Raw genomic sequence first — 70,562 nt, 5'->3', positions numbered from 1 at the left:
AACATTTAGAAGCTGTTTTTTCTTTTTTTCAATGTGTTGCTTCTGAACTTTTTCCTCCTATGCGCCCCGGCCCTGTTTAGTTTGTTATTGCTGCTCTTCTTTTTTCTTTCTGTGTCTGTGCCTTTTTTCACAGTAGTCCTTGGCTCTGCACGGAATAAATGATACCCTCAAATCTAATTGGATGTGCTTTCGCCTTTGCATGTAAGTACAGTAGCAAGAAACCTTTGAGATCTTTCTGACTTTTTAAAGTTAGAGAAAACAAATGGGATGGATGGATTTTTTTTTTCTTACTTGTTTTTTTTTTAAAGGGGGGTAGGGAGATAATGGTTTGAGTAGCCTTTGGTTTTTTTTCTTTAAATGCCAAACAACTGGATACATTTTAAATGGCCACATTTCTATTTTTTTTTCCCCCACAAGAATCAGGTAAATTCAACTTCTTGATCTCAATGTGGAAGTCAAAAACTGCTAATCCCCACCTGTGCTCTATATAGTACCCATGGGCATCGTTGGATATTTCAGAGGGGCCTTGATTCTGGCACTATAGATCCAGCGAGAATGAGAAACTACTGCCTTCCACTGGAAAAATCTAGGAGGAAAAAAAGTTTTATGCCAGGCGGCCTTTATGACCACTTAATTTTTATCTTAGTTTAATGGTCTCTCCCTGGTGCTTCCCTGGTGCTAACTGCTGGCAGTGGTCACCTTTTTGTGGGGGCGGGCAGATAGCTCTAGCTGGCTTTCACCCACATCTTTTGTTCAAACATAATGACCATCTTTTTGCTTCTGGGCTTTAGATACCCATGACAGTTTTAAGTGCTGTAGGATGTGGTGAAAAGCATTTATGAGAATTTATTGGCAATTCAGAGACTGTTTTCCCAGCTTAGGCTCTTCATTAATTGGTGAAGGTTTTGTCCAAAAAGGGTATCTCAACCGGGGGGATTAACGTAATGCCGGACACAGGTGACTTATGATCTTCCCTCTCTGCTTTGTAACTCACCAGCTGTGACACTTGCGCTGCACATCTTGTGCACCTCAAATGAATAGACTCGGTTTCCTTGCTTTCTTCACACATCCATAAGTGTTTCCCATACAAACTGCTGAATCAGGGTTTTCAGCTATTACTGACCCACGTCATCCTGTCTCTGTGTGGTCCTGCCAAAACCGTCCGTTCAGACCCCTCTGCTTTGCCATTTGCAAGTGTCTGGAATTGTCAGGTCTCAGCTTCCACAAGTCCTGGTTCCACTGACAGGACACGTATGTGATGACTCTCTAGTGGGAATTATAACCTACCAAGTCTAGTTTGTGTGTAGGGATGAAGGGAATTTTTTAAATAAATTGAAAAAATAAGCTGTGAACAGCATTAGAACTTTGTCTATTTCTTGATTTTAAAATATGCTGATATGCCTTAAACCGTAGTCATAGATCCTTGTCATTTTTGCTGTTTGAAAAGAACTGATGTTTTCTAAAACTGTTGTGTAATCTACTTTCAATGTTAATGCAGAATTGTCATATGTAAGCGGCATGTTAGACATTTGTCTTTTTTAAAAAAACTAAATAATTGTATTGATGTGAAGTATACCATTTTTTCAAATATGAAAGTAATCACTTGGTAACATGCTCGGTCATTTGGTGTCTATTAAGGTAGGAGAGCGGTGGACAGGTAATCTATGCATATATCACTAGTGCCAAGACATAAAGCAGGGGAAAATATATTTTTACCCAAACATTGTTTTGTGTGCCCTTTTGTGAGTTCTTTTTAGTCGCTGCTTGACATGCGTATGTACACGTGCTTATTATTATACTGGATCAAAGAAATAGGGATGACACAGTCCTGTGCTTTCTTGCCTTGTGTGGCGGGCTTCAGACGCTGCCATTTGGGCAGCACCAACTCCAAGATAGTCGCCACGTGGTGTCGTGTACGTCACATCCCATCTCCTCCACCCTCTCTCGCCCATCTCTACCCGTCCGCCCGGCCGCTGGCAGCGACGCTACCGCTGCTGCTGACCCTGCAGCGCTGGGTGAAGTCATCCCTTTAACTGACACGCTGCTGTTCTTTCAGTTTGTTGTAGAGAAGCTTCTTGTTTTTCTTTTTGAAGACTTTAAGAATCAAATTTGAATCTGAACCTTTCTTTTTTCTCTTCTGTAGCTTCTTCTTTATGTAACCATCCTGTTGACAAGCCCTACTCTCTCCTAATGGACATAGAGCATTAGAAGAGCAGGAGCTGTCTGTTCACACGTGTTGGGGAAGAGTTACCTCATTTCCACCATCGCCTCCTATTCCTTTAAAGTCTGGGTCAAATATTGCACTGCTGTTTGTATTTGTCAACGTCTGTTTACAAACCACTGCCCACAGTGGATACTGAAGTGACTTACCACTACCAAAAAATAGTAGTATTTAATAATATTAATTAAAAGGAAAAAGGAAATTAATTGAAACAGAGAACTTGGTCCAAGACCCAGGGTCTTGTGCTGGGACCCTCTTGCTTAGCTGTCATGTTCTTGAAGCTGCTGATCCAAGATCTCATGGACTGAAGACAGCATGTACCCTAACCTGAGGTGGCCACCACCTCCAGGGCCCACAAACTTGATCTCATGGTAACTCTTGTCCTCTGTCCTATGAACAACATTTTGAACAGCCTGATCAGGATCCTCAACAATCATCAGGTCATAAGATCTGGGCAACATTTTCCCTCCTTTTGTTAGTTTTGTGGGTTGTTTTGGTGTTTGGGTTTTTTGGGGGTTTTTTTTTGTTTTGTTTTGTTTTTTTAACGTTTGATACTGCATGTACAGAGATGGCTGCAATTTTTTTCTTTGGAGTGTTCTATTGATACAATGTTTTTATTTTTCAGCTGACCATCTGCCTCTTGAGAGAGAGAAGTGGGCATCCTTCCTTTAAATTCAGGAACCACTGTTGTTTTATTTGACTCTTTTTCTGTTACCTGCATCCCTTATATAAGTTGTTTTGGATTTGGGATTCTGTTTTAGGAAAAAAAAATTCCAGTTCTGTTTTTTGTATTGGTTATTCAAACTTAATTTTGGTATCAAAATTATGCCAGTTTTAAGCTCACTTCAAGGGGAAATTTAAGTCATAAAATTCTGTTTAATATGCTTTTCTTATCTTGGATACAACCAAAAAAATCCCCATTTTTGTTACTGGGGTTTTGACTACAAGTCTTAATCATGTTTAAAATGTGCCAGTGTTGGGTAGATGACTTTTCTGCCTCTGGGGCTCGATTTATTTTTAAAGATACCTTAAAATAACTTACTGGCCCATCCCTGCCTTTTTATTTATTGTGAAGCACCTTACCTTGTGTCCACAGTTTTTTTACCAGGACCGTGGTGTGGTGTTGGACCATGAAAATGAACCCCAACAAGTTCATATCCTCTCCCAGATAACAGCACCATTAACAATGGTTCTGATTCACACTGTCTCCTCAGAGTCACCCGGGTGGCTTTCTCCACAGTATCTGCAAAAGACCTGCTGGGAGTCAAAGCACTCAGACCGGATCACTAAAAATACACCCACATCCAAACGCACACTTTTGCCAGTTGAGTGAGCCTGTGGTTTCTTAAAGCTGACCCTTTTGTGACAAGTCAGATTCAGGGCTAGATTAATTTATTAGCAGTCACCTCTTAGGGGCAGTTTTCAAATTCATATCTATTGTAGAGCATAGACATACCTCTTATTTTTTAATTTTATTACTTTTCTATAGATTTGCTTATTTCCATCTTCATTTTTCAGCCCCAAAGTAGGTAGATCATAAAAATACTGTTGGTGGCATGAGTTGCATTTGTTCGAAATCCTTAGCAGTGTTCCCTTCTGTATAAGAATGTAATATATGCTTCTGTTGGACGGTGAAATGAAGCAACAGTCCTTTCCTCTTGAACCATTTGATTCCTGGAAAGAAGTTACGTAGAGCAATGGATGAACAAGCTGGCAAGCAGCTTTCTTTACTTAGAAACTATTATTAAATGTAAGTAAAGTGTGATTCATTTGAGCCATTAAATGATCAAAACATAAGAGTCAAAAGCCATCCCCTTCATACTACACATTAATCTGTAAGGACAGAAATCTGCTAGTGATGTGACCAGTAGGAAAGGTGGGTGGAGGGAACCAACCCCTTAACTGATACCAGAGCATGACATTATCAGTTTTGCAAGTTAAACATGTAGATCCTATTAGGTGAGATCACTGTCATCACTAAGTCAATTGGCTTTACTCTTACACCTATTATCTTTAATATTTTATTATCAACTGTATCGTGTTGTTTTAAAAACAAAGTCTGCATCAGGTTGTAAAGATATTTTTTGAGCAATATTTAAAAATCAAATTGGGCAGTATTTTTTAAGAAATGCAGTCTGCTGTTAGTTGCTATTCTCTTTGTTTTAGCCTCTAATTTAGAGGAAGTAAATAGTAATCATCTTAACGGGAGGGGGCAGGCTATTAAAGTAGGTTAACCTTAGTTCAGTTACTTGGGAGAGCTGGTCATGGACGCCCCTGGCCAAGTGCTTTGCCATCTCTCCTAAGAGAGGCTGCCATTGATTCGGCATTTTACCTGAGGTGGTTCTTTTTCTCAAGTGTTGATAAAACTGGTAGATTCTCCCAGGTTCTCCTGGTTGACCAATTAAGGGATGTGAATCCATCCAGGGATGATTATTGGCAATAATAAAAAATTATTGGCCTATCTCAGTCTAGATTGTGGAAAAGCAAAGCAGGGTGAATTGAGCCATCTGGGCCTATTTCCTTAGTAACGGGCTTTTTATTCTTCATTCAATCTTTTAAAAAATTACTTGATTTCAGATACAGACTCTGCCTTCTTATACAAGTGTAGTGTAGACAGTCCACTTGAGGTTAGCACAGCACATGTATAAAGGAGAGATCCAGCTTTCTCATCATGTGCTGGCTGAGCTGGGACAGATAAAAACAAGTCCTCATCCCAGTGTGCTTGACTGAACTTTTCTTCCCCATCAACTGTACTTATCAAATGAAACTTTCTTCTTCTTTTATTTTTTGCCTATCATTGGCCCAGATTATGGGCAAACAGTTCCAAAGTTCTGAAAAACTACATAATTTTCACTGTATTTAGACGACCTTTCTACACAAAACCCCTTGCTTCGCAGATGACTTACCTTTCCACTTGGTGACAGTGATGACAGTGTGGCTCACCTTGAAGATCCTTGTACTTGCATTCTTAAGAACCATGGTATCTTGTCCCTGTGATGGATGCCATCTGGTTTTCAGATCAATTTCTAGCAAGCAACTCACATATCCAGGGCTGGTGGAGGGATGGCGTGTGTTAATTTGAGAAGCCGAACTGTGCCCCTAGGTGTCCACTCACCTCCCTTTCCAACCTTGCTATTCCTGACTAGCAGCTGCATACAAATGAGACCTTTTCACTGTCAGTGAAACATCATGTGAGATACAAAGGATTTCACAACTGCCCCAAGTAAGTTACTTGCAGGGCCATGAATTGAATGGCCTTTTAGTCCACTGTGGAAACTTTCAAAATTAGGGCACCTAGATCAGAGCAGAGGCTATTATAATGAGGTTGGTCCCTGCTCCATAAAAGAACAAATGAATGTGTGTATGTACTGGGGCGGGGAGAAGGCATAACAACATTCCATAATGTGGATAATCTGTGCATTCTCTGCACAATGCTTTTAGAACCCTGAAGAGTTGCAATTCTAGCTCTCCTTTTTTTCTGTTTTACACCCACCCATCCACTTTCCTCATCCCTCCTCTCTTTCCAAATACTCTATTCTCTATACAGCACCAGGCCTACATTAGGTGCTGGGGACATAGCCACGCACTATGAATTGGACTTGTCCCTCTGTATATCTCATAAACAAAGCAAATTTTTGGAGTAAAGAAAAAGATAAGCCCTTTCCATGCTATCTTGTCTGCTGGATAGATCATTTTCCGAAAAGCGCAAAGTCTATTATCCACCAATTGCTTTTCAGTGGATGCTTGCCTAAGGCTGCCCTTCATTCCAGATTGTCCTATTGCCTAATAAAATAAGCTGTTTCCAAGAAATGAGAAACCAGTTCACTAGGCCTAGGGCTATTCAAAATGCTCTTCTACTTCCTGTTTAACACAATAAGGTCAATATTTCTGGCATTGGATCTGCTATGAAGGTTATGCTTTAAAGAGTCCAGAGAAAGAGGTTTTCATTCCATCCTTAACTCAGAAGCTCCTGGGAACAAAAAACTAGAATTGTGAGCTCTTCTCAAGTCTCTATATCTGATGAGACATTCTTGGTTACCTCTTACTGTATCTTTTCAAGGAAAGAATAATCAAGAGGTGGCACAAGGGGGAGTTGTATCTCTGTCCTACATATTAGCACATCATAAAAGCCACTAATCTCATCAGTATGGTGAAGGAAAGCTTTCAAGTAAGTGTGCACTTCATTTTTTCTGTCCTAATAATTGGTCAAATCCAACTCAAACAAAGCAAGGTTTTGAGACTTGACTATTCTCAAGCCTTCTCAATTGCGTTTCTGGGCTACTTTGCAGGGCTGCACAACTCACTGACTGGAATTTTTAACTTGTAAAGCTGGTTGTTTTGGGGTTTGGTTTCAGAGAGTGTCTTGCTCTGTTACCCAGGCTGGAGTGCAGTGGCACGATCATAGCTCACTGCAACCTCAGACTTCTGGGCTCAAGCAATCCTCCCGCCTCAGCCTCCCAACATGCCAGGATTACAGGCATGAGCCACTGCACCAAGCCTGTTCTGGGGTTTGTTTGGTCTGAGACTTGCTATCAATTATCATGGCCGATTTTGCTGAAGTTCCCTCGGTATTGCATGCACAGGCCTCCTGTACCTTAAGTGATGTGAACTTGTAACTGCAAATGTTGATGTATTGGCTTAGCAACCAGAGAAGTATTGAACTGCTCATTACCGAACAGTATGCACAAACAACTCAATTTCTCCCAGAAATTTTAAAAGCTGCTGTATTCTTTTTCTAGAAGCGCCATCTAGTGGCCAAAGCTCAAAACATTATTTAATAACGAAGACATTGTTTTAACATAAAGGCTAATTTCAAGAATTTTGGAGGCTTTAGAAGTAACATTTAGACAAAACTTCACGATGTCATATAGAAAAGGTAAAGGTTTGAGATGAGTTAGAAGTTGAACCTTGTTAACAAAAATTCTTAGCTATGTGGCACTGGACAACTCTAATCCCATATTTGCTGATGTAAACTGGGGACACTAATCTCGTAGGGTGCTGTGAGAACATACGGCACAGCATCTTTCCTTTCCTGTTGAAGGTGCACAAACTACCTTAAAGATGGTAGTTTGGGACTATCTTTTTGGGGACAAGATAAGTTCCCCACCGTGCTGGCTGAGTATCAGTAGCTTAGCCACACTCAAGTAAAAGGCTGCTTCGGGCAGTAATGCTCAAGCACAACTTGCCTTCTTGCTTCAGGAAATCCAAAACGAGTAAATTAGAAAGGATGAAAATGCAGGTATGTAAAGAGTACAGAAGACACACAGAAGTGGTGGCTGTCACAGCACAGGAGAAAAGAAATAAGTACTTCTTGGGGGGACAGACACCAGTCTTATTTCTCTCACCAGTGGGAATGTAGGCTCCAATTCTCACCAGCTTGGCTGAGTGCCGAGCTAGCTACCGTCTAGTTTCCTTCAGAGCCAAAGGCAGTGTTAGGAACACTTCTGACAAATCAGTTATACCTGAACTTTTACTGGCATTTTACTCCTCATTCACAGCTCTTCCTCCCCCCTCCACAGTAACACATCATCTGTCTGCAGAGAAAATTCAGTTCTCCATGTAACCAACTTATCAATTTTGCAGAGAATGAAGTAAATATTTAGCTTCTCCTAGTCAAATCATCAATGACTACGTAGAGCATGGTCTTTTACTTTCTGTTGGAGGAATAGAGAATAACTATTAATACTATGTTCATCAAGTATATTCCCTTGCCTTTCCAGAGACTTCACGGAATGACAGGTATTTTGAGCCACCAGGAGGCACCAGGAAATTATGATATATAAAGTCATAAAGAATTTCCATATCTTGGGAGAGTTTGTGATGTGATGCCAAAATTTAACACAAGTAACTTGGGACAGGCTGAGAATAGTTCAGGTAAAACGGGAACTAACTTAACAGCAGGGATGTTCTTAATGTAAAGTTCCATGCTGTTCAAGAATATTGTGCTGTTTTTGTCTCACCCCAAAGTTCTCCAAGGTCATGAAGAAGGGAGCTCGGATCTCTGGAGCCATGGCAGGGAAGGTATAACTGAAAGGATGCTCAGGAGAGTCAGGTCTCCAAAGTACCATCAATGGATTGAACTATGGGTTAAATAAGCTTTGAGGCATGAGAGCTAGCAGCCCAACCATTTCGCTTGATTCAGTGTCCCATAAAAACATCATGTTCCGAAGCGATTTACCATCAATTCTTAATATTAGAAAACCTTAAGATCAAGCAATGAAAACCCTACTGTCCTCTAACTTTTGTTCAATTTGCAACTATTGGGCTACAAATGAAATATTTTGACCCTATATTCTATGTCCTCATCTGTTAAATGAGGGAAAGAAAGGGAACTAAGTGCCATCCATTTTACAGATACTATGAATATAGGTAGTTGTAAACTTCCTGGAGCTCCCACAATTCAGGAGAACTAAGAAAAGATCAAGATGAGTGAGATTTTATATGTATCTGTGAAGCCAATTCCTTGCTATCTTCCTATTTACTTGGATTGTAAGGTCATAAAATAAGTAGTCAACCCCACTACAAGAGTTTCAAGAAAGTAGGATGTTGACCTGAAAATACTCTTACTCTGCTAAACTTGAACAAAATCAGTGGGCTAGAAATGACATGTTATCTAGATATGGGTCTGAGCCTGCCCTAATGAACAGTCCAACTGAGATGAGAATTTCCTGTTTGGAAGATCCACAATCCACCAATGAGAAAATACCATAAAAGAAAAACTGTTCCTTTTGTCTAAAACCTACATCTCTCAATCGCATTCCAATCTCCTTTTCTTCATGTTTTATTTTTAGTAAGCATATTCTTATGATTTCTATTGTTTTCCTTAGTTGAAATGGCAGTGCTTAAGCAATCAGGAACCTGTACCTCTTCACAAGCAAACAAAAGTTACAGATACAAAGGTTAAGGACAACTTTTTATTGCTACCAGAGACTTTTATCATCAGTACATGGTGTGACTGCAATACCTTTTCCAGACTGTAAAAGGAGCTCAGGATCCAGAGGTCATTAAGAGAAATACAGGTGGGCTGAGGAGGCAGGCGGAATAACTTTTATCAAGGAAATCCTAACAGTTAAACATAAAACTAGGGTACTGAATTCAGTTATTACATGTATAGACTCAAATCATAGAGCTGCCCCAACACCTAGACAGTCTCTCCTACTATGATTATTGAGTGAAAATTGAGCAGTTACAAAAATCTTAATTTTAGTTATTACATATATGTTTCTTTGGTGAGCACCTGGATATATATTAACTTTATCACAAATTCTTTTATGCAAATTCAAAAATGCTTTCAACAAATCTAAGAGTATCCTAATTACATGCCACTGTTAAATTTCACTTTAAGATAAAAATGAAACAGTAATTGTTTTTAAACTGTAGAAACTGAAATGAGATAAACATAAAATCAACGTGGTAATATGAGACCTTTTTCTATTACCACTTCTGATTCATATTGGACAATTCCAGAGTACCCTTTTCAGATTAATTGGAATCTGAATCATAGATTAAACATGGCTGTCACACTGAAATAATCTGTTCATTAAATTACTAAAAAATAATTTTAGGGGTTTCCTATTCAGTGGAAGTCAGTATAGATAAACATGCATAAAATTCATTAAGTACTCAATGGAGAAGCAAGCAAAAGCAACAGGAAAAATAAATCAGGATACTGGGGACAGGTTTACTAGCTATGAATTTTGGAACTTTAAAAAAAAAACATTAAATGTGAATTTTTAACATGGGGCAAGCTACATTACATTCCAGCAAAAAAAGAGTGCAACTGATATACTAAAAAGAAATTTGCTTATTAAAGAATTTTTCATCTTTTGGATTTTTTATATCATTTTTTTGGTCTTTAAGTGCTTAAATAATGTTGAATTATAATTAGCTGGACAAGTAAATGAGGGTTTTTTTTTCTGGCTCACTTCAAATCAGCCCGATAAGGTATATATCCTTCTATAGCCTTTCCTGGTTTTGCCTGTTCTCATACCCAGAGTTGTCTACCTTAGTTTGCACTTGAAGGTAACACTTGTTGAAACTACATGACAGAAACAGGCTGCAAAGGTGGACAAGGGGAAGCATGTCCCTCTTGTCTTGACAAATCAGTGCCACACACAGAACCCACATTTTCTGAAGCATTATCTTCATTATAGAGCCGTTTGATTCCATCATAGAAGTCATCCACTTCCATTTCCTCTACTTTGCGTTTAGCAGAGGTATGCTTGCACCCACTGGCAGCTGGGAGATGATGGTAGAAGGCTGCTGTACCTCTGACTGGCACTTCTGGCTTGCTGTTGTCCTTGGAGAAATCTGGGCCTGGGACAGAGGAGGGATGTAATCTGAACACTCCTTTGTCACAGGTCACCAAGGTGTGCTTGAGGGGACGGTAGACATAAACGGAATTTAGAGGCAGGGAAGACTGCAGAGTAGAAAGGTGATGTGCCACAAGCTCCCGACAATGGATCAACTGGGAGCTATCCATCTGGGCCAGGAAAAAAAAAAAAACAAACACCACAAAGGTACTCATTAATTAACTTTTAATAGGCTGCTCTGTCATCTTTGCTGGCCACTTTTCCTCCCTGTGCCCTCTGCCCTGTGCCTTCTTTTCTCTCCCCACATCTTCAAACTCATCTTTCTCCAGCCTACCTATAATCTTCTTAGAAATTATATTCAAATCTGCACTTCTAATATAAATCTCTTTGGAACTTGAATTCTGGATTTGCAATTATATGTTGGACATTTACATGAGAGCAAAACCATTCTCTTTTGTTCATTCCTTTATATCCAATGTCTGCCTTTTTTTTTTTTTTTTTCAGTCTTTTCCCCCTGTGTCTACAAGACTCCTCAACCCCACCCTTCTTGGCCTCTTCTAATTTCCTCAGTGCAGACTGATAAATACAGATAAATACAGAAAATACAGATAAATACAACATTAAGAATTTAAGGAAAAAGCCAGAGGCAAGAAAAAAAAATTTTTTTAATCAGGGATGAGGAAGTAAACCTATCTAGCTAAGAATTTAGAATATTTTTAAAACAATGAGAACTTTAGACAAGTTATATTTTGTACAAAACAGTAGATATAACAACACTAGGAAGAAATGTTTTTGCTTATGTTTTTGTTTAATTTGGGAGTTTTGCTAATTCCTTCTTACCCTTCAGGACAGTTCAGGTATCAATCCTTTCTGGAATCACCCTGAGATTTCGCTAACCCCTTAAATACCTCAAATGCCATGGTCATCTGTTTCTGTATCAACCTGTTGTCATATTTACATTTTATTAAAATTTTTATTTAGTTACTTAGTCTTCCCAATATAGATTATTTCTTTTTTTTTTTTTGTTGAGACAGAGTCTCACTTTGTTGCCCAGGCTAGAGTGAGTGCCGTGGCGTCAGCTTAGCTCACAGCAACCTCAAACTCCTGGGCTTAAGCGATCCTACTGCCTCAGCCTCCCGAGTAGCTGGGACTACAGGCATGCGCCACTATGCCCGGCTAATTTTTTCTATATAGATTTTTAGGTGTCCATATAATGTCTTTCTATTTTTAGTAGAGACGGGGTCTCGCTCAGGCTGGTCTCGAACTCCTGACCTTGAGCAATCCACCCGCCTCGGCCTCCCAGAGTGCTAGGATTACAGGCGTGAGCCACCGCGCCCGGCCCCAATATAGATTATAAGATCCAAGGTGCAGGCATTGTATTGTACTCATCTTTTTATCCCTAAGTTTCTAGCACAATGACTGCATATGGAAGGCCTTCAAAATCTTACCTATAGCCAAGTAGCTCTCTGCCTTACTTTCCCTATAATTACAGCACTGTCAAAACAATCTTCCTGTAGCAGCATGTATTTCTCCCCTACTATCTTCACCAGCACCCCAATGCCTTAGCTTAGTATTAACAAGGCTCTCTGTAACATGACCCCAACCTTCTTTTCCAGTCTTATTTCTTTAGCATACTCCCAAATTTGTGTTCTACATTCCTGCCAAACAGACCCACTCCCTATTATGCACAATTCTTCCCTTGTCTTACTTTATGCTTACTCATCCTATTTTTACCTATTGAAATTGTATTACCCATTCCTTCCAGGCCTGGCTAAATGCCATCACCTTCAGGAAGCCTATCTTCACTGACCATTTAATTATCAGAGATCACTTTTTTCCAGTTTTGGTATTTTATAGGTATTTTGAACATTTCTAGACCAAGTCTTTTTCATCCCTATATAACCACATAGAATGACTATTTGCAATACCACAGAGAAAATAAAGGAAGGTAACACATTCTAAAAGAATACATTTGGTCATAAAATTATTACCTCTAAATATATTATTTGTTATTGAGAAAAATATCAGTGGACAGAAGGATGAAATGCTGTTAGTCCTCATGTAATACAAATGTAAAAATAACTGATATTCTTAGAAACAGACATGAAAATGGCAGATTTTAACATCTACAATTTGTTTACTAGTTTTCGCCTAGTTTGAAAGGCACTAGATAAGATGCTATAAGACACTATTAATTAGTATCAGAGGGATTTTTTCTTCCCTTAAAAGAAAAAAATTAAGATAGTTCCTCAACTATCAAGTTCACTACTACAGGATAGGTCTTAACATATGCCCCAGGGATGCAGAACCACCTGAATCATGCTAAAAACAGTGGCACAAAGCACAAAGAAGGGACTGGGCTTCTGCCAATACTTTAGGAAGCCTACAAAAGGGAAGTAATAGGTAATAAAAAGGAAAGATAAATTGGGAAGTGAAAAAAAGGATACAGCGTAGAAATTACTTCTAAAAAGTAAGTACAGTTGTCCTTTGGTATCCATCCATTGGGAACTGGTTCCAGGACCCCACCCTCACCCCATCCCATGGATATCAAAATTTGACGATGCTCAAGTCCCTTATATAAAATGGCACAGTTTTGCATATAACCTATGGAATCTTCCCTTATACGTTAAATCATTTCTAGGTTACTTGTAATACCTAATATAATGCCTATACATCACTTCATTTGCATAAATTCAATGTAGTACTGGTGAGTGACAAATTCAAGTTTTGCTTTTTAGAACTTTGTGGAATTTTTTCTATTTTCAATCCACAGTTGGTTGAATCCACAGATGCGGGACCCGCGGACAGGGAGGGCTGGCTGTACCTAGTTTAATGAACTGTTCTTCAGCAACTGAATGATACCTAGTGGCCTAGAAAGTAGAAGTACCACAAATATTCTAATGCCTTGGTCACTGGGCATAATAAATACCATGGCAGATCAATACCAAGGCAGAATCCTGAAAACAAACAAACAAACATCTATTTAAGTAAGACTATTTATGTCACTATAATCTTCCTGTGTGAAAAAAGTAAGTAAATAAAGAGTTATATTTTAGAGGTGAAGACTGGCAAAAAAATGATAGGGCTAGTAAAGACACTGGAAATTATTCAAACCATAGCCATCTATATGAATTGCACTTCCACCCAAGTACCTTTGTCCAAAATAATATATCAAAATAAATTCCTATCTAGTACAATCTGAATTTCTTCTAAAAAAAAAAAAAAACAAAAACTGATCCTTGTTGAGATCTAGGAGGAAACAAAACAAGCACATACACTGGAATTACAACTCTAGACACCCGCAAGTCCTCTAGTGGAGCTCTGTTAAAAGGATTTAAAATGAACGTTCTAATTATAATTTCTAATAACAGGGTGTCAAGAGAACCTTTATTATTTTTCATAACAATAAATGATATAAGTTATAGGTCCACATGGATCCAGGTTTGGTGGGCAGCAAGAAGCAGTATAAATAACTGTTGGAGTAGCCTAACCTTAGCCATCTTCAAGAAGAACCAAGAGACCATGGTAAGAAGGGTGGGCTTCTTTAACTTCCTACTCTAGTATTAAACTAGACATCTACTCCCACTAATCCCCTACTAATCTAGCTAGAGTTGACACCCTGAAATTATCAGTGTGGGCCATATCAGTCAGAAAGAAGAGGCGATAGGAACATAGCCACACAAGTAGAGCAAGGGTAGAAAAGGTAAGAGAAAGGTTTAGCAATCCTAGAATGGTGACCAACAGGTGGCAGGAGAGCTCAATAGGGTGGAGGTGGGAGGCTAGGAAGGGCAAGAGGATGCTTGCCTTTCAAACCTGGGTACACTCACCATTCTTTGTCTCAAGTCTAGAGGAGAGAGAGGCAGAGCTAGTAATAATAGTGGGCAAGAAATGTCTGTGATGGATCCTCCTCAAACCAAGACACTGGGAATCATGTCAGAAGTAATTCTGCCATGATCTCACCAGTCTGATCTGCAAGAATTTCCTATATTAGAATCAGAAATCCAGGAGGAATATCAGACCTGGTGTTCCTACCTGAACACAGATAAACTTAGCAAAGACATAACTGAGTCCTGAAGAACCAAGAGCCATTCCTGTTTGGGCCACATGGGTTGGTTATTAGTCCAAGTTGGTTTTAGAGTAGAACTGCTAGAACAAGTCTCAAAGTCTCTACCAAGTTTCGCAACCTTACTTGTTTTTGTTCAGTATCTTCCCCATTGTAACTTGAACTATACATATGGGACAGAGACTTAAAAAAAAAAAAAAGTCACTGTATCCTCAGTGTGTAGATCATAGATTTCTCAATAAATGTTTGTGGAATGTAACTATTAACATATGTATATAAGAGAATGCAAAAGTGGTTTTCAAACTATGTCCAAATGGCTATGGAAGGGAAAAGGTCATGTTGAGTAGGCTCTGCACCCTGACATGTCTCTGCTCTAAACACATATTACAAGTACGATTCCAATCTTATACTCTGTATTTTGGGATTGTTTGTATACAGAATTTGTTGGGGGAAGGACGACAGAGAAAGTGTTCTACTTCCAAAGGAAACTGTGAAAACCCATGAACTGGAATTTTTGTATCGTATGGAAAAAGTACTGATTCTTTTTAGTTTTCTTTACTACCAAGTAGTTCAACATGACTCTAAGAAAGTCTCAAGTTCCTTGAATTGGGGCCATAAAATAAAGGGACTGAATTGATTTCCACAAAGGCTCTGTCAAATCCCAAGTATAATACTCCTTCAGTTAAGGAGAAAAGTTTCAGTGACGACTTTCTTCTAGCATAAGAAAACTTACACAAGAGAATAAGCACATTCTCCAGTGTTCTTCAGTAATGCACAGGTTCTCAAAGCTACAGAATACAAATGCGATATACAACATTCTTACTGCGTATGGTTCAAAGTCTGTCCTTTCTTTTGACACTAACACTTTACATAGGAAATCTTTTCTGTACTAACTTTAGAAAAGGCAAAGACCAAATCAGGAGGCATTTAGAAAGATGTCATTTGTTCCAACAATAACAAAAAAAAATGTAAATGTAGGTTTTCTAGTAAGCTTGTTGCCCCACTTCAGACTGATGTGAATGATTAATATTCAATTATAATTTCCAACACTGTTAGGTAGGCAAAGTAAATTATCTGTGCTACACCATTAAATGATGGCTTATGACAGTTTTTCAAAATTCTCACTAAATATCAACTACTTCCTAGGATTTTCATTATAGCATTTATTTCAAAGGAACGAAAACACTTCTCTAAGTTTTTTCAGACTAAGATATATGATTATAAGAACATATATTCCTTGAAAAGGAGAAATAGCCTGTGTTACAGTGTATAGGTAAAGCTCATCATGCCTTTTATGAAAAGACTCTCAGCCTTTCTGTGCTTACAAACTAGAGCCTAAAATTCTCAGAAGCTGAGAGGGTAGCACTGAGATACTTAAATGTCTGCTATAAGATCAACTATAACTATTTTACAAAAACCCAAATTCAAGCATTGTTGTTTTTCTTTTATAGTATTCTTTTATAAGTTTTATTAGTTGAATAACTGCAGTTCTTTATTATAATTAGTTTTTTATTGCATAATGTTTTTAAGCTCAGAATTTAATAGTCTTCTAAATAAAATCCAATAAAACAAATCAGAATAACTTGATAAATGAGAATAAATAGAGCCACATAAAGTAAAAGTAGATTTCCTAAGTCTTTTATGGACTCAGTTGACAAGAGTATGGTTTGCAGCAGAGCTAAACTTGGTAAGTTCAATTTGTGACATGAATAGAATCAGTAAGGCTTCTCTCAAAGTAGTTGCTAACATACAGCCCTATTACCAATTTTCCACTTGAATAAGAATTTTCTCCACTAAACCTCTATGCTTTATGTAGGTGGTTGATAATTTATAAACCTATACATTTTATACCAATCTGTAGATACAAGTTACAAACTAATCTTACACAGTAAGGACAAAAAGCTTTCAGAAAGATAGCTTCCAACTGCCAAAGTGTGGTACAAATAGTTCACCTACTAGCCAACAAAAACTTATTTGCTTATCTAAAAAGCAACTTCTTACAATTTATGCATCTGACATTTTTTATAAAATAAGTGAAGTAGAGAAGTACTACATGAAACCTACAAATGGTAGCTGGGAAGTTTCTTTATACAAAACTAAAGGAGAATTATATTACTGGGAATCTTACTAATTTTTCAAAATTCTTAATTTAGGAGAAAGCCTGAAAATAATTTTAAAAATACTATCTAAATTTTACAAGAAAAAAAGGAACATCTAGCCCACCAGCTCATAAATTTAAAATGTATACTTTACTCTGGTTTACTCTTTCTCTACTTTTTTTTTTTTTAGGGTTGGGGTCTTGCCCAAGCTGAGGTGCAGTGGTGCAATCACAGCTCACTGCAGCCTCGAACTCCTGGGCTCAAGCGATCCTCCTGCCTCAGCCTCCCAGGTAGTTGGGACTACGGGCATGAGCCAACAGCCCAGTTAACTTTTTCATTTTTTTGTAGAGATAGGGTCTCAGTATGTTGCCCAGGCTGGTCTCAAACTCCTGGCCTCAAGCCTCAGCCTCCCAAAGTGCTGGGATTACAGGCATGAGCCACCACACCCAGCCCTTGTCTACTCTTAAGAATGATTTGCGATTACAAGATTAAAAATGTTTCTTAGTTCTATAACCACCTGGTTACCCTATGTATTTCAACAGAAAAACTTAAAATGAACACTATTCAATTAGACTGACACCTACCTGTGCTTTCTGAATCAGTTCAATTGTAAGAGGAAGCCAATCAGGAATAAGTTTCTCCATTTCCAAACTAACCATGGCTAGAGCAAGCATGGATCCTTTGAATTGTAGAAGTTGGTTGCAGGCCATACAGTGAAGTAGTTGCTTGGTGAGGACTGCCAAATGTTGAGACGGGCTCAATTTGGGCAAACTGAAAAGTAACTGAGGCCTAGTTGACACTGCAATGGCATGGAACTGGACAAAAAAAAAAAAAAAAACATCATCACACAAAACATCATTTTATTTGTCTAGGAAATTATGTATAGAAACTGATACAACTTATTCAGTTTCTAACTTTGTAATTTTAGCTTCAGTGACTTGACATATATACTAATTTCTAATTTTTCCTTGGCTAATTTCAATAGTTTACCTTTTCCTAAAAATCATTACAAAATAAAAGAGTGGGCAACCTATTTTTCAAGTTACTGAAACAAGACTACATATTCAAATAGGAAAGTAAGAGACATCAGGTATACACTTACAATGTGAAGAAAATCCAATGGTGTGGCTGTGTGAAGATCCCAATTCAACTTATCCAGAATAATTCTCTCCATTCTCAGAATTTCAGATGAGGAACATCCACAGAAACTGTCTCTTGCCAATACCTTAAGTACTGGAATTCTCTACCCAAAACAAAGGAAAACAGATACACAGGGAAGAGGAGAAAGAAATAAACTCATTTTCAATTTTTGTTTTAGCAAACCAAAAGCACGTTAATGAATGGGGAGAAATTTTCACAAAAGAAACATAACCAATCTTGAAAGGATTTATTACCTCATCTTCCTCAACAGTCTTGGCAGCTAGGAAAAAACAGCTGATTGCAATACAACTCAAGTATTTTGGGTGGGCCTAAAATTGTGAAGAGGGGGGAAAAAAAAAACTTTAGTGATTTTTCAAAAAGGGTGTATTAACTTTTTATAGCTGTTTTTAAAGATTAGATATGCAGATGAGACATGTACACAATTCTGTGGAATTCAATTAATTTGATTCCCACTGTTGCTTTCTAGATCAGAGATAATTTTTAACATTACAACCCTAGCCATGTGATAGTCTATGAAAATAATATTCCATTGCTCAAAGTTCAATTAAAACCAGTTAGCCAAATTTCTATCCAGCAGAGAAAAGCTTTTTAAAATGTAAGTTTTTAATAATATTCCCAAAATTTAAAAAGATATACTTTTGTGTGTGTAAAAAATTTTGTTTTAATTCTAATTTTATTTTCTTTACCTAACAAAATAATCACTAAGATAACATACAAGATGTTAGGAGAATTAAAGAGAAAAAAGAGAATATAAAAACAAAGCTATTAGTATACTTCAAATACTCTAAAAAATTATAGGATGCTAGCAGTTGAGTAAAAATTTTCTAATTATTAAGTGTCCACACAAACCCATATTCAAGTTCCATGATAAGAATGAAAAGGTCCTAAATCCATACAAGATCAGTTAGTGAAAAAAAATTATCTTGCTTAGTTTGACATACATAGGAGGGCTCTAATTTGCCTGTTTCCCTACCTATAATAAGGCAGGCTCATTTTCATGTGTTTGCTAACACAACACCAGAATCCAGTTTTCTACAATTAGGACAGTGCAGTTCAAGTTATACTGAATGACACAAGGGCAAATTAAATAATACACAAAAGAACACCAGTGAAACCTGTTTCAATATTATGTTATACTTAAATAAAATATTACATTCCCCTAACATTGTGGAATTCTGATGACCAGAGTATGGTCTTGATTATCATTTAACAAACATGCCAATAACAACTATAAGTTACATACACTCTAGGAATCTTCGAATCCTCTGTCTACATAACATAAAAGTTAGTTCAATACTATCAATATTTTAAAATAATTTTAAGTATTAATCAGAGCATTATGGTTTAGAAGGCACTTCCATAAATAGCATCATGTCTGTCATGTCTATTGTACAGGCAAGGAAATAGTCTCAGAGGTTAAGAGAGACACACAGGTGATCTAGGAAATGAAATCAGATCCTGCTGCCAGTACAGTTTCCCAGGCTCCCTATTTCCCCATGAATGCAATATATAAAACCCACATCCCTCAGGTAACCTGAGTTCATTACAAAGAAAAGAGCCTAACACTTAAAACTTTGGGTAAGTAATACACTGCCTAAATTAAGAATAAATTTAGTCTGGGAGGCCAAGGCAGGAGGATTGCTTGAAGTCAGGAGTTCGAGACCAGCCTGAGCAAGAGCAGGACCCTGTTTCTACTAAAAATAGAAAAATTAGCTGGACATTGTGGCTCGGGAGCTGAAGCAGGAGGACTGCTTGAGCCCAGGAGTTTGAGGTTGCAGTGAGCTATTATGATGCCACTGCACTCTACCTAAGGTGACTGAGACTCTGTCTCAAAAAAAAAGAATAAATTTAGTAATTAAAAAAAAAAGCCAACAGCAAATGTGTGATTTTTTTTTTTTTTTTTTTTTTTAAACAAACAGTAGTTCACAATTCTGGATGACTATTAGAATCATTTGTGTAATTTGGTTTTGCTTCTTTATTTTTTTTATTTATTTTTTTTTTTTTAGACAGAGTCTCACTCTGTTGCCCAGGCTAGAGTGAGTGCCGTGGCGTCAGCCTAGCTCACAGCTACCTCAAACTCCTGGGCTCAAGCGATCCTCCTGTCTCAGCCTCCCGAGTAGCTGGGACTACAGGCATGCACCACCATGCCCGGCTAATTTTTTCTATATATATTTTTAGCTGTCCATATAATTTCTTTCTATTTTTAGTAGAGATGGGGTCTCGCTCTTGCTCAGGCTGGTCTCGAACTCCTGAGCTCAAACGATCCGCCCACCTCGGCCTCCCAGAGTGCTAGGATTACAGGCGTGAGCCACCGCGCCCGGCCAGGTTTTGCTTCTTTAAGCACAGACAACCAGATCTCACCAACTAGAGATTCAGATTCAGTAGGTCTAAGACAGGGCTCAGATTCCATACATTTAAAAGAGCTTCAGAGTGATTTCTTCCGCACACGGAGGATTGAGGCTCCATTCATGGTTGTAGCCCTTTTATAGTCTGCTTTAAATGCCTTTATTAAAGCTACAAATACATTTTAGATTATTTTAATGTAGATTAACCATCTGCAAGTAAGGGTTTCTAATGTTACTAAAACATGACAGGACCCAATAAATAAGACATATGAAAAAAATGAAATTTACCCAAATTTGTTAACATGTTTATTAAACATTTTAAGAATCTCTTTTGGCCAGGCATAGTGTCTCACACTTGTAATCTTAGCATTCTAGAAGGCCGAGGAGAGAGGATCGCTTAAGGCCAAGGAGTTCAAGACCAGCCTGAGCAAGAGGGAGACACCCGGTCTCTACAAAAAACAGAGAAATTAGCCAGGCATGGTGGTACATGCCTGTAGTTCCAGCTACTTGGGCAGCTGAGGCAGGAGGAATGCTCCAGCTCAGGAGTTTGAGGCTGCAGTGAGCTATGATGATGTCACTGTACTCTAGCCTGGGCAACAGAGCAAGACCCTGTCTCAAAAAAACAAACAAACAAAAAAAAAAAAAACAACCTCTTTCACGATAGAAGCCATAACAACAAGCTCATTAGTAATTCTTGAAGAATATATAACCCAAGAAAGGACACTAACCTTAAACTCATCTTTCTGTGGAACTATCTGTGAAAGGTGAGTTAGCTGCGGTAAATAAAGAGGGAGGAGGGATGTGGACATGTTGCTGAGATAAAAGTAGGCATTTCCCAGATAACCCACATTTCAGACAATTAGCATCATAATTAAGGGTTCTTTTAAGTCTCTTAAGAGTAGAAGTTTGAAACATAACTGAGTGGCCATCCAAACTTACAGTCCTTAAATTCTTTGCCTTCTACTTTTTATACCTAATAACCAAGCATTTAACTCAGTTCCCCTGGTTTACATATTCCTAGGAATACAAATGACTACAGTTTAATTACTTTTCTACTTTTTCATGACTTGCCATTAAATAAAGGCTGCTTTAAAAATGCTTAGGGCCAACTATTAACGACTTAACATAGCCAGTCACAGAGCAATAGGAACAATATAAAACTTACTAACGTTTTGTATGCTGCCATTCAACAAAAATATACCAAAGTTGTTTTATGACATCTTATTATAGCCCAAAGTATGCCCCTAGAAAGTATTTACATATTGTTTAGAAAAACACACAATATAAATATTCAATAAATTAGTGACAAAGAAAAATGTATAATAGGCTTATACCTTCCTAGTCTGATTTACTGTCCACCTTTAGTACACCAGTATGTTAGATGAGTAAACATTCTGCCAATGCTATGCACTTTATACTAAAATCAAGAGATCAAAAATTTCAGTCTAAGTTATGAAAACTTATAGCAAAAAGATAATTATAGAATACAATTAGAAACACTTCCAAAAATTTAAAACAACAGAAGACACCATGTTTTCCTATGGGTACATACACCATTCTCTAGGAAGGTTCTCCACTTCTTTCCACTTTATAGAATGTGTACTAATAGCCTCCAGTTTAGCATATAAGCAGTAAAACAAGAGGTTATGTGTAAATGGTATCTTAAAATATTTACCTTTACCGTAGCTAAAAACCTGTCCAAAAGACTGCTAGCCAGAGCAAATGTTTCCGGGTAAAGGTTGAATTGGTACTTGAGTTTGGCCAACCACTGAATTACTTCATCTCTCTGAGACGGAGAAACATTCTATAAAGGAACAATTTAAAAAAATAAATAAAATTAAAGTTTCAAGTTATCATCAAGAGTATGTTTAGAATTTTCTTTCATAAAAGGTTAGCAAATACTACAAAAAATGTGTTTATGTGTTAAAAATGTTTGTAAGTTTATTCAAAATCATCAAATTTGAGATAGGTGAAGATAAAACTTCATGTATTGGTTATTACATTTAATATCAAAATCCAATATCCTTACTCTTTATTAAAATCTTTACTATGTCATCAAATTTCTATAGCTTAATTAAACTGAGATGTTCGGAGACTACAGCATTTCAAATTTAAGTAACACTATTGCCAACTGACAGTAATTTTGGAATTAAGTTGTCCCAATTCTTTTTTTTTTTTTTTTTTTTTTTTTTTTTTGAGACAGAGTCTCACTCTGTTGCCCAGGCTAGAGTGAGTGCCGTGGCGTCAGCCTAGCTCACAGCAACCTCAAACTCCTGGGCTTAAGCGATCCTCCTGTCTCAGCCTCCCGAGTAGCTGGGACTACAGGCATGCACCACCATGCCCGGCTAATTTTTTCTATATATATTTTTAGCTGTCCATATAATTTCTTTCTATTTTTAGTAGAGATGGGGTCTCGCTCTTGCTCAGGCTGGTCTCGAACTCCTGAGCTCAAACGATCCGCCCACCTCGGCCTCCCAGAGTGCTAGGATTACAGGCGTGAGCCACCGCGCCCGGCCCCAATTCTTGAGAATAAGAAAATATAATGAATTTCTTGTTAAGGCAGCAAATAGCCTTTAACTTATCTTAGGATATACAAATGGACTATGATAACAACGTCAGCCCATTAAAAAAAAAACTAAAATTAATAGTAATAAATGAAAGACACCAAGGACAACAGATGAATTACACATTTAAAGATTACGAGAAAATATCAAGAAGGAAATTAACTTAAACTAAATTACTATGTGGAAAGAATTCCACAAACACAAAACGTTGTTTTGATCTTCCTACATACTATTCTTAACTGCTGAGTACAGGCTTAATTTTTAGAAGGTACATACTTTAAAACAATAATTAGGTACCTTTACCCTTTTTCAAAAAAATTTTAATTACTGTGGGTACATAATAGTTGTGTATCTTTACACAGTACCTGTGATGTTTTGATACAGGCACACAATGTGTATTAATTAATCAAATAGGGTAATTAGGGTATCCATCACCTCAAGCATTTATGATTTCTTTGTATAGGAACATTCTAATTCCACTCTTTTAGTTATTTTAAAGTATACCTTACTGTTCAGTATAGTCACTTTGCTGTACTATCAAATATTGTTCATTCTATTAATAACTACATTTTTGAACCCACTAACCATCCCCACTTTATTTCCTCCCCCAGTATCCTTCTCCCAGCCTCTGGTACACCATTCTACTCTCTGTCTCCAAGAGATCAATTGTTTCCATATTTAGCTCCCACATATGAGTGAGAACATATGAGATTTGTCTTTCTGTGCTTGGTTTATTTCACTTAACGTAATATTCTGCAGTTCCATCCATGTTGTTGCATATGGCAGGATTGCATTCTTTTTGTGGCTATATAATATTCCACTGTGTATATGTACCAAAATTTCTTTATCCATTCATCTGTTGGTGGACACTTAGGTCAATTCCACATCTTGGTTATTATGAATCACGCTGCAATAAACACAGGAGTGCAGGTATCTTTTCAATATACTGATTTCCCCTTTTTTGCATATATATCTAGAAGTGGGATTGCTGGGTCATATGATAGTTCTATTTTTAGGTTTTTCATGAACCTCCATACTGTTCTCCATAGTTTTCCATTTCTACCAATAGCGTAAGAGGGTTCCCCTTTCTCCACATCCTTGTCAGCACTAGTTATTGAGATATCGCTACTCTTGAGTTTCACAGTCATTAAACAAAATTAGTAATCTACTAAAGCCAAATTAAACAGATCCTTGTTGAGTACTATCCACCACGTAAACACAACAAAGTACAGAAAGTTCCAATACAAGTGAATTTAAGCGCTGTAGTCTTTATCATCATGACCATTTTTAATGAAAATTTCTTCAAAAATATATGACAGTCTTGTGTCCCTTGCTGACAGGGATACGTTCCAAGAAAAGTGTTATGTGTTAGACGATTTCATCATTGTGTGAACATCAGAGTGCACTTAATAAAACCTAGATAGTATAGCCAACTACACACCTAGGCTATACAGTATAGCCCATTGCTTCTAAGCTATAAATTTGTACAGCATGTTACTGTACTGAATACTGCTGGCAACTGTAACACAACGGTTATTTGTATATCTAAACACAAAAAAGGTACAGTAAAAGTATAGTATAAAAGAGAAAAATGGTACACCTATATAGGACACTTTCCATGAATGGAGCTTGCAGGATTGGAAGCTGCTCGGGGTGAGTGAGTGAGTGAATGAATGGTTGAGTGAACATGAAGGCCTAGGACATTACTGCATGCTACTGTAGACTTTATAAACACTGTAAATTTATTTTTAAAAATTTTCTTTCTTCAATAATACGTTAACCATAGCTTATTACAACTTTTTTACTCTATAAACTTTTTGATTTTTTTAAACTTTTTGATTCTGTTGTAATAACACTTAGCTTAAAACACCAACACATTGTACAGCTGTATAAAAATATTTTCTTTATATCCTGATTCTGTATGCTTTTTCTATTTTTAATTTTTTTTTAAAACTTCTAAAACTTCTTCGTTAAAAACTAAGACAAAAATATGCACATCAGCCTAGGCCCACACAGGGTCAGGATCATCAATATCACTGTCTTCTACCTTTATATCTTGTCCTACTGGAAGGGCTTTAGGGGCAACAACATGCAAGGAGTTGTCATCTCCTATAACAATGATTTCTGGGAATACTTCTGAAGGACCTGTCCAATATTTTTACGGTTAACTTTTTGTTTGTTTGTTTTCAATTTTTTTTAAGAGACAAGGTCTTGCTATGTTGCCTGGACTTGAGTCCACTGGCTATTCACAGGCACGTTTATAGTGCTTTACAAACTCAAACTCCTGGCTTCACGCAATCCTCCTGCCTCAGCCTCCCTAGTCGCCGGCACTACAGGTGTGTGCTACCATGTCTGGCTTGGTTTTTTTTTCTAATTGTTATATCATAATTGTACATATTTATGAGGTACACAGATGTTTCAGTACATATAATTATAGTGATCAGATCAGGGTAATTAGCATGTCCATTATCACAAATATTTATCATTTCTTTGTGTCAGGAACATTTAATATCCTTCTAGCTATTTCAAACTATATATTATATATAATTAACATAGCCATCCTATAAGTGGTATTGAACACTACAACACCAGCATTACCAAGAACACAAGTAATGCATTGTGACATCATGACGACTATGATGTCACCAGATGATAGAAATTTTTCAGCTCCATTATAATCTCACAGGTCTTACTTGTGGTCCATTGTGGACCAAAGTGCCATTATGCAGTGTATGACTGTACTTATCTCATTCCTTACAAAGTACAAAGCTCATAGCTTAAATCTTTTTCCTGCTCACTAAGGTCAACTTCATGAAATTAATTCATCATACAAAGAAGCATTAAGAGCTATTAAAGCATAAAGGGCTGTATATGACAACGTATCTCCTCAAACAGGTATTTTAGTTGGAATTCTTTCCTCCTTTGACTTTCCCTCTAGTGTTGTGGAAAATACAAGACTTGCTGCTCATTATAACCTCTGCTACTGCATCTGCTAATCTCTCTTCTCATCTTTTTTTTTTTGAGACAGAGTCTCGCTCTGTTGCCTGGGCTAGAGTGAGTGCCATGGCATCAGCCTAGCTCACAGCAACCTCAAACTCCTGGGCTTAAGCAATCCTACTGCCTCAGCCTCCCAAGTAGCTGGGACTACAGGCATGTGCCACCATGTCCGGCTAATTTTTTCTATATATATTTTTAGTTGGCCAGATAATTTCTTTCTATTTTTAGTAGAGACGGGGTCTTGCTCTTGCTCAGGCTGGTCTCGAACTCCTGAGCTCCAGCGATCCGCCCGCCTTGGCCTCCCAGAGTGCTAGGATTACAGGTGTGAGCCACCGCGCCCTTTTGTGTTTGCCAAACCAATTAATCACACTTACGTAATTTTTACATCTAGCTCTAAACTCACTTATAACTGACATTTTTAAAGGTTAACTGCGATACATGCACCTTCTAGTCAATTCCCTTTGGCAAATAAAGAATGACACTAGAATGATGCATAAAAACTACTAACAAGAAAATTTACAATCTCTTATACTACTATCTCACTATTAAGCTGGTGAATGAAAGAAAAAAAATCTCTGTTTAAACTCCAAAACTTAAAGTCTTATGGTGAAGCAATCAGAAGATGTCAATAAAATATAGTAAGCATTAAAACAGAAGTATGCACAGGGTTCTGGGGAGCACACTGGAAGGGCACCTGGTCCAGTGTGGGAATAAAGTGAAAGCTTCTTGGAAAAGACAACTAACTTTTACCTTAAAAGCTACAAAAGTGAGGAGAGGGGGTGATTATTTGCACTGCAAGGAAAAGAGCCACATTTTTAAGCCTGTGAACTTTACTCTAAAGGATAGTAATGATGTCAACCTCAAGGCAATAACTTCTAGTTAAGTTCCTCAGACTTGTAAATAAAATCAGTGTGGGGAGAAGAGACTGCCTGAAACTGATACTCTGAGAATCAATCACACAATTCTATGAGTCAAAAAGGGAACAAGAACTTAAGACAGCTCATAGGACTAAAAATGTGAGCTTGATGGGAGAGAATGACCTTCCCCGATAGAGGAGGACCATTCTTCAGTCAAGGGTATATAAGTAGCTGCGCTCCCCTGCTAGAACCTCCAAGCAAGCTCTCAAAAAGTTATTTCTGTGCCTAAGCAATTCCATTCATCTAAAATGAATTTAGATGAACTTCATTCATCTAAAAATAAAGAACGAAAGAAGAGAGTGAGACAACGTACCCCTCCAAACAGTATTTCCTGATTTCATCAAGGAAAACTTTTTCCCCATATGGATTGCTCAAATAGGGTTAAAAGAATTCAGAAATTTAGTTGAACAAATAATCCCATAGAGAATTCATAATAGACTAACACAGGCTACTATAATATTGTATTATATTTCACATACTACTAGCCTCTTTATTAAAACACAAGTCCTCCCAGCTTTAAACTCTAAAAAGTTACCATTACCTAAAAGATTAAATACAATCCTCTAGGCCTGGCATACAAATCCCTCTATGACATATCTCTAGCCTCACACATTTTCTGTCACTTTCTATCTTAAACTTCATACTGTAAAAGCAGAGCTTGTATTTATGATTCTTCCTTGTCCCATGTTAGTTTACACCATTGCTCCTTCGTTTATATTGTTCCTTCTGGTTGGAACACATTTCCTTCTCTATTTCACCCGCCTTTTTATATCCTTCAAGAGCTATTTTAGTGGTCACTCCACACCAGACACTTTTCCTGATAATTCAAGCTGGGCTAAGTACCTTCCTGTGCTCCCACATCTCGTCACACCTGTTATGTGCAACATTTTTTTTAAAACATTAAATTTATGGCTATGATGAAGTAGGTAGGAGCAAACCTACACTCCCCCTAAGATTAAACTAGGAAAGCTATAAACAACAACCCGTTTTTAAAGGCACCAGGACTGCTAGGACAATCGGGCCTTGAGGAGTCAAGATTCTGGAGAGAGGTAACAAGAGATGAGTCAACATTCTTTAACAGCTTTTCCTTCAGGGTATTTGCCCATCCTATGAGTAGGGCAAGAGGCTATAGTAAGCCAATAGAGTTTTTAGGAGTCTTACAGGGCTAGAGACAAAATGTGGAGACTTGAGGAGCCAAGAACCTAGTTGGGAGGGGGAAGGTCAGAGATCTGCATGTGTCACTCAAGCTCATTTTCCCCTTGTTATTTTTTGAATAAAATTCTGAAGGTAGATGGGACAGGGATCTAAGAAGCTATGCAGAAAATTTCTGAAAACAATGAGTTCAGGGGAGAGTTCAGCACCCCTCAGAAATAAGGGGTCCTAGAGAACACTCCAAGCTCTATTGGAATCTTTGACTCCCCTTTAGGAATTGGTGCAAATCAGAGGTAGATGAAGCCACACCCAACTCCAATGCAGTCTCCTGTCAGCTCAGTCCCTCCTTGGAGAAAAGTGATTAGTCCGTGACTCAGTCAGCCCACCAGAGGGAAGACACTCTCTATGGAAGAAGGTATCATCATCTAGAGTCTACAATTTTTCATACACAGTGTTCAGCACTGAATCAAACATTGTCGGCAAGAGGAAGAACCAAGTGAACAAAAACCAAGAGGAAAAAAAACAGGCAACAGAAAGATCTAGATCTTTATCAGGAAAAAACTTAATATAAAAAAAGAGGAAAAGGAAAATAGATAAAAAAAAAAAAAAAAGATGAAGAATTTTACTAGAGAAATGAAGTGTATTAAAAAAAATTCAAGGGGAAACTCCTAATCTGAAAAATAATCGAAATTAAGAACCCACTGCGTACGCCAGGCAGGGTGGCTCGCTCCTGTAATCCTATCACTTTGGGAAGCCAAAGCAGGAGGACTGCTTGAGCTTGGGAGTTGAGACCAGCCTGAGCAAGAGCGAGACCCCATCTCTTCTAAAAATAGATAAAAATCAGCCAGGCATGGTGGCCCATGCCTGTAGTCCCAGCTACCTGGGAGGCTGAGGCAGGAGGATTGCTCGAGCCCAGGAGTTTGAGGTTGCTGTGAGCTACAATGAGACCACAGTACTCTAGCCCAGGTGACAGAGCAAGACTTTGTAGCCAATGATAATAATAGTAATTTATTATTTATACATTTATTTAAAAAATCAATTTTATTTCTATATACTAGCACTATAGAAACAAGTATATAAAAATAAAAATTTTTAAATTATACCATTTGTAATAGCATCAATAATCAAATACCCAGAAATAAGCCTAAACTATCAAACATTATTAAAAGAAATTGAAGACACCTTTTAAAAAAATGGAGAAATATACTATGTTCATGGATCGGAAGATTCAAACTGTAAAAATGTCAATTCTCCCCATATCGACCTATAAAGTCAATAAAACTAAAACCTCCACAGTTTCTTTTTTAAAAATTGACAAGTATATTTTAAAAGATATACAGAGGGGCAAGGGCTGAAAATAGCCAAGACAATCTCAAGCAAGTTTTATACCACACAACAAAGTCTTATTATATTACTATAATAATTAAGGCAGTGTGGCATTAACTCAGAGAAAGGCAAACAGACCAATGATGAGAAATAAGAAACAGACCCATGTATATACATCTACACATATACAGTGGTCACTTGATTTATGACAGAAGTACACTGTAGTAGAGAAATGTGCCTTTTAAATAAATGATGCTAGTTATCTATGTAACAGGGAATGGCCTGAAAAAACAGCAAAAATATTTTGTCTCTTTAAAACTTACGCCACTTTTTGAGAACTGAAACCTGCATCCCTGCCTCCCAGCAGTGGTTGGAAGGAGCAGGGAAGAAGGGCCCCACCACTATGGGCCTTTGTCTTTGGCAGAGATGGGATGATTAGAATAGTTAACCACAATAGCCTAGAACTGAGGGGCCCTCCCTTTAAAAGCTCTGTATTTCAGCTTATGCTCAGGAAATCTGGATTTTGAAATAAGAAGGTCTATCATTTTTCCTCCTTTACTGGCAAAGTAATAAACTTCTCTTTCCTTCTCCTCAAACCACTTGTTCTTTCATTCTTCTGATGAGGGCATAAAAATAAGTGCCGAGCTTTTGGTAACATCTGTATGGAGAAAAATGATTGACTCCTACTTCACATCAAACCAAAAGAAAAAAAATCAATTCCAACTGGAATGTAGATCTAGATGTCAAAGATAAAGTTTCCAGAAGAAAGCACAAACAATATTTTTATTACCTTAAATTAGGCAAACATTCCTAAGGACTAAGCAAAAAGGAAAAAAAAATTGATAATTTGGTCATTAAAATTAAGAACTTTTGTTACTCAAAGATCAACACAAATGGAGTGAAAATGCGAGTCACAGACCAGGAGAAGATATCTGCAATACATATAGTCAACAAAAAAAATGCTTGAAAATAGATAAAAACAAGATTTTAAAGAAAAAGTGCAATATAAACCAACATGACATTGCTGCTGAAACAAAAATAGTTTACGGCTACATCAGTGAAATTACCAAGCCAAGATAAAGTGAGGTAATAGTCTCACTTTATTGCTCATTAATGACGACATCTGAAATGTCATCATTTTGGAAAAACAAAAGAGTGTATCTAGAGAAAGAAAAACCACTTACCAGAGCTGTCAGGGGAAAACTTTTATTTTACTATGTAGTGAGACTTGTCATTCCCAAAGTGAACACATATCCATAACAATATGAAACTTTTTAAAAATACAAATATCCACAGCTGCCACCACAAGCCCAATAGCTCTGGGAGTGGGGCCTGGAATCTATTTTTAAGGAAGCCTCCTGGGTGATTCTGATATACCTATTAGTCTAAAATGGTTAAGATCCTGTATTTGGAAACCACATAATTAGATGGCCTTTAAGATTCCTTATAGTTCCAAAATTCTAATGAAAATAATTTTTATATAAACAGTTTGTGGCAGAGTTTTATCTTTGTAAATCAAAAGTACTTTAGCAAAATAGAGAATACCTGATATGTGTATCACTTTGACTGGTTTTCAATTTTTTCCCCCAAATTCATATAACAAAATTATCATGAACTTGAAAATACTATTACATAAAAGAACTTCTCTACAAGTGCCAAGAACACAGTAAGGTACTTGAATGAACCATAAAAAAAAGATAATCACCATTCATTTAACAAATTTTAACTGTGAGCCTATTATATGCCAGTAAACAAAAATGACATAACCATACTCTCTCAAAGAAACTCCGAAATCACCAGGAAATTATAATATTGCATGCTATCATAACCTAAAACAACACAGGAGGCACTTAGGTATTTGTCATTCATTCACACTCATGCATATAAAAAATTTCTTGGCCACTATTTTATATCCCAATCACTACATTAAGTACTAGGGAAAAAAAGACGTGTAAGACATCTTATACAGTAAACTTTTGGAGTGGATAAGCTTCGTGATGATTTGTAAAAACAAAATAACTATATGACAGAAGTGTAAAAATTTCTAAAATAAAAGGCATACAGCCAATAGTAATTGAGATATCAGCTGGCTACCTCCCAAAAAGCTTTCAACACCGGTAATACCTGAATAGTTTTACTTGAACTCCTTATAAATATTGATGAAAGGAAGAGCAATTTTTTGTTCACTAAAGACAATGGTATGAAGATGTTCAGACTCCGTGGCTAACTAAATATCTAGAAATAAAGAAGGTTTATGTACTCACTTTGGCAGTGCATATACTAAAATTGGAATGATATGGCAAAGAAGATTAGCAAAAATAAAAATAAAAAAGAAGGCTTACTACTGTATTAGACTATAAGGAAAGAGAACAAACCTCACTATCTTCTTGAAGCTGTAACTCAGATAACATCAAAACATGTAAATAAAAACAGTAAACTCTTTTTTCAAAAAGAAACAAGATGTTCCCCAAAGAATACAGCATATCCTTTAATGGTACATATTCCTCCAATATAGTTCCTAGATACTGTAATATATGGCAGTAGTACACTAATTTCTAATAATACTTATCTAAAGAGAGAAATCATTACCTGATTTGTAGGCATTTTCGGCACACTGACCTTCCACATCTGGGCTTCCCTAGAGATTGCCTTTTCCAACAGGAAAGACAATCTCTGGTTTTCCAAAGGTCCTGGAAACTTCATGATATCCTTTGGATCTGCCTGCCACCCAGCTTGATGTAGCTACCTATAAAATCAAGTATGTTTATTTAATTATAGGATAAGTACAGCATTATATATATATATATAAATGTTGGTACTTATTAAGCAATTCATAGAACAAAATACTGTAAGAATGTTAGAGGCAGTATAGGATTTTATAGCTCTTTAAAATATCGTATATTAAAATGTTACAATAATAATCAGTTACCTAAAACATTCTCATTTTACATCTGAAATTCAGTTATAAAAAGAATAAAAACAGGCCAACTAAAATATATATAGAAAAAATTAGCCGGGCATGGTGGCGCATGCCTGTAGTCCCAGCTACTCGGGAGGCTGAGGCAATAGGATCGCTTAAAGCCCAGGAGTTTGAGGTTGCTGTGAGCTAGGCTGACGCCACGGCACTCACTCTAGCCCGGGCAACAAAGCGAGACTCTGTCTCAAAAAAAAAAAAAGAATAAAAACAAGGCCATATATAACTGATAGAATCTTTGGACTCTGACCAAAAAATGTTAACACTATGTCAGACTGTCACAGTTTTTGTCACTGGCTCTTTATACTAAGAATTCTGAGTAGTTGATCCATGTTTTGGGAGGCTGAGGCAGGAGGATCGCTTGAGGCCAGGAGTTCAAGGCCAATCTGGGCAACATAGTGAGACCCCCCCATCTCTACCAAAAATTAACTGGGTGTGGTGGCCAGTACCTGTAGTCCTAGCTACTTAGGAGGACTGAGTTCAGGAATTCAAGGTTATAGTGAGATATAATTGCACCACTGCACTCCAACCTGGGCAACAGAGACTCTGTCTCCAAAACTAGCTAAATAAAGTAGTAGTTGATCCAAACATTCCTCTTAAAAACCTGATCAGATAAGGGCCACTAACTTGTTTTCTTCATTTAAAAAAATTATATCAATTACATTAAATCCTATCCATTCCCACTTCTTCACTACGAAACCATCCCCTTAAGTACAAAACCATCTTAAATTGTGCTTCCAATTCAATGTCCACTAGCTACACATGTGTATTTAAATTTAAACTGAATAAAGTTTAAATGTCAATTCTTCAGTGACATCAGCTCCACTTCCATAGTCACATGTGGCTAGTGGATACTGTAATGGAAAGTGCAGAAAAGGAAGATTTCTATCAATGTTATGAAGTTTTACCAGACTGTACTGATCTAGAAAGCTCCACACTACAGTGAATGGTACTCTAAAATGAGCAGTAAGCCTAAAGAGCAACAGTATAGCGGTACAGGGCAACTGACAGTCCAAGAGAAAAGTCTCTCTAAGTTTTCTAAAAAAAAAAAAAAAAAAAAAAAAGGCCGGGCGCTGTGGCTCACGCCTGCAATCCTAGGACTCTGGGAGGCTGAGGCGGGATTGCTTGAGCTCAGGAGTTAGAGACCAGCCTGAGCAAGAGTGAAACCCAGTCTCTACTAAAAAAAAATAGAAAGAAATTATCTGGACAGCTAAAAATATATACAAAAAATTAGCCAGGCATGGTGGTGCATGCCTGTAGTCCCAGCACTTGGGAGGCTGAGGCAGAAGGATTGCTTGAGCAGAAGACTTTGACGTTGCTGTGAGTTAGCCTGATGCCACGGCACTCTAGCCTGGGCAACAGAGTGAGACTCTGCCTCAAAAAAAAAAAAAAAAAAAAGGAAACTACAGATTTGAGAGATTTGACTGTGTGTAAAATATTGGATTGATAGTCAGACATGTTGGCTCAAAGCTGTAATCTCAGCTACTCGGGAGGCTGAGGTGGTAAGACCACTTGAGGCCGGATTTCGAGGCTGCAGTGAGCTATGATCATACCATTGCACTCCAGCCTGGGCAACAGAGTGAGATTCTGTCTCAAAATTTAAAAAAAGAAAAAGAAAATTGGATTTAGAAGCCTGCTGAAGAACGTAAAAAGACTTAGCTAGATTTGCTGAAAGCTAAGCAACTAAAAAAGTAATTAACTTCAGAAAAAGATTATATAAGTAAATATATGACAATATGTAACAATAACGAAAATACTAGATAGAGATTTCAACATACATTGTGATAAAACTACATTGGGACGATGAAGGGACACAAGTATGGGTGTTGGGAGAGGGTAGAATGAAAGCCACATCTTTACATTTCTTAATAGTAAGTCCATAAATAATAGATAAAACTGAAATATCAAAAAACAGCAGGAGGGCAAGTTATTTCAAAACCTGATCTCAAATAACAAGAGAAAGACAGAAGAGTTGAGAGTGGTTAACTTCCGGGGAGTGAGAAAAGAGTAAGAAAGGCCTGCAGCAGGGAAATGGTGTTTTTCATTATAAACTTCACGTAACTATTTGAACCTTTTCAACTATGCACCTGTTATTATATGCTTCAGATTCATGGAATCTAAGAATTTTTTTACATGTCCAAAATTAACATGAAAAGTTCCAAATCTTTGATAATTAAAAATTTGAGAAAAAAATAACAGATCTTTTCCTTATCTTCCACATTCTACCCCAACTCCAGCTACTACCCTCCTTCCTATTAATCACTTCACATACACTACCTACTTGCTACTCAATTTACTACAGACTACCTCCACTTAACTGGATTAAGTTTTTCTTTTTGTGTCTTTAAACTGAGTTTTTGCAAATTTTCTATAATGAGCATGAAGTATCTCCATATTAAGAAGACAAAAGGTAAATAACTTAGAGAAGGAAAAGAAATAATACTTATCCTAAAAGACCCATCTCTAAGGTAATTTCTTCCAAAAACTCTTGATTCTCTAATCATGTGATTTCTCTTCTCTGAAAGCAGCTTTCCACTATCTCCCTAACCAAAGTACAAATTCCTTTGAAGTCATATCTACCAATATCACCTTTTTACCACTCACTGTGCCTACAGAATAGTACTTTGGTAAAACAGGGACTAAACCAACTGTTTCAGTTTCATCCATCAGGACCCAAAACAAAAACATACAAGCAAAAACAAAACAAATAAACCCATAATGTCTAATCTCTCCTTCAGAAGCCAATCCTTCCAATGTTTGGAGGTTGCTGTCATGCTTACCAATTCATCTTTTTCATAGCTGAAAAACTGTTCAATAGTTCCTCACATGACATTCTGGCTTTTCTAAATTAGCACCAGTTTTACTGTAAATGCAATCTGAAGTCATTTGTTATTTTTTTGAAGGACACACCTCACTATCAATTCAGATAAAATCTATGGTCAACAAAAACTCTTAAGACTTTCTCAGGTACATTGTTAGCCCAACCTCCCTACCACCTGCCCCACACCATGGGAAGTGGGTTTTTGGTGCTTTTTTGGCACATCCTTGTTCAGAACCTTAAATGTATTTTCTTTAAAAAAAAAAAAAAAAAAAGCCATCTTGTTAGATTCTATCCCCTGTTGCATTCTGCTGGGATGTTCTGAGATTCAATTTTGTTGCCTTGATACTTTTCTCAGATCTTCCACAATACGATAAGCAGGCTCTCTCTATAATTTCATTTAATACAGGCATAAATATTAACCCTAGAAATGGAATGTAAACTAGATGACCACCATTCAAGAAATATTTGGAAGAAACAGCTATACTGGATAGAGATTAGACTTCACAGGTTGAAAAGTTTCTTCCAAACTCTTGTCAAAAACCTCAAAGTTAAGTAATTCTTCCATGCCATTAGCTACACCCAACTAGATCTACTAGCCTTCTCAACACACCCCAATGACTGGCTGTCACTAGTGATTACTGTTCCTTTACAAGGCTTCCTTTGAAGATTATTTTTTTCAAGGTATAGATGAGAACAGAGAAAGACATATATAGGGTAGAATCATGTAAAGAATAAGACGACCAGGTTCAAAGGATTCCTGTTCTCCAATCTCCTACAATTAAGGCCCTTAGTAAGTCTTGAATATTTAGATGTTGTAACAACTTTTTTAAAACAAAGGAATTTGGTCAAAGAATTTACAAGACAAATTGGAAAATACTTTGAGATGAATGAAAATGAAGACATAACATACTAAAACTTATGGGATGCAACAAAAGCAGTACTTAGAGGAAATTAATACCTGAAAACGCCTACATTAAAAAAAGAACATCTCATGTAACCTGCAAGTCTTGGAGCCAAATGTGGCCCTCCAGATCACCCAGTGCAGCCTCCCCCCCGAACCCAAACTTCATAGAACAAATCCTTTAACAAATCCCTTTATTAAAAGGATCTGTTCTGTAAAATTTGAATTTAGTGAAAAGGTCGCACTCAAGGATCCAGAAGGCCACATGTGGCCCCAAGGCTGCAGGGTTCCCCATCCCTAGATCTTCTACCTTACAATAATGGGGGGGGGGAAAAAGAGCAAATGGTATCTAAAGCAAACCAGAAGCAAGCAAATAATGTTAGAATGGAAATTCTAATAAATTCTCTAATGAAGTAGAGAATCAAAAAAATAGGAAAAAAAAAAAATCAATGAAACCAAAAGTTGCTACTCTGAAAGGATCAAACTTGGCAAACCGTTAGCTCAGACTGACCAAGAAAAGAAACAGAGAATAAATTACTAAATCAGGAATAAAAAAAGGACATTACTACCTACCTTACAGAAATAAGAAAAGTTATAAAGGAATTTTATGAACAATTATATGCAAATAAACTAGACAATTTAGATGACATGGACCACCAATTCCTAGAAACAAACTACTAAAGCTGACTTAAAAAGAAATAGAAAAAAGTAAAGAGATTTAGTTAGTAATTTAAAAACTACTGTCACAGAACACTCCATGCCCAGATGGCTTCACTGGTTAATTCTACCAAACATTTACAAAAAAATTAATTCTTTACAAACTCTTCCAAAACACAGAAGAGGAAACCTTCCCAACCCACTGTATGAAGCCAGTTATTAACCTGCCACCTATACCAGACAGGCTTCACCAGAAAACTAGACTATTATCTCTTCTGAATATAGATGCAAAATTCCTCAACAAAATATACTGGCAAATTAAATCCAGTAACATAAAAAAAAAAAAAAAAAAGTACTATACACCATAACCAAGTGGGATTTGTTCCAGGAATACAAGGTTGTTCTAACATTCAGAAATCAATTAACGTAATACATCATATCAATAGAAAAAAAAAGGAATCATTCTTTGCTCACACTAGAGAAATATAACAGAGAAAATAGAATTCAAAATTTCTTAAACTTTAAAAAAAATGAGCCATAACATAATACAAGTAAAAGACAAAAAGGATGGAGGGATACCTATGGGGATGTTCCAGATTAAATGAGGCCATAGAGAAATGAAAGTGCAATACCTGACCCTCAACTGGATCCTGTATTGGAGGGAGATAAATGCTGTAAAGGTCAGCATTGGGTCAAAAGACACAACTGAAACACAGTAGATTACATGTATCAAACACATGTAGATTAAATGTATCAATGCTAAATTGACTAAAATTGAAAACTTTACTGTGATTTCTAAGAGAATATTCCTATCCTTAGAAGACACATAGTGAAAAATTTAGGAGTAAAGAGTCATAATGTATGTTATACATTGGGAGAGAGAACAAAAGAAAAAACAAAAGGGATAAAATGTTAATAAGCCTATTTTCTAATGTGTAAAACAGATTATTTGCGTTAGATGAGTAATGAATCCTGCTAAGAAATACATTTAAAATACAATTTTACCATTTTAATAACAGAACTGTATAATCTATCTTGTTATTGTATGCTCTCTGTTGGTCACATCAGAATTTTGAATGCTTTTTTAGAAAAGTCTCTAGGAATTAAAGAACAAAAAGACTGCTAGGGTTGACATATTCCACACACATCTAACTTTGATAGTTTCACATTTCTCCTCCCATTCTCTCAATTGCTTCTTCTACTCCTTTCTGCACGCTTATCAAATAGTTTAATGTCTAACAGTTTATAAAATGCTTATTGTACAGCATAAATTACTGTATTACAGATATATATACAGGGCCTCCTACTTTTCCAAGGACAGTGCTGCACCATGCTGGGTACACAATATAAACAACTTCATTAATATGTAATTACTGTATTTATCATCATCATGCAAATTCTATGAATAATCTTGTACTGGTGGTGACTTCTAGATCTTAGTCCCTGTTCTGAAAGGAGGGATTAAAGTGACCATACAAAAACCTCATGGTCCACTATTCCCTCCTTGACTTTACGCAGCAGCAACAACAAACTACAAGTAATTTTAGTTCCAAAACAGTGTCCTCTTTCTTTCGCAATCTCCATGCCTTCCCACACACTGTTCTTGCAACTTGAACTGTCCTCTAGCTCATACTCCCCCTTCCTAAAATTGCCATGAGTCTGTGAACAGGATTGTCTGGAACTGTGCAGTTGTGCCCACCTTCCTACATCTGTACTTGGACATAATTCTACTTTTACATTTAGTTGCTCCATGAAGATTTGTAGACCTGCCTTTCCTACTAAGCTTGAGTTTCTTGACAGCAAATTATCTCCAGAGTTTAGCACTATGCCTAATAATAGTTTACACTTGTTAAGTGCATAACAAGTGAAAACACTTGAGTGCTTACTACTCGCCAGCTATTCTTCAGAGTGCCGTGCCATATTAACTCATGTAATCCTCATACAACCTTATGAAGTTGGTATCATTAAGCTTATTTTAAAGATAAACACGCACAAGTATTTCACTCATTTTCAAGGTTTAAACAATCAATAAAACATGAACACACTCTCAGCTTCCAATCATAAGACACATTCAAGAGTGCCACTCTAACCTACCAGGATGTCACACTACCACATAAACTCTTTATCTGCAACTGCAGATCATCTCTACTGCACCTTCCCAACGCCAGCTGATGATTCTATTATCTGCCCTTCATCAGCATTAAGAAACTTCTCCCAGTCCAGGAGCTCAGAATCTCTCATCTCTCAGGTCCCAGATTAGCTAATCTAACCCCTGTCCAATTCTTTGTTAATCTATTTGTCCGTTTCTATTTCATCTGCCACAAATGACCTGGAAAAGCCAGAAGCTGTTAACACTACTGTCTTTTCAACAAACTCATTTTCAGGACACGGACCACACAGCATACAGTCAGACAATTCTGGCCAAGGGATTATAGCTTTATTACCTAAGGGGAAAGTTGCCTAATCTTGCGGTATCTCAGTTTTCCTCATCTGTAAAATGAGGCTCCTACTACCTGCCTCAAGGAGTCCTTTGGAGGATTAAATGAATTGCAAGCCACTTAACAGAGTGCCTGGCAGAGAATCAGCCTCATCAAGTGGCGGTGTTATTTAACATCATGCTCTGCGGCTCAAAAGTTGAGTGGCTCTCCACTGACAGAACGAAATCTAAGTATTTCAGCTAGACAAAGACAGTCTGAATCCATCCTACCTCCCTCCATACCTTCCACTATTCTGCTACCCTGTCGCCAGGATCTGCAGTGGAACACCTAACTCAGCAGAGGCACTTCTGCCCTCCTTTCAAAATTCCGGTATTTTGACCTGCCCTTCAGGGCGCAACACAAATGTCACCTCCTCCAGTCTCCCCGACCCGCCCGCCCCGCCCGCCCCGCCTCTGGGTAACATTGCCCTCCCCCGGATCTCCGCAGCACTGGCAGTTCCCCCCAACCACTTGGCATTCACTCAGCTTTGCAATGAGTTATCCTGCTGTAGTCCCCGCGGGAGTGGTCAGGGCTGAGGGTGGGGGTGTGTCCCCTTCTTTGTGTATTAACACAGGCTCGCGGCGCCGCGAGCATACACTGCAGGGTGGGTAATTCGCCGCCGCTACGAAAAAGTTACTCGCTGACAGAAGAATTGGCCCGAAAGGAACGCAGCACAGCCGTTTTCAAACTGGGCAGGTGCCGGGCCGTTCTTGGCCGGAGAGGACGAAGGGGGCGTCCCCTAGGTCTCCAGCGGGGGGGATGCTGGAAGGCGAGTCTCTGGCGAGGAGCTCGCGACAGCGAGCGCTGCTATGCGGGCGGCGCGCGGAGGGGGCGGCAGGGACCCAGCGCGGGCGCCGGTAGCGGAGACGCGTCAAGCCCCCCGCCCCCGCCCCCTCACCTCTTTCTCCTCTTCCTCCTCCTCCTCCTCCTCCTCCTCCTCCTCGGCAGAGCTGTAGGCCTCACAGTGGTGACGCGGGGTCATCCGGGGACCCGTTACCACCTCATTCTCCTCAACGCGCGGCGGCGAGGCGCGCGGGACGAGGACCGGGCCGACTGAGGAGGGAGAAGAGGGGGAACCAGGCCGGAGGGCGCTGGCGCGGGACGCACGGCTGCGGCCGGTGGGTCAGTCAGCGAATTAGTTCCATGATGACCCCGGACCTGAGGCCGCCGCCACCGCCGGTGCCGCTCCTCCGACCGCCGCCGCTTGAGCCCGGGTGGGGAGGGGGCTCCCTCTCGCCATAGGGCGGCGGGGGCCGGGGAGAGGCGGGGGGTGAGACCGGCTCTGCCCCTGCCCGGGGGAAGCGCCTCCTAGGGGAAATGGTGAAAGGGGGGGAAAGGGGGAAAAAGAAAAAAAAAAAAAAAGGAAGGGGAAAGGGGGAAAAAAAATAAGAAAAGGCGAGACAGAGGCGCTGCCGCGTCCGCTCGCGGGGAAGGCTGGGGAGGGAGGGGGGGAAGGAGGAAGAAGTGCCGGCCTCCTCGGCTCCGCCCTCGCGGACCGATCCTGGATGTCTCACTCCTTGTAAACAACACTGAACTGGAGTCTCACCCTCCCCCTTTTTCTTCTCGGGCGACTGCCAGGTCCAACGAATGTACAGAGAAGTCCTGCCAAAAGCTGGGCTGTTGGAGATAGGCTGGGGAGGTCTTTGGAACTGGGGTGGAATCAGGGAGGACATTTTCTGTGGGCCAAGAAAAGCCAAAGATGTGTGGACTCATTTTCCTTGGCAGAGCGGAGGAGTTTCTCATCGGCCGCGCGGTGACGTCAGCGCCTCCTCGGCTGGCTGGAAGAGGCGTGCGGCGGCCGGAGAGTGCGCTGCGCATGCGCCCGGGGGTAGAAAGCCGGGGCCGAGAGCTGCGCGTGGGGGAGGGGTTCTTTCGGTCTGCGCTCTGGCCGGACGTGGCGCTGTCTTGCTTTCTCCAAGCCGGCTTGTTTCCAGGGCTTGCAGAAGGATTTATTGTGTAGGGGCTGCTTATGTATTGTGTAGCGATCTTAGATTCTTTTTGACCTGTCGAAAAGGTTATGTGTTCTCTATTTACCATTAACATATAGATAGAATTGCGGGTTTCTTTGCTCCATGTCGGGTAAGTGAAGGGAGATTCTGAAGCACTTCAGAAATGGGTAAATTGGAGGGGATCATATTCTGGGTGTTTAAGGGGTCATTTAAAACCGTAAATTATACTGCTCATGGCTGGGAACTTGCTTGGTAATGCGCCAGGGGAATTCTATCCGCTTAACCAACACGTCTGAGGATTTCAGAGGAGGTTTTATTACCAGGTTCTTAACTACTGTGCGGTGACAGAAATGTGTTTTATTTGGTGTTCTGGTAATTTTTTTGCTCATCTTTTAATTGTTTTAATTACTTAAAATATGTAGTATTACAGAAAGGTTTGAAAGAAAAGGGGAGGGAACCTCAGACTCAACCATTTATAGACGTAGTCTCATTTGTTTTTTCCATTTCTGTCTTAATGTGCCTGTTTTAATAGTGAAAAAATATGTATGGAGCTTAGACAGCGGCAAGACTCTAGCAAACCGGAAGTAACCACGACAGAAATAGCTCCCGCCTTCATGCAGTTTACAGTCCAAACAGAGAGAATAGCCGTTGAGCTAATTATCACTATCTAAAATTACTCAGTACCATGATTTGTTTACTTGTACGTGTATCCCTTGCCTAGAAAACAAGGTCACACATGGCAGGGATCTTGCATGTTTTCTTTCACCCTGTATCCCTGCATGTAAAAGACTCAATATTTGATTACTGGCTGAATAAACAATTACCAGTATCAAAAGCATTAAGATGGAAAATACAGGCTGCTACGGAAACACTTATCCCTAGCCTCGTTTGGGATATCAGAGAAGGTTTTTCTGAAGAAGTGACATTTAAGATGAGATTTGAAACCACTGGGCAAAGAATGATACAAGCAGAGGAAGCGACGTGTGCAAAGGCTTTCTGAAGCTGAGACATTCTGAAAACCTCTGACAGCGAGTGTGGCTAGCCCTCTGACAATTGCTGGAGAGCAAGCTGAGGGCCAGATGGGAAGGCAGGGGGCAGATTCCATAGGACAGAGTAGGGAATAGGAAGCCCCGGAAGCATTTCAAGTGGCTTGTAGCCTACTTTTTTTTTTTTTTTTTCACTTAATGTAACCTTTTCCAGTATTACTACATGGTCTTTATACAAGAAAGCCAACATTTTTCTACACATAGTACTCGAGAGTGTAGCATTTTTGCATAATGCTGTTGAGAGTATAGCATAATTTCATTGCTGGACCATAAAATTGCTTATGATTTTCATTCCTACACTCCTATAAGAATAATGCAAATTCCACTCCTGGGTACATACCCCCCAAAAATGAAAATATATCTCCACACAAAAACTTACACACAAATGTTCATAATAGCCAAAAGGCAAAACAACCCAAATGTCCATCAACTGAATGCATAAACCAAATGTGTTACATCTATACAGTGGAATCTTACTCAGCCATAAAAAGAAAGTACTAATACATGGATGACCTTTGAAAGCATTATGCTAAGTGAACGAAGCCAGTCACAGAAGACCAGATATTATAAGATTTCATTTATGTGGATATCCATAATAGTCAAATCTATAGAGACAAAGTAGATTAGTGGTTGCTCAGGGCTGAGAGTGGGCATGGGTTTGAGGGGTGATACCTAAAGGGCATCTAATTTCTTTTTCAGGTGAGGAAAATGTTCTAAGATTGATAGTGATGATGGTTGCACAACTCTGAATATATAGGTTGAGTATCCCTTATCCGAAATGGTTGACAACCAGAAGTGTTTTGGATTTCAGAATTTTTTTGGATTTTGGAATATTTGCATTATGTGCTTACTTACTGGTTGAGCATCCCTAATCTGAAAATTCAAGATGCTTCAATGAGCATTTTCTTTGAGCATCATGTTTGCACACAAAAAGTTTTGGATTTTGAAGCATTTTGGATTTTCAGATTAGGAATTTTCAACCTGTATGAAAAACCATCAAATTGTACATTTGAAATGGATTAATGGATTAATTGCGTGGTGTGTGATTTTACTCAAAAAATGAAAAATAAAAGGATTCAATTAAATCTTCATGCATGACCTCTTTGAGGTTATTGCTGTGTCCAACAGTATTTACATTCATATGGCTTTTGAAGAACACCCATTTGCAAAATTGCTTGGCAGAGGGTTGAACCAATTAAAATGTAACTAGGAGTCTTTAAAAGCTCCCATTTAATTATATACTTACCTTTTTTGAAGTTTAGGTTTATTAAAACTGTCTTACTGTCTGTGAGATTGCCAATGACAATTTAGTCTATACTACTATAAATATAATTACAAGTAATTAATAGATGGGTAAGGGTAGTTCCAGTTACCTGAACAAAAAATACGGACATTCTTTTTCTTCACTATTCATTCGTTAAAACCTTACTTTAACTTAACATTACTTTTATCTTAATAACTGTAATATTGTTTTTCCAATAAATTGTAGTTATAAAACGTGGAAAGTTTATGAAATCTGAGAAAATAAATAAGGCATATAAAGAAAACATACTGGTATCTATGTATTGGTAAGGAATTTATATTTTTTAGGAATGTTTCCCTTTTGCCCTAAATAGTAAAATGAGACTGCCATTCTACATTGGCGTTTGAGAATAATAATAACTGATACATACTGGTTACTCACTATGTACCAGCCATTATACTATGCACTTTGATTGCATTCTCTTGTTTTTATTCCCACAATACTCCTCTATAATATGTATTTTTGTTGTCCCCATTTTACAGAGGATAAAGAGTAAATAAAGTAAATCCCCAAGATTGATCACACAGTTTAGAGAGAGGTACAGCCAGGATTCAAACTCAGCTTCATTGACTCCAAAGCATAGTGTGCTTTCAATCACTACTCTTCACTGCCTCGTTCTGTGGATATTTCTGGCTTGCATTAAATTTTAGGACAAAAATACTCACCTTATGGTTATTTTTGGCATACCTCTAATCCTAGAACAAATATATATATTTTTAAATGTAGCAAGCGGTTGTAATTTTTGTGTCTAAAGAGTTGATTTTTACTGGAAAAGAGTTTCAGACTTGTTTTATTTCAGGCCTGGAATATTGAGTCTTGAAATAAAAACATACTTTGCTTCAAATGCAGAGCGGTAGAGTGAGGAAGCACCTGAGAAACAGCTATCATAATAAAGGCTCTGTGTTGCAAAATAGTGTAAAGTGAGTGAGACCCCTTCAGAAATCTAGGACTACTGACGGGAATCAGATTGATGAACACAAAGTGGTTTGCTGTCATTAAATCTTTCAAAAAATACAATTGGAAATGCATTGCTTACATTGTTATGAGTACGGAAGGCAAAGTTATTTAACGTTTAATGACAAAAATTTCTAGTCTCCTTTGTCATAAATGGAATTTTTAGGTAATGTTCCCACCAGACAATTTATGAAGTTACTATCTTCTTAGGAGAAATGTTAAAGCCTTCAGGAACAAAGGAAATGATTTACTGTCATTATAATCACTTATTTAGCATCCCACTACACTTAAGGATTCTGTTAACAGCTTCTAACTGCTCTACTGAAGCAGAATGTGAGAGTAGACCTCCCAACTAACCATCAAGACATCAAGAGAAAAGGAGTCCCCATCCACCGAATAATTTAAAGACCTCCTGCTTAATATTAAGTGGGGAGGAAGTGCTCAGAGAGAAAATGTCAAAAATTCTAAACTAAGAAACCTCAGGAGGCTGGGCATGGTGGCTCAGGCCCGTAATCCTAGCACTTTGGGAGACCAAGATGGGAGGATCATTTGAGCTCAGAAGTTCAAGACCAGCCTGAGCAAGAGTGAGATACGCCCCCCCATCTCTAAAGTAAATAAATAGAAAATAGGGCATTAAAAAAAAGAAGGAAAGAAACCTCAGGCTGTTTTCCAGACTTTGGCCAACTCTGAATGTAGACTGGCTTTAGGTTTCTCACATTTAGGTATTTATTTAGAAAGGTCCCAACCAGGAGGGATCACTGGTTTCATGCTTTATTAAGAGAAGCCACAGAAATTAAATAGCAACCACCTATTTGAAATTTGTATCTCAAAAAGCTTCAGTAGAAATATTTAATTTATTTTTGTTGGGAGAAAAATATATCATTAAAACAACATATCATTTTATTCTTTTCCAGAACTGTTTTGAATTGTCAAAGGACAAAGTTGCGACAAATTTAAAGATCTCTTTATTGTGATTCTAGAATCAGGCAACACTTTATTCCATAAAATAGAGTAAATGTTTCAATGAGCTGAGCAAAGAGGTTGGCTTTGTAGACAGAGAGGGACTAACGAAAGCAGAAACAGAGTAAAAGCAGATTGGTCATTTCAAAGTTACTTTCCCTGTAAACTGGGGACAAAGAACAATAAAATAGCTGATTGATTCACATCAGGTTACTTCAGGTTAAGGGTTAAAACAGAGGCATGCTCTTGTAGTCCCAGCTACATGGGAGGATGGCTTCAACCCAAGACTTTGAGGTCAGCCTGGGGAACATAATAGAACTCTATCTCTTAAAAAACGAACAAACTAGAGGGGCTGGGCACTGTGGCTCATGCCTGTAATCCTAGCACTTTGGGAGGCAAGGCAGGAGCTTCGCTTGAGCTCAGGAATTTGAGACCAGCCTGAGCAAGAGCGAGATCCGTCTCTGCAACATATAGAAAAATTAGCCAGGCATGCTTGTGCACACCTGTAGTCCCAGCTACTCGGGAGTCTTGGGCAGGAGGATCACTTAAGCGCAGGAGTTTGAGGTTGCAGTGAGCTATGACACCACTGCACTCTAGCCCAGGCAACAGAGTGAGACCCTGTCTCAAAACAAAAACAAAAAAACCAGGGAGCCTCATTATCACGCTGTTTGAAACTGGCCTATTTGGGAGATTGGCTGTTAACAGCTCTCTCCTCATTTCCCAGAAGGTCAGATAACAACTTAGTTTAGGTTTGGTGACATAGAACTTTAGCATGGGTGACTCCATTTTGATTTTCAGTCTGGTCTCTTGGGGCCTAATGTAGGAGCTTAGTCCAAAACAATAGCCTCTTATAACTTTTATTTGACAGAATCAAGAACCAGACTTAGTAAATTTAGTAAAAATCTTTTTTATCAATATCTTATGTAATCAGACTACCAATACATTTTATTTCTCATCAAGTATTTATAGGAGGAGATAAGTAGAGAAAGGTAAAACTCTTCCAAAGTTTATTTTTAGTCTCCTCACAATATATGTTTATTATTCCACTTATTTCTTCTCAGTAAAGGAAAAGAATTCTGTTTGGGGAATTATCCACAATATAAATTATCCACAGTCAGGGTTTCCAAGATTTCATTCTGGAAAAACTAAGCTACCTTTATTACAAGATAGAGGTTTAGCAGATATTTGAGTCCCAATTGTATATGAAGCTAGGCACTATAAGAGATTCTAAGGTAAATGAAATGTGGTCCTGCTTGTAAAAAACATTATTCATTCTCTAATTCAGGAACATTTACTGTGTGACCTTAGACAAGTTACTCAGCTTTTCTATAACTTGACCTCAGTTTCCTCTTCTGTAAAATGGGGGTAATAATGATATATCACCTAGAGTTTTTATGAGGATTAAATGGGATAATATTTACAAAAGGCTTAGAAGAATGTATGACACATAGGAAACACTAATTTTTAGCTTAACTTAAGGGCCTTCGTGTGCTAGGCTTGAGTTTGATTTTTTTTTTTTTTTCACTTAGTATGGTTAAGAATAGTCCACTCTCAAGCAGTTGATGATTTGCCAGGGAGACAAACACATGAACATTGTTAATATAAGTATCGTAGTAGTTATATGCAAAATACAATGGGGAAACAGAGAAAGGAGAAATTCTGTGTGTTGGTCAGGAAAGGCTTTTATAGATTTGAGTGTGGTATTAGTTATTTGCTTTGTAACAAATTATTTCAAAACTTAGTTGCCTAAAACAACGAATGGTTGTTATTCTCACAGTTTCTGAGGCTCAAGATCCTGTGTGTACTTCAACTGGGTCATTCTGGCTCAGGGTAGCATCTTTTATGAGGTGGCAATGAAGTTGTTGGCTGGGACTAAAGTCAGAAAGGGGCCAGAAAATCTGCTTCCAAGTTCAACGGCTCTTGGCAGGAGGCTTCAGTTCCTTGCCACTAGGCCTCTCCATAGGGCTGCCCAAGACCAGGCAGCTGGCTTCCCACATAAGTTATGGGGGTGGGAGGGGAGAAAGAGAGAGAGATGGAAAGCTGCCACTTCTGCTATATTCATCAGAAGTAACTCCCTAAGTCTAACCTATACTGAAGGGGAGGGGAATTAAATCTGAAGGAAGGGGTGTCAAAGAATTTGTGGATCTATTTTTAAAGCCACCACAGGTATGGAAGGAAAATAAGGTTTATGTAAGTAGACAGGAGCAAATTTGTGATAGGCAAAGGGAGCAGCAGAAACAAAGGAATAGAGAATTACGTGGCTTGCAATTTAACATGGCTAGAGAATTGAGGGGATTGTTACTGTTATTCCTTTTTCTTCTTTCTTTCCTTTTTTTTTTGAGACATGGTCTCACTATGCTGCCCAGGCTAGAGTGCAGTCGTGATTCACAGCAGTCCCAAACTCCTGGGCTCAAGCCATCCTCCTGCCTCATCCTCCTGAGTAGCTGGGACTACAGGCGTGCAGCACCATGCCCGGCTTATTCCTATTTTAAAGATGAGGAAACTGAGACTTAAAGAGGTAAAGTAACTTTCCCAATATATACAGTTGGTAAATGACAGATCCAGATCCTAAATCTGCATTTCTGATTATAGAATACATGATTTTTATCATTACTTGTATGAGTCAAGGTTCTCCAAAGAAACAGAACTAACAAGGAGTGTGTATGTGTGTACATGTGTTTGTGTGGAGAAAGAGAGAGATTTATTTCAAGGAACTGGCTCATGATTGTGGAGGCTTGGTAAATCTAAGATCTGCAGAGTAGGCTGGTAGGCTGGAGATCCAGGAAAGAGCTGCAGTTTGGAGTCCATAGGCAGTCTGCTGGCAGAATTCCTTCTTGCTCAGGGAAAATCAGTCTTTGTTCTATTAGGATCTTCAACTGATTAGATGAGGCCTACCTACATGGAATACACCGATTTAAATGTTAATCTCATCCATTAAAAAAAAAAAAAAAAAACCTTCACAGAAACTCTAGATGTTTTATGAAATATCTGGGCACCCTGGCCCAGCCAAGTTGATGTATAAGATTACTATCACACTACCCTGTACAGTAGTGACAACTGGAGTTCAGATTACAAGGGGCCTTGAATGCCTGTGGAGGCTAAAGTGACTCCATCTAGGCCGGGCGTGGTGGCTCACGCCTGTAATCCTAGCACTCTGGGAGGCCGAGGCGGGTGGATCGCTTGAGGTCAGGAGTTCACGACCAGCCTGAGCAAGAGCGAGACCCCGTCTCTACTAAAAATAGAAAGAAATTATCTGGCCAACTAAAAATCTATATAGAAAAAATTAGCCGGGCATGGTGGCACATGCCTGTAGTCCCAGCTACTCGGGAGGCTGAGGCAGTAGGATTGCTTAAGCCCAGGAGTTTGAGGTTGCTGTGAGCTAGGCTGATGCCACGGCACTCATTCTAGCCAGGACAACAAAGCGACACTCTTGTCTCAAAAAAAAAAAATAAAATAAAATAAAGTGACTCCATCTTGAATGCTAATCCAACAGGCTGACTTTTGATTAACCCCAGTTCTGGGGATGCCTCTAACGTTTCTATTTTATCTCCTGTTAAGAGCAAGTACTTACTGTAAATCTTACCCTTAGGTCAAAACAACCTTGATGACACTCTCCTTCCAAGGCAGGTATACCCTTTCCCTACAGTATATAAGCCCTGAGTCTTGGGGGTAACTGTCTGGTGGCTGCCCAAGACAGGGCTTCTGTTTGTAACTGCCTATTAAATATTTCTGAGAAACTGGATTTATCAGCCTCTTTTTTAGCTTCTCTGCTCCCTTAGTCTTTGGGGGTAGGTTCTGCTCACCACAGAACAATGCCATACTAAGCAGTTATTTGGATTTATGAATATTAATCAGTGGTGCTCTCTGAGAGACATGACCTTGAACATCTAATATTGGTAGGGAAGGTAGGGTGGCAGTTGGGTATAGAATATTATAATTCCTTTAGTCAGTATATATCGGAATATATGCCTATGGTGCTTGATCTTCAATCCTGTTTCCACCAATGACAAACTGGGTTTTATTTACATTATATATTTTCCTTTCAATACTTTTCCTTCTTAGTCCACATATTTTTAGTAATTAGTCTTTTTCATACCATTCATATATTTCAAAATAATAACTTAGATTTCAAAAATATTTTTCTCTATTATTTATTCTCTCCTGTTTGGAATTTTTTCCTCTTAACTTTTTCTTTCTCTTTGAGGCCTTATTTCAAGGCTTCCTTTTACCCACACCTTCTGTTAGAGTGAAATGTGAATTTAGGAAGGAAGACAAATGTAGGTGGGAACTAAAGGGCCCAGTTTGGAGACTAGCTGGACTAGGTTGACTCCAAAGTTATAAATATTGTTCAAGCTTCATTTCTTTGCACAGGGTACATAAAAGAAAAGCTATTTCAACCTTGCCACTGGAGGTAATTCTCTCTGTAGCTAACATAGAGCAGGAAAACTTAACATTTTTCTTGGAGCCTCAGAATTTAAAGTCACGTTGATCCCAGGCCTGGTGTTTTAGAACACTCCAGTCTGGGTTCCCATTGAGGACAAGACACAGATAATTGGGGATGGACTGGAGACTGTCATGGGGCCACCAGAACACCCTACTAGGAGAGAGCAGGAAGCAAAATCTAGAAAAACAGTAGAGCAAAAGGTACAAGCTGGAAAGAAAAGCAGAACTGGATACAGAATAAATGGTGGCTGAGACCTCATGGTAAAGCATAAAACAAGGTAAGAGGATTTGGGAGCTAGTTCTGTGGACATAGCATCCCATCCTTAACTTTCCCTCTAAAGAACAGCATGATATAATTTGTTAGTTTCAAACCACTAGGCAGTTGGGTGAGTTCTGTTAGATGAGCACAATTTGTGCATAAGTGAAGAAGACATCAAAACCATTCAAGGGAGATGCTGGTTTCCAAAAAAAGGAAAATTTAATTCCTCGGTGCTGCTCTGTGTCCCCTCTAAATCTCCCCATGTCATACTGATAATCCTACAAGCCCAATCAAGTGTGGTTTCCATCTTTAATGAGGTTGGAAGAGGGCTTCATAAATAGCATGAAGGGACATAAAAGTTCCACAAAAACCAGTTTCTTTTATTTTCTAACGTATCAACACAAATGCTATATCATTGATATAGAGGAGATTTTGACAATTTATCTTTCTGTCTTAAATAAAATTAAACCTAAGCCATTTTAGAAAAACAGTTTTTCCTATTTTACCTTGAAAGATTGCCAGGGAAGGTATTCTATAAATTCTCTAAGTAATCTATTCCAAAGGAATATTATTCTCCTTTTAATTGTGTTCAGGAAGGTATTCTTAACTTTTACTCATTGGAACTGTATGATAGAAGAAACTTAGACTCAAAGATCTAACCACACAAAAGAACTCTTTGGATCAACCCATGTAGAAAATGATCAGCTAATTTTGACTTGAATCTTATTTATACCAATAACCACTTATATTTTGGGAAAAAAATTATACATAGTCCAAAATCCACTAAAGTGTAAGATAATTTTCACTCCAGAATCTAAAATGTCTTCTGAACACTTGAGGACAAGGTCGGGTAAGGAGGAAAAAATAACACTGGAAAAAAATATGGTGAGAGAAATTAATCTTTATAGGGCAGAACCTGCAATATTCTATGGGATCTTCCCCTTCTCACATATCAGATATGCTCTATCATGTCTCTTAGAGAGGGCCACTGATCAGTTTTTATAGGTCCGTTGAAACTTGGCCTCCTAACTGCTATCAGGAATTTACAATATACATATAAATAGGTAATAAATATTAAAAGACTGATTTGAATGCCAAGTCAGTTTTTTTTTCACCCAGAGATTTATTGAATAGAACATAGAACAGACTTCCTTTGACAGCTACTCCCATATGCATTATAATATATGCACCATATTCCTTACTATAGAAAGTTACAGTTAAGGTCATAGAAACTGGATCTTGTCCATATGAAAAAAACAAAACTACGTTAGTAACAGTATTGCTTTTATGCATAGTATGTTGCTATTTGTCTTGCCTTTACAATATATTACTGTTTTTATCCTAAAATTGTTCAAAAGCCAGGTAGTTGTTCACTAAGTTCTCATTAGTCACTGAATTAAAACTGAATTTATAAAAATGAAAATATCAAATAGTACATGTTGACATTTATAAGTTTGATATACATTAAACAAAAGAACCAAGATAAAATAAAATTTCCTAAACTGACAAAGCTAAAATATTTTACATAATGTTAAAATTATTCCTAATGTTTGGAATTAGAGTAAAGGCCAACATTAGGAAAGATTTTCAAAAGATTTTTTTGAATAGAGGGTCTTTCTTGTATTAAGAGTCAACCAATTTACATTTAAAAATTTAGTAAAGTTTGCAATATAAACAATATATAGTATATCCTCATATTCCACAGCAGCTTGAGAGGAGGAGTATAACTAAGGCAGTAAGTGTCCCAACAACAGGAGTTTCTGGCTCTGAGCCCCCACCTGTGTAAATGCTGGCACGCTAATCCTCCAATCCTCCCAGCACTTCAAGTTCTTCCTTTCCTTGGCAGATCCCAGAAGAGTGAACTTGATTTTTTGACAGCCATTAAGAGAATTCCATCTCTTTGTTCTGTGCCTGGTTGCTTTGGCACAGCTGTCATGCTGGCACTCATTAGATGTGTGCTGACCTTGGCATGCCACTTGGAGGTCACTGCCTCATAGTTTGTACTTACCAATCATCACAATCCCCCGTTGCTGATACTTGATTGGGTCCCTTGAGGTCAACATCTATGTTATTCTAGGTAATGAGGGAGTGGAGTAAAGTGGGATCCTCTCTCGGACAGTGTTATAGTCCTTTCAGTGAATTTCTAAACAAGGTGGCCTTGCTTTCTATTTTTATAGAGCTCACAATGTTAAATTTAATGTTGACACATTTCCTTATGGTTCTTAGTTCTTATGCTCTTGTCTACTTCTGTGGTACCAGGTCAAGTAATGTTTAATATGATGCTACTTTATCCATCCCTTTAAGGGTCCTGCCCACTTCAGGTCACCCCAAAGAAATTAGGGAACAGCCCTGTCTCTCCCCTGTTCCCTTTCAATGGAGACTGCTATGAGTTCCAAAGCATTCTCATTTCTCTCTTTGTTTCTCTTTCCATGGAGGCCCCTCAGAGCCTCCGGTGGCCTGCTCCAATTTGCTCTTTCTAGAGTGCAGAAAAGCCCCGATGTTAAATGTAGTGTTTACTTTTTAAAAGAGTAATTCACTTTCTGTCAACAAAGAAGAAGAAACATAAAAATTCTATTCAATAAATAATAAAAAGACTCTTCATTTAATATTGTTAGTTCAGAAAGAGGTAAGGAAAAAGCATTGTACCTGAAGATGACATTTGAAATTAGTCTTAATTATGCAGTTTTTAAGTTTTAGTTTTCTTATGGGAAACATTTTTTTATTTGTTTAGATCCACCAACTTGTTTCTTCAGCGTTAACTGGGTTTTTAGGATCTCTTACAAACATTCAATTGCTTTTTTTCTCAAGCCTCTTTTCTGAGTAGGACCTACATAGAAGCTGCAGGGAGGAATTATTTCCAGGGATGAAGTATCCTGGCCAAAGCAAAATTGTTCCATGTTGTATTTGCCAAAAAGTCGATGAAATTATGCCTTTTCAGTAGAATCCCCATTTCTTTTTCTTCCAAGAGTATACATTTTTAAGAATAAAATTTAAGTACCCATTCAATTTCTGTAAGACCCAGCATGCAATAAATTCTTCTCCAAGGCATTTTTCCGGTTAAACACAATATTACAGTGTGTGGTTCAGACTGATGCTATTATCAGTTGATTTTGCAACCCACATTTGTTACACTAGTAAAAACTGGAGTTGTGTGACCCTATCTTATTCAATAAACAAATATTCAAATAGTTACTGAGCATCAGCTTCATACAAGGACTTGGGCTGAATTAAAACGTCAAGCTGTCCACAAAACCAGAAGATAATGTTACAAATACAAATATGCCTACTGGGAAATATGCAGTGATCATAAGTTTAAGGGAAAATTGGGAACAACTATGAAAGTATTTTGTGTAACAAAATCAGAAATTTCTGGATACATCTGGAGTGAAATTGCCCATGAAGTCATAAAGCATGTAATTCAAGGACAATTTTGATCTATTCCAACATTGGATTGAGTTTGTGTTTAATATTCTCAAGATTTGATTAAACCAGAAGGAAGCAAATGCTCAAAACCTCAAAGACTAGTCTACCATTTTCCAGTGGTCTGGTGTGAAATTTTTCTGACATAGTAGAATCAAATGCTTCCTACTGCTTTTCTGATGGCTATGTCATTGACTAGATATTTGTGTCTCCCCAGATTCATATGTTGAAGCCTAATCCCCAGTGCAATGGTATTTGGAGGTGGGGACTTTGAGAGATAATTAGGTCAAGAAATTAGGTCAAGAGGATGGAGCCCTCATGAATGAGATTAGTGCTCTTTTATTTTCTTATTTTTGGGTGACACGCCAGTAGCCCCAGTTACTCAGGAGTCTGAGGCAGAGGGATTGCTTGAGCCCAGGAGTTTGAGGTTGCTGTGAGCTAGGCTGATGCCACAGCACTCCACCCCAGGTGACAGAGTGAGACTCTGTCTCAAAAAAAAGGGGGCGGGGTGCAGCAGAGAAAGTTGAAGCTTTTCTTGCCTCCTTTGGTGCTTAAAAAAGAATAGTCTTGAAATCAGGGCCGGGCGCGGTGGCTCACGCCTGTAATCCTAGCACTCTGGGAGGCCGAGGTGGGCGGATCGTTTGAGCTCAGGAGTTCGAGACCAGCCTGAGCAAGAGCGAGACCCCATCTCTACTAAAAATAGAAAGAAATTATACGGACAGCTAAAAATATATGTAGAAAAAATTAGCCGGGCATGGTGGTGCATGCCTGTAGTCCCAACTACTCGGGAGGCTGAGACAGGAGGATCCCTTGAGCCCAGGAGTTTGAGGTTGCTGTGAGCTAGGCTGATGCCACGGCACTCACTCTAGCCTGGGCAACAAAGTGAGACTCTGTCTCAAAAAAAAAAAAAAAAAAAAAAAAAAAAAGAAATCAGAAGGCCACAGGTTCCTCACCTCTGAAAGAAACTCAAAAATACAAAGATCCCCAAATGGTGGCTCTATAGTATAGAGAATCCAGCTCCTTCCATTTTATTGCTTTCCCCTCCTTAGGGAGTTGGCTTCATTTTTGTGCCTGAAAATACCTCAACCACCACATCCTCATTCCAGCCCACTTACAGGGAAAAGAGCGAATGGAGCACCTGACCTAGAAGTTGCATATGTCACTTCTGCTTACGTTCCATTTACTATGCAATCTTTAGCTATGTTTAGACCTAGCTTTTTAGTAGTATAAAAAGAGATAAATGATACTGAGAGACAATTAGCAAATTCAACCACATGCTAATATTATCCAGATCTCTTAAAAAGAATTTTTTAAAAAGCAATAACTAGCAGTTGGTGCTTTGGCTAGTGCAGTTCTTCCATCCTAGTTCCTTTGAAATTTCTATTAGTATTCAGAGCAGGGGGCTGGACCTAGCAAGATAAAAAAGAAAGACTTTTTGATCTGATCTCTATGCTGTGATATCCCTATGTGGATTGTCCCTGCAAAATATGTAACCTGCACTGACACTATGATATATTAAAGATATAACTAATACTAGTAAGACTAGGAAGCTGAATGTACCTCTTTCCTGTGCAGCTAAAATCTCAATACTTTTGACTGCCTTTCACATTACTCTTTGTAGATAGAGCATCTTCCTGTCTGGGGCCTCATCACCCCAGCTGCATGCCTTGTCCCCCCTGAACCTCCTGTTTCTTTGATTCCACCAGTCTAAGCTTAAACACTCTACTTGCATTCCACAGGAAGCCCTGCAGTCTTGAGCGTTTTCCACAAGGATGTGTGCTTCCTTCCTTAACTGCTCTGAAACCTGTGGCTGATAAGTACACAATTGTCCTAATTAGGAATCTCTGCTGATGGGAACAAAAACTTCCTCAACTCAGCTCCATGGGTGTAGGCAGGAAGGATATTTATTGAAGGGATTCAGGGACATATCAGGGAATCTAATTTCAGAATACAGAATCCTATTTCATAGGAAGTAGTCATCTGACAGCTCCCCTTTCTGGGATCAGATGATCTCCCAACTCTGCTTTTCTGGGTATGTCCATTTGTTCCTTCTCTTCTATTTCATTCTTTCTGATCTGTCCAAGGTTTTTGAGGTTTGCTTTCCCACAAATTGCACTTACCCAAGGCTGTGACTTGGCATGGCACCATGTTTGTCCAAATGCACCCACACCTCAGAGCTGCTCTGCACAATAGGAACAGCCTCTATCTCTTTATTTTGGTTCAAATTCTCAAAAGACAACATCTAATTGGCTCATCCTGAATCAGGCGTCTGTCCCTGGTTCAATCAGTTGTAACCAGGATGTTGGGGTCACCGGAGACAAGCATGACCACTGGGGCTGCAGATAGAGGGCAGATTCTTTTAGAATGGGTTGTGGATGGGAACAAGATGATTGATATACCTAGTGCAGACATATCTGTTTCATGTTTTTAACCTTATTCCAAATTTGGGATGATTGGAGTCATTCCTGGGATAGTAGTGTGAGAGCTAAACATCTGGTCAGTTATAAAAACAGTTTAATTGGTACCAGGAGTGATCCTCCAAAGGGCACCGCAGGCCAGCTGTTCCCATGATCAGATAATTTGCTGCCTCTTACTCTCATGCACTCATTCTCAAGAATTGGTGGCTGCAGACTCTTCTGCATAGGTCTTAGCTTTCTGGAAAGGTGCCACATCTAAATCTCTGGATTCTGTCTTATTTTGGACATAGCTTCTGCACATTGCCTTTTGAAATCTTCCATGTTTTCCATCTGTTTCTTTGAATTACATGTAGGTATCATTTAAAAATACAAAGATACAGATTACAAATTCACCTATACCAGGAGTAGATTGAGGTTTTTGTTGTGCTTGAAGCTTACATAGCTTGGGAGACTTTAAAGCAAAGAATGTAAAATTATCGAGATAAAATTAGGTATGAAATTGAGTCTTTAGAAAAGAAACACAACGGATATCTTTTAAATAAGTGGCTCTGAAATATCACTGGGCATAAAGATAACCTGACAGTATTATTAAAATACAGATTCCTGGGTCCACCCCAGACCTACTGAAACAATTTATGAGGTGAAGTCCTGGAATCTGCATTGTAGCACACAGCCCCAACATGTCTGAATGCACTTTGAGATAAACTAAGAGCTCAGTGCAGTGAACGAGATTTTAATAATATCCTTTCTCTCTCTCTCTCTCTCTCTCTCTCTTTTGGTACATTTACTTGGTATTTCAGTTATCACTGTATGAAAGAAGAAATACAAATTGCATACACAAAGGTTAAGTGGAATTTGTCAGAAAGTTAAATTCTTATTTAGTTGCTTTATAACCAGAAAGCATAAGCCAATAAAGACAAGGAAAATCTGAAGGCTCAAAATATAGTTATGAATTTCCTAACATTTCAGTACATATTTTCAATATTCGTGAGAAAAAATGTCCCATAAATATTATTTTTCCATATCACAAAATAAGAAACATATGAATACTAAATGCAACTTAAGAAAAAAGATAATAATGAGATTCGTTTGTAAAAATTACTCCAAATACTGCAATTATTGTGTTCTAAACGTATTTTATTAATATATGTTTCATAAAGTGCTTATGATACTTGTAAAATGCACATATATGTCAAAAAACAAAATTTCAACAAATTCATTTTAATGATCTAATTGGCTTTTGTTAGTAATTCATGAATGGGGCGGCAGCATTCCATCTAAAATTAGAAGGGTGCTCCAGGGAGCTGAACAGAGGAGGTGGGCTTCGTAGCTAGAAAAAGGCTGAGGAAAGCAGAAACGAGGAACAAAAAGTGTATTGGTTGTTACAAAGTTACTTTCCCCACAGAGTTAAAACAGAGGGGACTTCTTTATCATGCAGGCTCCAGTAACCTGGCTCCCTTCTAACTGGTTGCTGTGAATCTCCTGTCTGTCAAAAAACTGGCCTGTTTTAAAGTCTAGTTTAATTCCGTGGCATCTAACCTGAGTGTCTTCATTCTGGTTTGGTTTGGTTTGTTGGAGCCTAGTGTAGGAACTCAGTCCAAAACAATAGCCTCCCAGAAATTTTATTTAACAACATATTAATATTAATACATGCATGTGCGAGTGTGCACGTGTGCACACACAAAGATTTAATAGTATAAATAGTATAAATAGTATAAATAATAGTATATAGTATAAATATAGTATAAATAATAATAGATTTAATAATAGTATAGGCCGGGCACGGTGGCTCACGCCTGTAATCCTAGCACTCTGGGAGCGTGAGGCGGGCGGATCGTTTGTGCTCAGGAGTTCAAGACCAGCCTGAGCAAGAGCGAGACCCTGTCTCTACTAAAAATAGAAAGAAATTAGCTGGAAAACTAAAAATATATAGGAAAAATTAGCCGGGCATGGTGACCCACGCCTGTAGTCCCAGCTACTCGAGAGGCTGAGGCAGAAGGATTGCTTGAGCCCAGGAGTTTGAGGTTGCTGTGAGCTAGGCTGACGCCACGGCACTCTAGCCCGGGCAACAGAGTGAGACTCTGTCTCAAAAAAAGAAAAAAAATAATAATAATAGTATAAACTTTGGTTAATCTTATGAGTCAAGAATGCTTTTTTGAGTAAATTAATAATTTATGACATTAACTGATTGCTAATATGCATAAAATTTAAAACATACCTATCTGAAGAGATGACCCACACATTAATTTAAAATAGGAAATAAATCAGTTAATGTAGTTTACTGAATTAAAATCCTGAACTAATTTGACAGCCTAAACTGTAGTACTCCAGCAAAATCTCTGTGGAATTCGTATTTACATATTAAAACATTGTTGAGTTCAAGGGGAAAAAAATAGCCTGACTTTATAGCTTTGGGGAAATACTGTTAAGTAAATTTAGGGGACTTCCAGAGGTAGCAAAATGAGGGGCGGGAAACCATAGAATTATCACATTTTTCTGCTAATTGGAGCTCAAACAAACTCTTGGGACGAAAGCCGCATAATTTCTACGGCAAAGACTGGTTCCTCTTGAGTGACCTCCTGAGGGTCCAGGTCTTCCTGGACCTTGAAAATGAAGAGTAGAGTTTTCACCTCAGGGTTGAGAATCAAAAATCAGATTCTAAGGGGTGGGGGAGGGGTAAGTTAGCCAAGGATACAGAGTTCTCTAGAACCAAGCTTTCTTAGAACATGAATCATGTTTATTTTAGACACAAAACTTTCTAGATCCAAATGGGGGAATCTTTCTTACTTTGTAAAGAATGTCACTCTCTGCCAGAATGTTAGGAAATAACCTATTCGACCAAGCCCTGAGGCTCTGTGGCTCATTTGCAAAGTTCCCCTTCTTCAACTGCTGTCAGTGCCTGCTTGTCCCTGTGCCAAGTTCAGGTTCTCAGTCTTGCCATTGTGCAAAAGCATGTCTGGGGTGTAGGCTGCATTCCCCAGTGAGTTTGTCTTCCTGCTCCAGGTAAGTTAGTATGTCCCAAGAGAATCCTTGGGACACAGAAAGCATATTGTATACAATGAATGCAGCCCTGTTGTAGGCCTTCTTCAGAACCTGTCATTAAACAATACCATAGCCCTCTGCTTCCTGGAAAGGTTCCTGTGTGGGTTTTAAAGCTGTTAACATGACTTATAACCTTATTATGTAGTTGCAAATGTGAGCACATACAGATGGTTTATTTAAACCATAATAAACCTATGCTACACTGAGTGGAGTTGTGTTTACTTGTGAAGTTTCATTTTAGTATAGTGTTGTAAAGTTAAATTCCAGGCGCTCAAACAAAAATTTCCAAATGTGACAATTCCTGCTGAGTCCCTTTTGGACAGTACCCATATATTTGCCACTATCACTTTTAAAATTGGTTTTCAATAGAGAAATCTAACTGTTTTCTGAGACAGGAACTGAAGTATGTGCTAGCCCTTTATTTATTTATTTATTTATTTTGAGACAGAGTCTCACTCTGTTGCCCAGGCTAGAGTGCCATGGCATCAGCCTAGCTCACAGCAACCTCAAACTCCTGGGCTCAAGTGATCCTCCTGCCTTAGCCTCCCAAGTAGCTGGGACTACAGGCATGCACCACCATGCCCGGCTAATTTTTTTTTATATATATATATTTAGTTGTCCATATAATTTCTTTTCTATTTTTAGTAGAGACAGGGGTCTCGCTCTTGCTCAGGCTGGTCTCGAACTCCTGGCCTCAAGCGATCCTCCCACCTTGGCCTCCCAAAGTGCCCAACCCTAACTTTTAAATTTTTAAAATTACATGTGAAGTACATGCTTATTTTAAAAGATAATACCAAAGTATACAGATATTAAAGTCCACCTTCATGGAAGATTTTTTATGCCTCCTTTCCCAGCATAGAGCCCTTTTCTCTGTGGTTCTGGAAAGTGCGGAGGAAAGCAGGCCTGGCTCCAGGCACCTCATATCTCTGCCTCCTGCCTACATTCCCCAGCAGAGCTCTGCTGTGTTGCACAATAAACAAACCTTAAAGCCTCTCTCAGCTCACTCATGCTGTAAGGCCAGCAGCTTTTCAGCGCAGCTCCTTTCGAAGCCATAATGGAGGAATCCAGTTGCTTTCATTTTAACAGCTACTCTGTGTGGAATACCAAAGCTTTCAGGAACACTGAAGCAGAGGATGAGAGCGAGTAAGAATTCACACATGCCCTCAACTGCCATCAGCTGGAAATGACACATATCACTGCCACTCCCTGCTCCCTGGCTAGAGCCCATCACACTGCCCCAGCTTAACTTCAGGGGAGGCTCAAGGGCATCTTCCTGTGTGCCTAGGAAGAGAGGAAAACCTATTATGGTGAGCACTGGTAAGTTTCTACCCTATTCCCCCACTGCCTGGTGCCCCATCTTATCCAGCACCCACGTACTCTGCAGTGATAACCCCAAGGTCTTCAACTTATTGTTTGTGAATATACCTATGCCCATTCCTGACGACTAACCGCAGCAGTAAGTTATCTGAGACACATTAGAGGCTAAGAAAGGAGAAAGTTTGGACAGTCGGGGTGACATATGGAAAGGAAGTAAATCTCTCAATGGGTGAGATTCCCATGCTTGGGAAGGGAGAAGCTAGCAGAAACCAACTTTCCTTTTTCCAGACCTGTTTACGCTCTGGCCCTGCCATGGTATGATAGATGGGGTATTGGAGTTCTCCATGTGGTCCTGCCTCTGTGTAACGAGGGTGATGGTGCAGTTCTCACCCATGAGCATTAATTTCCTTTTTTCCCCCCTGAGCTTTATTGAGGTACAATTGACAAATAAAAATTGTACATATATTGAAGGTGTACAATGTGAGGATTTGATATACATAAATGTTGTAAAATAATTACCACAATAAAGCTAATTGGCATATTTATTATCTCACATAATTACCTTTTTATTTTGGGGGTGAGAACACTTGAGATTTATAATCTTAGCAAATTTCAAGTATACATTACTATTAACTGTAGTCACCATACTGTGTAATAGATCTCTTGAATTTATTCATCCTGCATAATTGAAACTTTGTATCCTTTGACCAACTTCCCTCTTTCCCCTTCCCTAATCCCCTGATAACCACCCTTCTACTCTCTTTTTCAAGAAGTTTGACTTTTTAGATCCTATGTATAAGTGATATTATAGAATATTTGTCTTTTTGTGACTGACTGACTTCACTTATCACAATGTACTCCTCCAGGTTCATTTATATAGTTGCAAATGGCAGGATTTCCTTCTTTTCTAAGGCTGAATGATATTCCATTTGTGTGTGTTTATCAATATGTATTTATACACATTCATATATATATTCATTCATCTGTCAATAGACATTTAGGTGGAGTCTGTATCTTGAATATGAATAATGAATACCATTATGAATAACGCTGCATTGAACATGGGAATCCAGATATCTCTGTAAGGTAGTGATTTCATTTCCTTTGGATATACTCCCAGAAGTGAGATTGCTGGATCACGTGGTAGTTCTATTTTCAATTTTTTGAGGAACCTCCATACAGTTTCCATAATGGCTGTATTAATTTACATTATTGCCAACAGTGTACAAGGTTTCCTCTTTCCCCACATACTTACTAACACATCTTATCTTTTGAACCTCGATATCTAAAGAGGGGAATCTGATTTCTATCTAGTCCCTGAGAGAATAAACAACAATTTGGGAAATTCTTGAAATACATGAGACTTAGCTTTAGAGGTCTATGAACTTTCTGTTTACTTGCTTCCAAAGTATCACATGCCTCCTTGTCCCCACCTTCCCCACCCCAGCTTCCCTCCCATGTCACATATTTAGTGATTGATACTCAGAGTGCAAACACACACACACACACACACACACACACAGAGTCAATTTCAGAAATTCTCTCTTTAAATCAGGGGGTTTACAAAATCCCTCGTCTTTTTCCGTCAAGTCCAAACTTCCTCCACTCTGGTGGAGCCAGATGGTTATTTATGAAGTAAACACCTGGCATAATTTGTGGTTATAAAAGCATTTATTAATTCATAACTTTAGATGTAATTTATAAGCAAATATTTTAATTGGACTATTAATTCTATGAGAGTGTTTGGGTTTATATATCCTATGCAAGAAGATCTTTGCACTTTCCTCATTGGTACCTGTTCCCTAATTTTCTATGATTTAATGCCTTCAGTTACATAGTTTCAATACCATGCTATTTTGAGCAACCTGTCTCCATCTCTTCAAAAAAAAAATAGAGCTTCTTGGACATAATCCAGCCCCCTCTGCTCTGTGGACATGCATGGTTTGATGATTGTGGACAAGAAGAAAGTGGATACCACACAGTTTTTCTAGATGTAGGAGAAAGTTTGATGAAACCTAAAAGAATGTTAAACAGGCATTCCGAGGGGCTCCATGCACCCTCACTGAAGGAGTACAATTACTTTGGTAGTCAGCTGATGAGATTCCACCCCTCAGATCCCTTCTGCCTACTTTTATGTATTTCCATGCGAATGAGGCCAGTTTGTTCACATGCATTAAGACAGATAAGCAAAAATGAGCTCATCTTAACGCCTCTTCTCTATCTACAGCAGCGTGTGCCAAGCCCAACATCTCAGGATCCTAAGATTCCAGAAACATGTTCTCCAAACATCAGAACTTCCAGATGCCTATCTCTAGCAAGGAGGTGCTTTAGGTAGTTCTCATATGCAAAGTTTAATATAAAAAGGTTTAACATAAAAAGAAAAGCATGAAAGATGTATTATAGTTAATCCGAAGTAAACCGACCATTTAAGGATTTATTCTTCTTTCCCAATACTGCAGGCTTTGAGGGGTCCGGTGACTTTGCTTGGGCACCCAATAAGAGAGAGGCAAGGCTAGGATCTCTGGGTTCTCAAACTACTCTTTCCACCTCAAAACCACACTTCCTTCCTCTCTTATAATTGATATGCAGAGAACAATATAGAAGTAGCTGGGACGGTGACAGGATATGAATGAAAACACCACAATGCTACTTAGTGAGAGTACAAAATAAAATCTAAATTTAGCTGGCTCTTTGAAGAAATTGCTTTGTAAATTTGATAAGTAGTTCTCAATATGTAATTGAAATGAACCAATTTATTAAAAACGTACCATATCCTAGGCACTGTGATAAATATCAGGGATACAAAGAATGCACAACATGAAGTTCCTACTATCACATATTAAAAAGAAGAACAATGAGGAGCAGTGTGGTAGACGTTGTTGCCCAGCCCAGGTGCCTTTGGTTGGCCAGGGCAGCTATCCTTCAGCTGCTCGAGTGCCTTGGCAAACAGCTCGTATCTGTGACTTTCTCCAGAGGCTAGACCTTAGCTGAGTGGAGCCACCTCCCTGGAGACTCTTGAGACATTATACCCCTCTCTATGCTCCAAGGGTGACCAAGGACTGACTCATTTCCACTCTCCTACACTCTTCCCTCCCACCCCAGACTTTAACTGAAGCCATATCCTTGTTCAGCTTTTCCCTATCTTGCTCCTTCCCTTCCTTAGATTTTTCCTAAAGAGCAGATAATCAAGTACAAACACTAGCACCCTGGCCTCAGGCTCTGTTTCTACGAAACCCAACCTACGACAGCAAATGATGCTGTTGGTTAGGAGCAGTCTCCTAGACACACTGACTAGGGAAGGATCTATAATATTATGCAGGTCTGTAAAATTTTAATAGACTCCAGCATTTTCTACTATCCAGAGGACATTTAACATGATTGAGCTATCCCACATCCTATTTTTTTTTTTCTTCTAAAGACTGAATTATCTAGTTTTTCAATATGATCTTTTGGTTAATATTTTTTGGGGAATGGACTAACATCATAGCATATGACACATGAATCATATGTGTTATAGCACTTTCCCACAGTTTTGTGGTAATTTAAAGCCATTTCAGTCAAAAAACGTCTCCCCAAGCTCCTGACAGAATTATGGAATAAAAACTATGTAGGACAAAACTGGTAGCCTTATAGCACAGGCAATCATACTTAGTAAAGCTCTAACGAGATGTTGGGAGACTCAGCTCTTGTGTTCCTTATTCATGTATCTTGACAAGTGAGTTTGTGACTATATGATCAAGAACATCAATGCCAATTTTCTTAATGGTGGAGGTAACTCCTGTGGTCCATTCTCTTTACTCTCAAGCAATCATATTCTCCCCTTCTGCTCTTTTATGTAGTTAAGGCACATAGATAAGGAAACTGAGGCACGGAGAACTTAAGCAACTTTCCCAAAATCTCCCACCTATTGACTGAAGGATTTAAGCCTAGGAAGTCTGGTTAGTAGTCCCTAGTTTAACCACTAAGACATACTGCCTTTTTGTTTGGGAAATTAAGAGACTTGAAGCTTAAGATCTTCTGGGTATAGATTTTATAGCTGACAGAGTAAGCTGGAGGGTCTGACAGAATAATTTATAACCTCATCTTAGTTACTGTACCATAATTATAGACAGAATCTTCGATTAAGTAGGTCAGTTTCTAGGATGATGTGCAGCTCCTTAAGTGAATAGGGAGTTAAAAGTGTGGGCACTACTTATCAAAATGCATATAAATACCAATGTTTCCTTTTAAAAACAGTTCTTACTGGGTGTTTGTGTATTTGCATCTTACGAGGACACAAACTTCAAATTTTAGAAAACTCTCATCTTTGAAAATTCCTTTAGAACTCATTAAAAATTGAATTTGTTCATTCTTTAGTGTTGGAGTGTGTTGCACGAATGCAGACTCCTTAGGATTTTGTATGTCTTGCCTCTGGTTTATAATGTTATTTATTATGCAAAGAACACAGTGTGATGGCTATGATGTGAAAACACAGAGTTTTTTTTGTTTTTTTTGTTTTTTGAGACAGAGTCTTGCTCTGTTGCCCGGGCTAGAGTGCTATGGCGTCAAGCTCACATGCAACCTCAAACTCCTTGGCTTAAGCAATCCTTCTGCCTCAGCCTCCTGAGTAGCTGGGACTACAGGCATGCGCCACCATGCCCGGCTAATTTTTTTTTTCTATATATATTTTTAGCTGTCCAAATCATTTCTTTCTATTTTTAGTAGAGACGGGGGTCTCACTCTTGCTCAGGGTGGTCTCAAACTCCTAACCTCAAGCGTTCCTCCCACCTCGGCCTCCCAGAGTGCTAGGATTACAGGCGTTAGCCACCGTGCCTGGCCGAAACACAGAGATAATAGTTACAAAGTAGGTCTGGAAAACAGAAGATGGCCAGTTTAGAATGGAAACAGAAGGAAAGGCCAAGTGCCACGTTTTAGGAGAAAAGGTTTGCATTGTCAGTAGTACAGTGACAGATAGCCTGACTTAATGTATCTCTTTTTTTCTTTTAGTTGGTTCAAGGTTGCTGCTACCATCAGAATCACTCCTCTAAAATATGAAATTATATCTAGTAAACATGTCTTGTTTAGAATGGTGAACAGTATCAGACTATAAAAGCTCTAACACAGGTTACTTTTCCAGCTGTTATCATAGAGAAAAAGACCATGATATGTAACATTAGATTTTGCTTGAGTGAAAGGAAAGAAAGAGGTCTGGAATATGGGGTATTGCTTTGATATTGTTGCTGGTGGTCAGCAAGCCTTTTTTTTTTTTTTTTTTTTTGAGGGTCTGGATCTGGAATGTCCTTTTCCAAGGCCATGAGATAGAGCCTCATCCATTTGGGATCACTTAAGTGTTGTTTTGCCTAATGTAGGGGAGACAAATGGTTCATCCCTTGTAGTGGACGTCTTTTGGAACCAGCCAACTAATAATGACTCCTCCACTTAACTGCCCCAGCTGGTGATCCACGGTGACAACCAACCCCTCCCCACCCCCACGCTACTCCACCATCATTTCCATTTTGCATAACGTGGTTCATTGACTCTGTCCCTCAGCTGTAGTTCATTGTACCAAGAGTGACTGCTCCGGATCAACCAGAGCACTTTCCCTACAAATCTGGAATCAAAGTGGATGAGGAATAGAGGGAAGGAGGGAGATAGATTTAATTTTCCTGTGAGGTAGACTAGTAATCTGTGAACTCAGGAGCTGTGGGTGGCCTTTTTCTGCCAGGGAAACAGGAAAACAGGGTAAGCTGGGTGCATGGACAGAAGAATGTGGCAGTTACACACAGAGAAACACAGATGGGAGGGACAGAGGAAATCAGGTGTGGCTCTTTCTAAGGCCCAAGCATCCCTGTGCTTCCATCAGATACCCCTGTAGTCATATAATAAATTCTCCTTGTTTGCCTAACTTAATTCAACTGGATTTGGTTTCTGTAACTAAAGGTTCCCAACTGGTTATGCCTTTTTCTTTTATCTCCCTAGTGCTATGTAGTTCAATTGTTTTTCTCTTTTTGAACCAGGAGGGCAAAGCAACAAACTCTTCAACTACACAGTTCCCTTGGGCTGTGGTCTCTGTATGGCTTATGAAACATAAAAACCATGCCAATTTGTTATCTCCCATTGCACCTGATGTTTGGAAGCATTACTGGTACATATGCTTAAATTGAGAAATAACAGTTCAAAATTGAGATAATGAAGTGAACATACGGAGCGGGATGCCGTCCCCAATAAATATGAGTTAATGAGGCTCCATTGGACACAAAGAACAGAGGCTCACTCAAGTTATTGTTTTAAAAAGTGAGTTTTTGGAAGAATATACACAGACAAAAAGGAATTTCAGCTAAGAGTTAAGGCCTGGCATGGCAACTCTAAGCCCTGAATTTTCTAGGTAGCCATTCAGTAGCAGAAGGTTGTTGGCTCTTCGCCCTTACAGCAACTTGGTTCCTCTTAGTCTCTCCTTTGATTGCTTCTGCCTCTGCTGCTCACCCTTTCTTCAGCCTCTTTTCTCTCCCTCATATTTTTTTTGCACTCATTGTGTTTCCTTTCTTGTAGCTTCAGCTCATTATAACTTCTGTGTGCATCATAGCCCTCACTGCCCTGTTTCCTCTCTGGGTATTTCCCCCGCTCCCAGCTTCTATGCCACCTACACCTGGCTGATTCTTTTTTGTATTTCCTCTTTTAAATTTTGGAGAGAAGGCCAGGCGTGGTGGCTCATGCTTGTAATCCTAGCACTCTGGGAGGTCGAGGCGGGGGTGGATCGTTTGAGCTCAGGAGTTCAAGACCAGCCTGAGCAAGAGCAAGACCCCATCTCTACTAAAAAAATAGAAAGAAATTAGCTGAACAACTAAAAATATACATATTAAAAAATTAGCCAGGCATGGTGGTGCATGCCTGTAGTTCCAGCTACTCGGGAGGCTGAGGGAGAAGGATTGCTTGAGCCCAGGAGTTTGAGGTTGCTGTGAGCTAGGCTGACGCCACGGCACTCTAGCCTGGGCAACAGAATGAGACTCTGTCTCAAAAAAAAAGAAGACTGGGTAGAGTCCTGTGGAGTTGAAATTTAGATCTCAGAGGCTGAGGCACTGCTCAGTTGATGACGTCCTCTCTAAGGTGGGCCAAAAATGAGGATGGTTCTGTGAGTACAGAAAAAACTGCAAACTCGGTTAAGCTGCTACAGGAGAAAAGAAGGGGCCTGTTAGTGTGAAGAAATAATGCTAGGGTAATGCTCACAGGCACAAAAAGCAAGTCAGAAAGAAAACATGTGGCTAGTCCCTTCACTCTCCTTACCCTTGCAATGCCCTTCTAGAACACCCTGTTCGCAGTGCCTAACCGGAAGCCAGCTGGCAAAGCAGAACTGTGGTTTGGACAGTTCCTGAACTGGCGTCATTAAGCACAGTACAGATGGGTGCCTTTGCAGCTGAGAGATAATAGCTTAGCAACTGACACAGTCTGCCTCTTGGCTACTCAGCATCTACGCAGCACCCATTTTTACCTTCTCCCAAAATGGGAAGATACAAAGTGCTAATACTCACTGAATCATTTCTAAAAGACAATCACACCCCCCATCTCTGCACCATGTCAGTTAATCCTCAAATTCAGTCATAACCTCACCTGAATATTCTTCTACTAAAGACTAACTTGTAATCTCCAGAAAAACTCACGTAAAATAATGAGGAGAGAAAAGAAAACAATTTACATATATATATATATTTATATACACACACACACACACACACACACACACATACATATACATAGTAAGCTAGGAAGAAAATATACAAAGCTGCTACAGTCTTTATTTTTATAACTGAGTCACAAGACCATAGTTGATATTTATAATTTCTCTCTCTCTCTTTTTTTTCTATGTTTCATTTGTCCTCAGGTAAGACCTTAGCTGATTGGGATTCTTTGCCTAGTAATGTGACCCAAACTCTAAATACCGAAGCATCTGAATATTCAGTTGTCCTGAATATTTTTTTGCTATCATTTTACATTAAATTTTATCATCATAGTACATGGAAGTATTAAGAGGCTTCTCAGAAAATCTTAGAAATCGTTGCTCCCTGGTTCCAGACATTCTTCCTGCCCAGATTGTGTAGCAGCCACACAATTTTTCCTCAGTAATTTGGAGCAATCATCCCAGCCAGTATGATAAAGAACCCCTAAAGGGCCAGGTGTCAGTCTCAACATTCAATTCAGTGTAGACATGTTGCATCTCCTGGCAACATTACCCTTCCCTTGGGAACCAAGACCTTGAAATAAACAGAAATGAAAATGGCAAGTCTGGCAGGCAATACTTCTGTGAAGGGTCATTAGGTGTAATACTGAGGGGATCTAGTCCCACTTCTCCCTTGATTCCTGGACCCACATATTTTGGTTATAGAAGAGACAGCACCATCTATTGGTTGCTGATTCAAAGAGTATTTCTGTCTGATAGAACCCTATCCCTCAACTGGAACAGCAAGTGAGTTTAAGAGGCTATTCCACCATTCAGTTAAGCCAACTGATTCTAGATGATGGGCATGTGGTAGGACCAGTGAGTTCCATAGGAATGAGCCCACTGCTGTACTTCTTTGGCTATAAAATGAGTTCTTTGATCAGGAGCAATGTTGTTGGAATGCCATGATGATAGACAAAGTATTCTGAAAGTCCACAAATGGTGATACTTGCAAAAGCATCACAAACAGGGTCAACAAATCCTTATCCAAAATATATGTTTATTTCAGGGAGGACAAATTTCTGCTTCCTCCATAATGTGGGAATCCACTGTAATCAGACTGTAGCTGGTAGTGAGCTGAGTTCCTGGGAGTGATACTATTTGGAGGCTCAGTGTTTGTCTCTGCTGTTGGCCTATTGGGCGCTCTTCAGTAACAGCAGCTCAGTCAGTCCATGTTGTTAAGCCCATGAATACCTTCCATTCGTGCCACGGTGACAACTTCATACATGGGCCCATTATGCAAGCCCAATGGTGGCTGGTAAATGAAGCTGAGTGATGTACACAAAACATGTCATTTTTTCCTACCTGATTACCGAGAGCCTCCGCTGCAATATTCACATGAAATGCAAATGCCTTTCCACTCTGTGCCCATCCATTATGAGAGACCCTTCCACATCTCTCTTCCCCAGACCTCTTTTTAACAGTATTCTAATCCTATTCTTACCAAGTCCCTGAACATGCAGCCAACTGTTAGCAACTGCCCGTGAATCAGGGTAAGTCCACACTTCTGGCCATCTCTCAGTTCAAAGTGGACGACCAAAGGTATTACCTGAAGCCCTGTGCTTGGGGTGTATTTTCCTTTACCACTGTCCAGAGACACTCCTGAGTGGAACTGCAATGTTCCACTGTCCCCTCCAGTTTTCCCCAGAATATTGTTTTATCATCTTTAAATCGGGCCTGAGCTTCTTCTACCTCATTTCACTGGCAGTAAGAAACTCCCCAGTGAGGCAATAGATGTGGCTTGAAGGAGAAGAGCCAGGGCTGGGTGCTGAAGGAGCCACCTGCTTAGGGAACTTAGTTGGGTCTTCTGGACCTGCTTGAGTTCAATCTCTTATATATCATTTCCACTAGATGACAGATTGCTTCTGTGCACAACCAACCTTATGGCCAAGGACACCAGGTTCATAATGGGAAACTCAGGTTATGTGTAAGGCATTCAGTACCAGAATCAAAATTATAGGAAATTGATTATCACAACAAATCCATATATGAAACGAAATACATTGTTTGGTCTGAAATAGAATATGGGTGTATAGTTTGGAGCCACTGAAACCCTCAGTTACATTAAATAAACAGGTGTTTGATTCCTAGTACCTATGTCACTGGTTGGGATAAGATCAGAGGTTACCGTGATTCAGTGGCTTCTGAGAACACACAGTCTTATATATTTATGGAGAAGTGAAATAATAACTACTTGGTTTATATTACTATTTTTCAATATGTCACACACTACAATTCACCCCAAATTTTGTACTTTTTCAATTAAGTGTCACCTTAGTTTTTTTGTTTTGCTTTGTTTTTTTAAATGGGATCACAGAAGGGTTAGCATCATTTGGAGCTAGAATTGTCCTGCACAGCTGTCTGATTTCCCTGGCATGTTGCAGATCTGAATTTGGGTCACAAACAGCTTGGAGAAGTCTGACCCTAAGGGCTGTAGGGGAAATTGAATTAAGTCTGTGAGAGATAGCACACGGCTTTCCTCCATAGTGACCCACTTTGTCCACTTCTCAGGACAACATGGAAAAAAAGACAGCTGGGTAGCAACAGCCAAAGCCATTTGGTTATAGAAATGGATGATAAAGAGGTACAGAGTACACATTTGCAAGGACAGGGTGATATAAAAACAAAAGCAAAGAGAAAGAAATAGGTCATTACCGAAGTGTCTTTGTGAGAAATAAGCAATATTAATTCTTATCCAAATATTTTATGAGTGTGCTATTCATCAAATTATACTGATGCTGATCCTTGGGCATTGCAACAACATTCTTGGCATGT

At 38.7% G+C, this 70,562-nt stretch overlaps 1 protein-coding gene across 3 annotated transcripts; it reads right to left on the bottom strand.

The window, feature by feature from the left end:
- Positions 1-9,931: 9,931 nt before the first annotated feature.
- Positions 9,932-40,416, bottom strand: CCNI (cyclin I). 3 transcript variants are annotated; one of them, XM_069457700.1, is made up of 7 exons: positions 39,886-39,953; positions 31,747-31,903; positions 21,877-22,005; positions 18,090-18,164; positions 17,798-17,938; positions 17,280-17,510; positions 9,932-10,703 (listed from the first exon to the last, which is right to left on the bottom strand). In XM_069457700.1, the coding sequence occupies exons 2-7, from the start codon at positions 31,858-31,860 to the stop codon at positions 10,260-10,262; spliced, it is 1,134 nt and encodes a 377-aa protein (XP_069313801.1). In that variant the 5' UTR covers positions 31,861-31,903; positions 39,886-39,953; the 3' UTR covers positions 9,932-10,259. The 3 variants fall into 3 exon arrangements, with proteins under 3 accessions (XP_069313801.1, XP_069313804.1, XP_069313803.1); XM_069457703.1 differs by having other exon boundaries at positions 17,352-17,510; XM_069457702.1 differs by lacking the exon at positions 31,747-31,903 and having other exon boundaries at positions 39,886-40,416.
- Positions 40,417-70,562: the final 30,146 nt, after the last annotated feature.

The sequence above is a fragment of the Eulemur rufifrons genome, chromosome 24 (assembly GCF_041146395.1).
Source record: "Eulemur rufifrons isolate Redbay chromosome 24, OSU_ERuf_1, whole genome shotgun sequence".
NCBI lineage: Eukaryota > Metazoa > Chordata > Mammalia > Primates > Lemuridae > Eulemur > Eulemur rufifrons.
Note: the sequence above shows the minus strand (reverse complement) of the source record. Positions and strands in the feature narration are given on the sequence as shown.

Excerpts from the sequence above, each read along its gene's own strand:
- CCNI (XM_069457700.1), bottom strand. The coding sequence starts at position 31,860 with ATGAAGTTTCCAGGACCTTTGGAAAACCAGAGATTGTCTTTCCTGTTG. Across the intron at positions 22,006-31,746 it reads CGAAAATGCCTACAAATCAG|AATGTTTCTCCGTCTCAGAG; the intron begins GTAATGATTTCT and ends GTTCCTTTATAG. Across the intron at positions 10,704-17,279 it reads AACTGATTCAGAAAGCACAG|ATGGATAGCTCCCAGTTGAT; the intron begins GTAGGTGTCAGT and ends TTCCTGGCCCAG.